The sequence below is a fragment of the Mytilus trossulus genome, chromosome 5, assembly GCF_036588685.1.
Source record: "Mytilus trossulus isolate FHL-02 chromosome 5, PNRI_Mtr1.1.1.hap1, whole genome shotgun sequence".
NCBI classification, from domain to species: Eukaryota; Metazoa; Mollusca; class Bivalvia; order Mytilida; family Mytilidae; genus Mytilus; species Mytilus trossulus.
In genome coordinates this window covers 42,733,267-42,798,264 of record NC_086377.1, presented here as the reverse complement: position 1 = coordinate 42,798,264, position 64,998 = coordinate 42,733,267, and the positions used below count along the sequence as shown (strand labels likewise).

Below are 64,998 nucleotides of genomic sequence, written 5' to 3'. Positions count from 1 at the left end.
TTTATTTTCTTAACATTATTAAAAACAATTTCATTGAATTATTCCTCCTCTAATGCCTTCATGTTTTCAATACCATGTATGTACTTCACTCTACCTTGAAAATACCTTCCGTTTTTATTGGCATCGTTTTATTTCTTGTACCATCAGGCTCCATTGTGATAATATGCATATTTATCTGACGATCAACTGTGCTTATCCCTTTTCTGTAAAGTAAACATAGGATTATTATTAATATCGATATATCATCTATTAAATTTAACACATGTCAGTTTAATAGTTTTTACACTGTTATCATTCACAGCTGTCAACGTTTATTTTTTAGACGATTTTGTCCCATTGGCAGTAGGACAAATCATTACATCGTAATGTGAATATGTGCTCATGTTAAATGTTGCTGAGGTCGACATTAATAAAACTGAGTTTCTATAGGGCTGATAAAAATAACGTTCTAACGAATTTGTATTTTTTTCAACTCAACTTACGGCGACCAAGGTTCTACTTTTTCATTTATCTATATAAAAAAGGCAATAGTAGTATACTGCTGTTCGAAATTCAGAAATCTATTCAGAAAAAAAAATAAGTCAGGTTACAAACTAGAACTGAGTGAACGACATCAAATATAAGAGGAGAACTACGACACAACAGAAACACAGCACTAAAATGTAACACACAGGAAAGATTTAGGGTATAACAATGACCATTTTCTTGATATGGTACAGGACATTTTCAGAAGAAATGGTGGGTTGAACATGGTTTTGTGGCTAACCAAACCTATCGCTTTCATAATCATGTTGTGTAATAGAGTCTTTTATAGATTAAATGACACAACAGATATAATATTCTTTTACAATTCCTTTTTCAAGAAACTCAAAAATAAATTATGAATTCATGTGTTTACTCACCGGCGGCATCCTAACTATCCATTGTAAGTGTAAAATCAGGAAAAATCGGAAATTTGACATACATCTTGTCTCTTTCCAAATGGGAATAGTCTTTCCTTAGTGTATATCTTCTTTGAGAACTTACGTGTACAGTTAATGTATTTGTCAGTCACCTAAAAAGGTGCCAATAGCATTGTTGATATATTTGACAAAAACATGGAAATTTTGTTATTTGAGAACAAGGATCATTCATCACTACTGTGGATTCATTATTATTCGTTTGATACCAATTTTCGTGGATTTCGTGGGCACAGTCAAACCACGATATTATATATTCAACGAATGATAATTTTTCTATAGGTTTGTATGCAGACTTCAGCAAAACCACGAAATTAAATATCCACGATTATGCAAGTTTTTCTTCATCCACGAAAATTGGTACCCACGAAAATAAATGAATCCACATTATTTTTGTGAAAGTATGAAGTATGTGAAGTTGACATTATGGTATTTAAGTATATGACATATGATGCATTTTAATCTTATATTCTTTTTTCTTTTGTGGTTATTGTTTTTGGCTGATCTAAAATCAAATATATACTATACATTCTCAGAATTTTCATGATTTAAGTATAAATTTGTTGAGTAGTTTCAGAGTGGTGGATCTTTTAAAAATTAGACGACAGAGTACAGACACCATACAACGACGGACCCAAGGTTATGACAAACGCTCAAATAATCTTTAAGTCCATGTGAACTATTAAAAATAAAAGATTAAAAAGGAAAGGAATAGATTAGTCCTTACCGTCCGATGTCAGTTATCCGTTTGAAAATCAAAACACACTTCAAAAAGATTGTCAGTAAATATTTTATAAATTTCGTTCCATTTGTTTGACACTATACCAACTAAGGCTATTGGTCTTATTTGAATAATCTTTGGCTTTTCTTAAAAAGAGCACGTGACTATAAACTGTGGTTGTACCAGTGATATCTATATCGTTACAATAGATGTAACCGCAATTTTACACCAATGGCAATCTATTACCAACTTCCGTGTAATTTTGAATTCCCACTTTTAAACACGGTTGAAAAAAGTAAAATCACAAAAATACTGAACTCAGAGGAAAATCAATTTGGTAAGTCCATAATCACATGGCAAAATCAAAAAACAAAACGCATCAAAAACGAATGGACAAGAACTGTCATATTCCTGACTTGGTACAGGCATTTTCAAATGTAGAAAATGGTGGATTAAACCTGGTTCTATAGCGCTAACCCTCTCACTTTAATAACAGTCTCATCAAATTCCGTTACATTTACATGATGCGTTAAATAAACAGTCACAATCAATAAAATAGTCAAAATATGGGAACATCAGTCATCATCGTATAACAATTTAACAGGACACAACAACATCTACTATCTACGAACACATGGATTGATTTGAGTGTCTGACGTCAGAAAAATTATATACGTCACAATAATTTGTCGTTCAATGTGCATACAATAGTTATCAAAAGTACCTGGATTATAAACAATTTTAAATTTTACATAGGCAATGAGCGCAGACAGGGTTAAAAAATCAAAAGTATGTAAGAATAAATTACAGAAATCAAACTAGTCCAAAAGTTATACATAGAATTTATGAGAATCCAAAACTTTTAAAAGGAACAATTTAACAGGACACAAAAACCTATCCACGAACACATGGATCTACTTGAGTGTCCGACGTCAGAAAAATTATATACGTCACATAAATTTGTCGTTCAATGTGCATACAAACAATTTTAAAATTTACATAGGCAATGTACGCATACAGGGTTAAAAAATCAAAAGTATGTAAGAATAAATTACAGAAATAGACCGAGATTCAAACTAGTCCAAAAATTATACATAGAATATACATAGAATTATTGTTTTTACATAGAAAAATTGTTTTTTTCCCAGGTAACTATCGACTATTCAATTGTTTGTTTCAGTAAATAAACAAGGTATCACATCATATTCACATTCTCTCCGTTTCAGTTTAAATTTAAAACAAAAAACTTTAGTCTTGTTTCCCCCTCACCCTAACAGACTGGAAAAAATCATCGACTTTCAGAAGGAAGTAACTGAAGTACCATACTTGAAACATAATTTTCAAGTCTTCGTCTACAACAACAAAAGATCAAAACTCTTCACGATACAATTGCAGTAATGTTCACTAAGTGTACATAAGAGGGTGTAGGTGGGGGTTACAAAATTGGTAAAATTTCCTCGAAATTAAAGAATACTGACATAACAGACCTTCCTCAACCAGACCCTCCAATGATTATGAAAATCTTAAATTTATACATAATTCCTCAAGATATATATATAACAAATGGTGTTATATATCTCTGCTTCTTCTTTATCGCTAAAAGAGATACCAGTTATAAATCATTCGACACTCTGGCCTTTGTTAGTCTTGTATTGTTTTAAATTTAGTTTCTTGTGTACAATTTTGAAATTAGTATGGCGTCAATTATCACTGAACTAGTATATATTTGTTTAGGGGCCAATTGAAGGACGACTCCGGGTGCGGGAATTTCTCGCTACATTGAAGACCTGTTGGTGACCTTCTGCTGTTATTTTTTCTATGGTCGGGTTATTGTCTCTTTGACACATTCACCATTTCTATTCTCAATTTTATTTCGTTTGTGGATTTGTTCATGTTTGCATCTACATAAGTCAAATACACGTACGTGGTACGTTTTCATGTTCAGTTAAATCGAACCTATTTGTCATTATCCATCACAGTTAAAAGATAAAAACTGCATAAGACGCCATGCATTACTTTTACAGTACAATTAATAAAACAAGTAATTAATTGAATTATAGATCAAGGGCCTCCGTACTTTTTATCAATGTAAGATATATTCATTTTTTTAATTTAGTTGACTGATTAAGATGTTCCATGTGTTACATGGCACATACACACATCAGTCAAATACTTACAGAAAATAGTAGTTTTTCAATATTATTATATGAAATGAAATGTCGGAAAGAACAAATTTTAATTCTGATATGGAATTAATTAACTATAAACAAAGACAAGATTACGTGTAACTTATTCCAGAAAGCTCAATTTATGAGCCTTTTGATATGAGAGTACCACACAATAATTAAATGCAATGCACGGTAAAATCTTTCAATGAAGGAACGACATACCAGGCAATCTATGCAGATCCTACTTAATTGATTGACTATTCCATAGGCCAATGAAACGCATTTATTTGCCGCAAGACCTTAAAATTGTTTGACATTGTCATTTCGGGACCTTTTATAGCTGACTTTGCGGTATGAACTTTGCTAATTGTTGAAGGACGTACGGCGACCTATAGTTGTTAATTTCCGTATCATTTTTGTCTCTTGTGGAGAGTTGTCTCATTGGCAATCATACCACATCTTCTTTTTTATCTTTAAAGAAAACAACAAAAGTACCAGTTATACTTTATACCATTAAAATAGACGTTACCGCCATTTTTTATAGAAAAAAGATGGCAATTTAACATGTTTTATATCAACGGTTATTTGATTATTTTCCCTTCTAAGTTTAACACTTTACAATACGGTGTAAAATAGACTATAAGTTTACTATTTGACTTGTTTTCAGTAATTAAACAAAGAAATCTATCATATTCGCGCTCTCTCCGATTCATTTTGAATTTAAAACAATAGATCGTCTTCTTGTTTTCCCCTCATCCTTACTATCTTTAATAAAAGAGTGACGAAAAAATACCAGAGGGACAGTCAAACTCACAAATCGAAAACCAACCGATAACGCCATGGCTAAAAATAAAAGATGACAAACAGACAAAGAATTGTACACATGACACAACATAGAAAACTAAAGAATAAGCAACACGAACCCCACAAAAACTGAGGGGTAATCTCAGGTGCTCCCGAAGGAGCAGATTCTGCTCCACATGTGGCACCCGTCGTGTTGCTTATATGATAACAAATCCGGTAAATAGTCTAATTTTGGTAAGTCACATTCATGAAAGGGAAGAGATATTGTAGTTACGACCTACGGAACATATCCGATATCATTTGTGAAACGGTTATTCCATAACGGTCAACCAACTCGTGATGGCGTCCGTAAAATATACGAAGGGATGATTTCAACTTCACCATTTGGAACTCTGGTTTAATAGTATCCTTGTGAGCAGCAAACCTCTATCAAGAAATTCATCATAGAAAATGCAAGCACGGGAATATCGCATCAATTGAGGAATATATACCCCGTATGCAGGTGCTGGTGGATTGTTGCTACTAAGAAATGGAGAGTTCACAATTGGACAGCTGAAATCATCTCTTTTGTCGAAAAGTTTTGTTTTCGATCGACCCTCATTGTCAATTTCTAGATGTTAGTCAAGATATGAGGCCGACTCAACTGTATCTGTATTATCCTTTATCTCTTGCTCGGTGGGATAGATACGTTCAACATTCTCACCACATTTTGTATATTTTAGTGAAAGAACATCATCTATGTAGCGGAAAGTAGAGTATAAGGATATTGCTAACTTCTTGTTCTTCTTTCTAAGAAGTTCCTGTATGAAGTTAGCCTCATAATAATAAAGAATCAAGTCGGCAAGAAGAGGGGCATAGTTTGTACTCATTGGAATGCCGACAGTCTGTTGAAAAACACGTCCTTCGAACGTAACAAATATGTTGTCACTCAAGAAGTCAAGCATCTTGATAATGTCAGTTTCAGAGAACTTTTTGTTTGAATCAGAGTGATCATTTACAAAGTAGGATTTATCCCTCCCTAAGACAAGATACTTGTATATCTACGTTGTCCATTCTTTTTTATGAAACAAAGCAATACTAATTCTTTCAATTTGACTTTTAGTTTGGAATGTGGAATAGTTTTGTAAAGTGTAGAAAAGTCAAATGCTTGAATACTATTACACGATGAAAGAGAGTTAAATTGTATGTACTTTAAACGATTTTTGGAACTTTTAAGAATCCACATCTGATTCATACCATATCTATAATAGGCAGTTTCAAAACAACTTTGAAGCCCGTCTTTGATTGCTGATAAAATAGTTGTTAATAATTCAGAAAGAGGTTTTGTAAAGCACTTGGAAGACCTAGCAATATACCGTTGTTTGTAAGAACACTTATGTAGTTTAGGTATCCAATACAGTGATGGAATTCAAGTTCTTCATCTTTGGTTGAAATTCTAAAGGAACATAGAACAGATCTATGATTGTCTTGGATTTCCTCTTTGGTAAGTGTCGTGAGGGTATATGTTTAGTTTCGAGGTGAATTGTCAATACCTAATTCGTTTATCAAGCAGTTAATGTAATGAGTTTTACACACACAAAAATGATGTTGTTTTGGGTTTTATCTACGGGGACAACAACATATTTGTCATGTTGGAAGGATCAGTGTTTTGCAACATTTGGGTCTTTAAAGATTGATGTAGCATTGGCATAATAGACCCATTCAGTTTCTTTATTCTGATTTGTATCAACGACCTCAATGCCTTAATCCATTCTGAAAGAGTGTCTACGTCTTCCATCTCGCGCTTAGCCCATTGTCTGGCATAATCCTCGACTGTATCCATCAACATTTTAAAGTTGTATTTCAAATTGAGGGATTTAGGCTCACGATATTTCGGACCTTTTGCTAACATATTTCGTAGGGAAGTGTTATAAACTATGTTGAGGTCACCGGTAATAACGTAGCCAGCCGGATTATATGTGAATTGGAAACTAGCACAAGTGCAATCAGGAGGCTTAGACTTGAAGTCGTCAATATTGAGATTCTGCAAAACCTGTTTAAAATTGAAAATTGTAGTTACAATAGGTTTGGTATAGGTATGGAGAAATGATTGGTACGGACTGATCTATGAAAAAAGGAGGTATTTTCAATTGAACTTAATCATGATGAAGGATAGTGTCTTAGTTGACTCCAGCGAGACCTTTGTTGGTAAATGAAAGATTTGGGAAAGATCTCTTCTCTTTTTCATATTTTCCAATGCGGACTGGCTTGAAAAGTCTGTGACTTGCAATATCCGAAATCAAGCTGTAAGTGTGTATTGGTTTGAAAGAGGGTTTGTAACAGTGGTTTCCAAACATAAATTGAACAGAGAAAGAAGTTCAGAGAGGCGTGATGAATCAAGTTTCGTGCGAGTGTGATGAATACCTAACGGCTTTTGTATAAATGACAGCAATTGATTAATAGAGACATCATGCATAGAAGGTGATGTATAATGACGATGACCATGACTACGTCTACGTCGAGGAGTTGGAAATATGCATCACATTCACTGAGCTACACGAAGGACTACATAGAATACATATACAATCAATTTTGTCATTGCAACCATATGGTGTTGCAGTTCACAATTGTCTAATCCAGTAATCCTCTTTTTTTATGGAGAGGCGTTGCAAGATTATGATCGTTATAACTGTGGTATATTTTTTCGATAATGCGAACTGTCATAGAAACGGTTGAATGATCGGGCTGATTGAAACGCTGGTAAAGAATGTTGTTTGCATTGAGTAATGTCTGATCTATGACCGTACATACGTTTGTTTAGCCTTATTTTCGTTTCACCGACGTATATCAATCCGCAAAGGTTGCACTCTAATCCGTAGACGACATTTATCGATTTACAATTCAGTGGTTAAATTACTAGTGATTTTAGCCTTTGGTCTCACATTCCGAAATGCTAGTGTTGTTGTGAGTCATCAAATTCAAAATGTCTTTAAGGAGCTGACTATATGCGGTATGGGCTTTGCTCATTGTTGAAGGCCGTACGGTGACCTATTATTGTTAATGTTTGTGTCATTTTGGTCTTTTGTGGATAGTTGTCTCATTGGCAATCATACTACATCTTCTTTTTTATATGAACATGGCTGTACATGTGAAATATTGCTATTGTCACTATTATGATGATCTGAATGAGTCATGTTTGAGATGTTAGTCATGTCTAGCGATGAGGGGACGCCTGCCGTATCAGAAGACACCGTGTCCATGTAATAAATCATCGATTTTCAAAAGAAAGAAACTGAAACTGAATAGTGGAGTGACAAATCATAAAAAGTCACTTATTCAAAGAGTTTAATGGGCCGAAATACCTCACGGCTGACAATTCACCTAAAAACTTGGTTATATATAAAATGTGTTACTTGTCATTTTTTGTATACCCTTTCAAAGTGTATTTCGTCACGTTTTATGCCTCAAAAAGCAAGTAGAGGAAAGAAATTACACTGTAAAAATAATTGGTAAAAGTTCACATTCGCATTCTCAAATAATTCTTCACTGATTTTAAGCACCCTCAACCCTACATTTTTGCTTCTGAAATATGTATCAAAAAACTGTATAAGAAATGTTTTGTAAAAGTTCGAACATATATTGATCAATTTTGATTCGGAATGATGTCTACCTTATATGGAAATTTGCATTGTAACCAACAATCACTTTTCTCAATGTTGAGGGGGTTATTAAAACGCTGCTGTTTTTTTTTTATTCTCAATGTAATTGTTTCTTTTTGTTGCTGATCACTTGAAGCAGACACCGGAGGCAAATTGTATCAATATTTATATAAGTTTGGATATTTTAACACGGCTTTCCGTGATATATCGTTTACATCGCATAGTTTTAAACCGCTTGTAGGCTAAAAATGAATGTATGCTAGAAGTTCGGTGTTAAAGATTTATTTTTCAAGACGTTTCAAACCAAAATATGGCATAGCTAGCTCAACAGACTGTAAAGCTCCGTTACTCCAATATGAAAAAGAACGAACATTAAAAGCATTTGAAACCACAAAGACATCATCACTGACTGATGGTTTTGTCATTGCCCTTTCAACTATCGGCAATATATATCCCGGTCTCCATGTCTGCCATGCACCACCGTATGGATAATTCTTCCAAACCATCCAAGCAGCATTTGTTGGTCGTGGTATAGTGTTGATAGGAATTGTATATATATCTGACATATACTTCTTTATTACTTGATCAAGTTCAGTTCCATTTCCAGAAGTTTCGTTTCCGTTCGCTCTGTTCAATAGTTCCTCCCAGTAAGATAGACTTGTATCTGCGTACATTGCCTGTAGTACAGACTTTGGGGAATTAAGAATTGATGTACCGAAATCGTACGTTTTTCTAAACGGAGTGTCTGATTTTATATAGTCAGAATAAACCGGAGATTTCCTCCACCAGGGAGAATCGTAACTGAAATAAAGCTTTGCTGCAGGCATATCTTTTACTGCTTTGGTTATATATTCCCGTATAAGAGGTTGGTAAAGACCCTGCCAGTCCAGTTTTTCGAGTGACAATCTATTGGTTGCAAGGATGACTTTCTTTGCACACTTTTTAATTTTGCATTTTGACTGAAATGAAAACAGATTTTCTGTATGAATATTACATAATATATTATACAAAAAACAACCATCCGTCAATTATAAGTAGTTATAATATAATGCTTCGGTATTGGCATGCTATGGCTGTGTTGGTATGGATTGTGACTGTCTAAATAAAACAAAGAGACCAGGCATATAATTTATTACCTCAGACGCGCGTTTTGTTTTCATAAGACTCATCAATGATGCTCAGATCAAAATAGTAAGTAAGCCAAATAAGTAAAAAGTTAAACCAACAAGAATGTGTCCAAAGTACATGGATGCCCCACTCGCACTATCATTTTCCATGTTCAATGGACCGTGAAATCGGGTGAAACATCTAAGTTTGAATTAAAATGTAAAAGATCATACCATAGGGAACAAGTTTCAAGTTGAATGGACTTCAACTTCATCAAAAACTACCTTGACCACAAACTTTTAATCTGAAACTTGCATTTTCATTTTCAATGTTTAGTGAACCGTGAAATTGGGGTCAAAAGTCTAATTTTGCTGTAAAGTTAAAAAGATCATATCACAAACAACATGTGTACTAAGTTTCAAGTTGATTGGACTTCAGCTTCATCATAAACTTCCTTAACCAAAAACTTTAATCTGAAGCGGGACAGACGGATAGATAAACAAACAAACAGACAAACGGACGCATAGACCAGACTGCTATTGTAGGTGGGGCGTAAAAATTGTGGGTTGAACTTGGTTTTGTGGCTAGCCAAACCTTGCAATGTTTAAGAACACAGTACAAATAAATGCAAGAATAATCAGGACAGCGAAATACATAGGTTAACAATATAATAGTCTATTTTGATATGCTTAACACTGAATAACAAAGCATACCTGAAGTAAGTTGACAACACAAAAAGCACAATAGAATAACGAACTATGTGTCATACGAATGAATCAACGCCACGAAAAGTGACGTCTCAGGTAAATTTCTTACAACTGGATACAAATCGAGATTAGGTTTGTTTTTATGTTTTTTGATGTATTTTATATCAATTAAAAAAAATACATTTGAAATAAGTCACTAAATCTTCTGCAGGGCTAAGTGTACATATCATGTTAAGCTATCGCTTTAACCAGGTTTAATCCACACTTTTTATCTTCCTGTACCAAGTCAGTTCTTCCTGTCGTTCTGTTGGTTGTTTTAATGGATTGTTTGGTTTTATCAATTTGTGCGCGATACCTACTATTTTAATTAATCTTGGAGTTCCATACGTTGGGTAATGTATGTGTGTTTGGACATTAGATATATCTGCATGAAAAAAGAGATAATGATAATTCTCCTCTTTTATAATCTTAGATTCTCTTGGCATCTTGTTTTTCTTTTCAAATTAGACTCTGAACAACGTGCCAGAGATGTGAAAGATAACAAAGGGATGTTTTTACATATCGGCCGAAAGTAAGCTTTCTGTCGTATAGTTGTCTTATTTGCAATCATACTACATCTTCTTTTTTTTTATATTGCTATATCATAATATTCAATTGGTATTGAAAGCATATAGTATTTTGCACAAATAAAGGATTTGTATCATAGGTAAAAGTATCTCAAAACAGGAATACCAAATTACAGGGAGAACTCATTACAGGAAAGTCCATAAAAACTTACAAAATTAAGAGGGTAGACCTTGGTACAGGAGATAACTCTTTAATTCAGTGATGCGTTTGTAATAGTCAAGTTTTATTAATGTATTTTAAGCATTTTCCTGAAGCAGATTGAAAATAATCTATGTATCCTAGAAGCTTAAAACATATTTATGAATATGGCTAACACAAACGTACTGATGATTTTAAGAGTTATTTCCCTTAACCTAGATCTACCACCTTAAAAGCTATCATTCAACGAAACAATTGAAAACGAACTGCCATATTCATGACAAGTACATGAATTTTCAAAGGAAAATGATGGCTCAACAGTCTTTTCTACCCCAGGCATAGATTACCTTAGCTGTATTTAGCAAAACTTTTAGGAATTTTGGTCCTCAATGCTCTTCAACGTCGTACTTTATTTGGCCTTTTTAACTTTTTTGGATTCGAGAGTCACTGATGAGTCTTTTGTAGACGAAACGCGCGTCTGGCGTATATACTGAATTTAGTCCTGGTATCTATGATGAGTTTATTTAAAAGGTACTAGAATTATAATTTAATACGCCAGATGCGCGTTTCATCTATAAAAGAGTCATTAGTGACGCTCAGATCAAAAAAGTTATAGAGCCAAACAAGTACAAAGTTTAAGACCCAAAAATTCCAAAACGTTGTGCCAAATGCGGCTAAGGTAATCTATTCCAGGGATAAGAAAATTATTAGATTTACGAAAATTGTAAAGTTTTGTCAACAGGAAATTTACTAAATTGACCATATAATTATTATGCATGCCGACACCGAAGTGCTGACTACTGGGTTGGTGATACCCTGTAAGAAACCTGATTGTAGACGCTTAAATTATTTGTAAATAATTATCAAAGGTACAACTTAATACGCCAGACGCGCGTTTCGTCTTTATAAGACTCATCAGTGACGCTCAGATCTAAAAAGTTATAAAGCCAAAGTTGAAAAGTATGGAGGACTCAAATTCCATTTTTGCCAAATACGACTAAGGTAATCTGTTCCTGGAATAAGACAAACATTAGCCTTACGAAAAATTTTGTCAACAGGTAATTTGCTTAATTAACAATATAATTAATATGCTAGTCGACACCGAAGTGCTGACTTCTTGGTTGGTAATACCATCTTGAACACCTGGTTGTATACGCTTAATGATTTGTTATTATCAGAAATACAGCCATGACATAAATTACCCTTGAATTCCTGCTATTGGAGAACGTAGGTTCGAAAAATAAGTTGTAATATCCGTCACGTCTTCTTCTGATAGCCTTGAGGTCATGATTATACTTGATAGAATGCCTTCAACAAATAGCAACATTTTATTGAATTATGTTTGACATAATATGCAAACATGAAAGAAAATATAAAATATTGCCGATATAATCAGCCTATTTTAGATTTTTTTTTGTCATATATTTAACTATTTTATAGTAATTATAAGTTTTAATATGTCCCTTAACATTACATTTTGTCAGAAAAAAATGATCTGCTTGTCATTACTCCATGTAATCTTTATGGTGGAAATCAACGATTTTACCATAAAAATGTATCAACAAATTTTACTTAATTAGTATAACGAATCTTTAGTATCAATATCTTCAAATATCAAATAAAAATGATGTATTAAATGGAACCGAATATTTGTTATATGAAATAAGTTGAACACTTTTTTGTCCTTGCACATCTCACTTTAGAAAAATGTGTGTTTAAACAAATAAACTCATAATGTATCTAATATATTTATTTTCCATAAGGAACAACGTCGCCCTCTAAAAAACAACCACTGTTTTAGAATACATGTGCAGACTATAAATGATCCAAATAGATCTCACCTTTTACCTACACGTAAAAATTGTCGAAGTAGTTCATTAGGAATGGAAGAAAATCCCGTTGCCACGGTCAAACATTCCTCACTTTCTGTAGACGGTGGTGCTGTTTGAACTGCAAGTGAGGCACTATCTTCCGTTAATAAGGAATAAAAGGCAGTAGTTTCTCTAATGTACTTTTGTGCCTCAACGCTTAAATATTTATGATAAATAGACTCGACACTGAAAAAAAAAATTTGGACCTTAGAATTGAGCCAATTCTCAGTTGCAAAATTACTTTTCTGACCATTTGTGTAATCCAGCAAAAAGTGTCGAATCAAACCATATTGATTGATGATTGCATATCATATTCTATATCTATATCTTAAGATTGTGAAGTAGTTGAAGGCAAAATTATAGAAAATTCCACTTTATATACACACGTCGAATCTTTGTTTTGGAAAACATATGACTTAAAAATTAGCTCCCTGACCAATAATTTACCAAAAAATGCCTACTACTCTATATTTCAAAATAAATGGCGTAATGAACTTCACGCGGGATCATACTCGTTGATTCCATTGGTTCCCTTCGGCTGTTGTCTGCTTTTTGGTTAAGTTGTTGTCTCTTTGACATATTCTCCATTGTCATTCTCAATGTTATCTTCGCATGGCAATACACAATGCCTACCGCATTTTATATCAAATGTCTTTTGTCAGCTTTGAAGAGCGTATGGTCAAACCATTTTGCTTTGCAATCTGTATACAAATATGATCGTTAATTGCTTTCATATCAAATAAATTATTAACAACGACGTCATCCAACATGTCCAATATCATTATAAACACATACCTTTGTTTATACATGGGTACACCACTCCTATCTCTGACGAAAAACTTTTTATAAGTTTCTGGAACATTAGTTGTAAGAACATCGGTGTAATTACTAAATACCTCCCTTATTTGAACGATAAAAAAATAGAAACATTATTTTCATTTGTATGAAGTCAGGAGTTATTATTAGCAAGAAACCAGAGAAATATTCTTTTAAGTATATATCTATGCTCGTAAATGTCATAAAAAATACATCTACATATAAATTAACTCATAACATACATCATGATAAGAATTTTGCACACGTTTTTCGTCTACACAATAACCACCAATGCCACTCAAATGCAAAAAGTTACAAAAGTCAATCTCACAACACTAACGATTTTGTCTGCTAATCTTTCCTTTAACCTTTCGTTAAGATCGTACACAAATGCTCATATATTTTTAACTTGGATTTTCCTTAGACCTTGATTTCTGGTTTACCCTAGCTTTTCATTTTGTTCTTATGTTAAGTGCATCAATATATTTTTTATAGTTTTATCTATAAAATTATCACCTTTATTCATGATGCATGTTCACTGTAAACCAATTTGATTGTTAAAGGTGATTTCATTAAACGCAATCATCAAACTTAATTGCATGTGATCCAAGTTTGTTTCATTTTTTGTCTTTTCGTAATGGTCGCTTCTATTAATTGCTGGTCGAAATTATGTTTTCTATAGTCATACACAATCCTTTCAAAGTGGTTCTTTCTCTTTACTTCTTATATCAATATTCCATGGAAATTTTCTCTTTTAAACCCTAATTAGTACCTAATTTTTTAAATTTCATTGTATTTTCTTTCAGTTTTCCAACTATTACCTCTACACCTATTTATTTGTTTAAAATATGTACCATGTAAGTTGACTAACTGTTTTCTTCTCGTTGGGTGGCAGTCTGTATGGGGTTTTATTACCACCCAATTCGTCAAAACGCAAGTGGACTCCTCGTACATAGATAGTGGTGTCAGGTGATGGTCCACACCCTAAACCGAATCTTTTGATCGGAAGCCCTAACTGTATTATAGTGTCATGTAGTAATACATGTGCTAAAAAGTATATCAATAAACAGATTATGAAACTAAAAATCATAAAGTTTTAAATCAAATAGTTATTAAAAAAATCAATGAAAAGCCCGAATGTATAGTCAAAATGAAAAAAGGAAAACTGGAATGTGACAAAGAGACAACACTCCTACGAAAGAGCGGGAAAACCTCAACGCCACTAATTGGTATCCATCGCAGTCATTAAATCCAGATAGAGATCATTGACCCGCAAATAATAATGTAACACGTTCAGTGAGTAGACGCAAAACAATATTAGAAAACTATTATTTGAACAAAACAATAAAACTAAACACACACAAGTCTTAAATTTTAGAGTTTTGGCCAATAACTACCTTTTTCTTCTCATATGAAACTTCAATATCATTTACCAAATTTTAAGAAGACTCTAGATGGTGTTTTTTTGCTATTTAAGACCATAATAATACCTTTGCAAATAATTATAAGGTACAAGTTTAAGTCAGCTTTTATCAGCTATTTTTGTTATATGAATCAAACATCATGGAAAGGTCTACCATATGCTATAAATAAGGTTAGTATTTCGTTCCTTAACTAATGCTCTTCTGACTTAAAGTATCAGTTTTCAGTTTTTAGATTTTTGTGAATTTAACCTGAGTATATCTGTAACATGTTTGTGTCATGTTTTATGAAATAAACATGATACAGTGCTATTTTGTTTCATAGAAAACGTGCTATTTTCTAATATGAATAAATAAGTATACCAAAAGTTTTAAACTTACATCTCCGTAAATATCTCATTCCACCTAACTCCACATTTATATCCGGGATATCTGGAAACTTAACTGTGTATAATCTTCCTCCAACCCGGTCTGAGTATTCGTATATAGATATTCGTTTATTTTGATGTCGTAATCGCCATGCAGCGTACGTACCGGCTATTCCGGCACCAATTATGGCTATGTCGTCACATTTTAGTTCTAAAAATTTTATATTCATTTGTATAATTAATAATTTGTAAGCAATGTGATTGACAGTGAGGTATAATGACGACTATTACTAGTAACCAAATTTTTTAAGGGAAGAATACATTTTAAAATATCAAAAAGATTATCAATTTGGCACCTTGGTAAGAGTTTTGAATATTGTATCCAATCAGTGCTAACATAACTATATTCAGTATCCAATCAATGCTAACATAACTACATTCAGTATCTAATCAGTGCTAACATAACTACATTCAGTATCAAACCAGTGCTAACATAACTACATTCAGTATCAAATCAGTGCTAACAAAACTACATTCAGTATCCAATCAGTGCTAACAAAACTACATTCAGTATCAAATCAGTGCTAACAAAACTACATTCAGTATCAAACCAGTGCTAACATAACTACATGCAGTATCCAATCAGTGCTAACAAAACTACATTCAGTATCAAATCAGTGCTAACAAAACTACATTCAGTATCCAATCAGTGCTAACATAACTACATGCAGTATGGCCTTGTCATAAGCTTCAGTGGTTGTCTTTGATTTTGTCAGATAAAGTTATCAAAAGGTACCAGGATGATCATTTAATACACCAGACGCGCGTTTCGTCTACATAAGACTCATCAGTGACGCTCATATTAAAATATTTATAAAGCCAAACAAGTACAAAGTTGAAGAGCATTGAGGGTCCAAAATTCCAAAAAGTTGTGCCAAATACGGCTAAAGTAAGCTATGCCTTGTTTTGTAAACAGGAAATATATGAAAATGACCACATGGTTGTTATTCATGTCAACACCGAAGTGTTGACTACTGGGCTGATAATTTGTTTTTCATTTATTTTTTCCTATAGATCAGACCTTTGTTTTTTTGTTTGATTTGTTTCAAGTTTAGAAATTTGCTGTACCAATATTCTGTCAACCGGTAGGCAATTAAACATAGGCAACCTTACCTTTAGTACTTCCCCGCTCACGACCTTTCTTTAAAATGTGTTTTTTATATCCTAAACACACTGGTTGAAATATTAGAATTATTATAATTAACCGTAGTAAAACTGATCGAAGAGACGTTGTTTTCATTGTCTCGAGGTTAATGCAGTCTCAAAGGTGAGCTTTGAAAAAATATTATTGTTACAATGTAAAAGAGGAGATGATATACGATTGCTTAAAAACAACTGCAATTTCCGTGTATAGTGTATGTTATAAGTACTTCGCTTTAAACAAATCACATCAATAGGAAAATCACGTGCTCAGAGAAAAAAAATAAACGAAAGTTCAATATCCGTACAACAGTGTAACTTACGTTTAATTAATGTTGACGATGTTGACATTAAATACACTGTAATAAATAGTCTGTTAAGTTTGTGTAAAATGTTTTTTTTTAATGTAGATTATAAGCGGTTTATAGTTGTATTACATAATGAGTTATGTGTGACAGTTGTGTTTTTGCTATCGGTATAGTTTAAGTAACAAATATGAATTTAACTAAGTTTCTGGACTCAAAGTAATCGGAATTTTCTCAGAATTTCCTGCCTATGTTTAGTTTTATCTCCTTTCGTTAATTATAAATTTCGGTCCACATTTGCTTAAAATCTCTCATTTTATTCTCAGCTGATTTTATCGTCAACCCGGAAGTGGAATTTAGCTGTTGCAGAAGCGTGAACTTTTAGTAATTCAATTTCATTCTTAAAGCTAGGTATTTTACGAAGTAATCCTGTGAACTGTAAAGGGTTCATTCAAGTAGAAAAACACATACTGTTTCTACTACTAGTACATACGTCTGTATATTTTTTTTATATATATTGATTGGTACATGTCTAAAGGCGACAGTTATGTAATTACCGAGGGAATTGTATTAAATTCTATTTTTTGATACAATCTATTCAGTTTAGCACCAGAGAGGATTGTTTCAATCCAATATATTCAAACTTGTGCAATATTGTGGTCTATATAGAGTCAAGTTTGTTTGTTAAATAAGTTTTTGTTAGAGCGATATTATAGATATTACCGGTAGGTCAATTGTCACACGAAACCTGGTTTCAAGTTAGATAAATAGTATAAATAAGTAAAATTTGTTTGATATCATATGCTGATTACATTTTATACACTGTTATAATAAAAGTTGTTTTTTTAAATCTTTGTTTTTCAAAGTCTATACAAGCATCTGTGAGATACGAAATAGGACGGGAACTCCACTACACGATCCAGGGCTAGTCTTAAGCGAACCCTATTATGTACTGGGACCTACTACTGTTACATCTGATAAGACAAGACAGAAGATTTAGGACACAGCACACAAGAAACGGATACCTTTACATTGTCTTCTCACTCAGTGTTGCTCCAATGTAAGTTAATGTGATGCATTAAGGCGGTACCTAACACTACAGGGAGATAACTTTGTAAAATCAGCTAAACGTTTTGATCACGTTGTATTGTTCATGAAATATATTGCTTCTCAATGATCAAAATTAGTGTTTGTCAAACTGCTTTGTATCCAACATTTTTTTCTGTGAAAGTGATTGGTTCATTTGTTTTGAAAATTTTATTTGTTTTATTCAAAGGGTCAAAGTTAATATTTTGTCAAATGATTATGAAAATTAAACGAGCCAAATTAATTTTATTTAAGGTGTTGGGTTTCACATTAAGGTTTCGTTAGTATTTTTGGTTTGTTCATCGTTAAGCCTGCGTCAAACGTCAAACGTAAGATTTAGAATACGTTGGCTCTAATTAAGTCATTTTGCCACTAAATTTGCGATTATAAATTCGGTATTCTGGCGTAAATATAGAATGTAATCCTGGTTTCTATGATGAGTTTATTTATTAGTCATTTGTTGTTACTGTCAATTATTTTTATTTTGATTGGTCGGGTAACAAGGTTCAACAGGTAATGTCACCCTGTCGTCACATCCGGTTTTGCTCACTTTGCACATCTTGCGATTCCGTAGTTGTATGGTGTTACCGTGATGTGTCCATCAAATGGAGTAACGTTATTTGGTCTTAGGTACACTACTGTGGCATACTTCTTTTAGTTACAAAACTTGATCATCGGTAAAAAATTGAAAACAACACGTTTAATAATTTCTTGCGTCTTACGCGCTTTTCTTGATTAACTTTCATCAGGAACGCTCAAAGCCAAACATTTGAAATCCGAAGATGTTTAAGTACCGAAACTGTTGAAGAACTTAATGTCAAAAATACCTAAAACAAATAGCCAAATTCCACCAGCAGAGGCATCGACCCAGTGATGTAAAAAATTGAAAACAACACGTTTAATAATTTCGTGCGTACGAAACTTCTGTAGCATCTTTTATTGCAATTCAACACTAACATTATTTTATAAGGAAAATATAAAAGGGTACGTTAATGCTATTTAATGACAATATCATTTTGAGGTAAATGAGAACTAAAACAACGTTGATTTTTTCTTTCAGGCAGATACATATTACGCTTATTGCCTTCAACTACATTAATTAACTGAGTCATGTCTGGTGTCCATTAAAGGTTCCTCTGTTTTACTTAAAACTTTCCTACTTAATAAGTTTTTGTCGAACCGTTTCAATACATGCTTTTGTTTTCAAGCATAATAAGATCATTTCCAATAATACATTATTTATTCTAAAATCATTTGCTGGCATGATACAGGTTATGTTTTTCTTATATATTTTATGATGGTATAATACTAAACCACTAACGGGAGGAATAGTACTTTTTTTTCATATGATGAAGACATAATTTTAGGATTAGTTTAATTGATGTCTGGAGTTTGCATATGAGAAACTTTCAAAATAGTCCTTTGTTGATATATGTGTCATGTAACATATAAAAGAACTAAAATTTGGAAAAAAAACATACAAGACTAGCAAAAGCAAGAGGCTCCTGGCTTGCGACAGGCGCAAATTTGCGGCGGCGTAAAACATGTTTTGTGTGATCTCAACCATAATACACATGTTTATATATAACTACATGTATCTTTTCTTATTATGAATATAACGAGAATGTGGTGTGATCCTAAATGAGACAGCTATCCACAAATGATGTAAGCAACTTACAGTAGGCGTATAGTAATGCATATTAAACATTGTTGCTGAAAAGATTAAGATCGACAGTATTAAGCATACGTTCAAAAAGAAAGAAAATTGTCACTTATTTTTTTTTTTAGTTTGTAAATTTAAAACAAATGAATTGTTACCACACCTGTTGTTCCATTATAATTTAATTTTTTTAAACAATTTTGTTAAGGTTAATCTTAGGTGAAACAGTATAAAAAGACATGATACTTGAATATACAATGTATCGCGACAATCGATTATTTGGAAAATTTGGTGCTTACAAAATTAAAAAAACAGGTAAAATAATAGTTGAAAGGTAAGGTATTTCCTTTTTTATTTATTTCTCTTTTTTCTTCTTTTTTTGTATTTGAAAACAAAATACTCATCAAAGATACCAGACATATATTTATTAGATTTAGGCCTAAAACAGCAACTGTGAATATTTTAAATTTTTCATATATAAATGATGAGCGTAAGATATCGATATTTGAAACATTTTTCATTCTACCAAGGACAGCAAAAAGTTACAAAAACATACATACAGTAAAATAGAGCCTGATAACACACGTATTTTTGTTGGTTTGGGTTGTCCAATATTCAATTTTCTATGTATTATAGTATGTGAGGACTTTTATGATCCGAATATATGTCGATCGAACCAATAAAGTGTTTTTGGTTGCTCACATTTTTGTTTACCAATGCAACGGAACTATATATATAGAGTGAACTGTCATAGAGGTTGAAAGTTTAGCTAGCTATTAAAATGGGTTTTAGCCGCCAATTTTCGGAAGAATATATATTCTTTCCCGAGTTTGGAATAAGAGAGTTGATTTCCAATTGTTCTGTTATTTGATGTAATCATTGATAAGCAAATGTTTTTGTAATTTTTCACGAAGGAATCCCCTATAAATTTACCTTCGTTTACGCATTTATATATATTCTCAATTATCGCACCAATGTTAAATTATTGAAACTTTGATTGGTGAAGTGCCGTCACATGTTTACCCCAACAAAAAGGTGGTAAAGATTGCATATACTATTAATGGTGATGTTATCTATAACATTCAACAAATACGTAATGACACAAAAAATAACAACTATAGTTCACTGTACGGCCTTCAACTTCTATTTTATGTAAATTATCGTAATCTTTAAATTCGAACAATCAAATATTCTAACGTGGTTTGTTATGCTCTTTATGATTTGCTGTTCGGTGTGAGTTAAGGTTTCGTGTTGAAGGCCGCATTTTGACCTATTATGGTTAACATTTTACAAATTGTGACTCTGATTGAGCGTTGTCTCATTGGCACTCATCTTCATTTATTTTTATCTATTTATTTATCTTTATAATCACGGATAGCGTCGAATGATAACAGGGCCAATAGGGAAACGGCTATGCAATAATCCGTTTTTTGTCTGGTACTTATGTTTAAGTTATCTAGTATAACATTATTTTCAAAAGTGTTAAGTGCTTATCTTGTACTGACTTTAAGGATATGGTAATTTTTCATGTAAAACATTTGAATCAACAATTGCGAACTTTGTCTTACTGCCAGATATTGCAAGAAGTCCATACATCAAATGATGTTATCCTACCACTCCTAAAACATATAAAAACTATAAATAAATTCGCAGGAAAAATATTGATTTTTAAGCAGTAACTGAACCATGCATGAGGTCAAGGACATATACAAAGGAGTAGGTCCAGTAAGACCCCTTTTCGGGCCCAAGCAGTTTTACATAAGTGATAAAATGTAAAATGTTAGTTATTTATTGGATAGTAGAATTGTTCTGCTACATAAATATGGGCTGTTTTTGACAATTCAATGCACATATATGGTGTACTAGTACTAATAAGTCATGCTAAATTACTGAAATCTTCACAATTCCAACATTTTAGTTAGATTTTAGACGGTTTCCGTGTACAACGAAAGTTGTCGCATTCATTTTCATCCAAAATATTGAAATGGAAGTTGTATTTGATGATAATACATAAACATATATAAAGATTGAGGATGAACAAGGATGCGGCCACTTTCGTTTTTGACAAAAACATCTGAAAAGTGACATTTTTTCGAATATTTGGTAGATTTTTCATATTTGAGCTTCATTCGGATCGTTTTTAATGATTAAATAAGCTAAACATATTTCACATAAGTTAATTGAATCTTATGAAATAGACACTTAAGTGTTGAAAAAGTGTTCAAAATCTTTCGTCAGATGAAACTGAAATTTGAGGCCAAAATCGGTCCTTACCGACCCTACTCCTTTCGGACATTGAGACCTTATATATTCAGATATGAAACATCAAAATGCTTCACTTTCTTAACGCTCTTTAAAAACAATTTGCACTGCCGTTGCCATGTTATAACAAAACGGAAAATCATTTTATACAAATTATTTATTCTTTACATCTATAAAACATGAATAATTGCAATTATAAAAACATTTAATATTAGCCTAATTACAAATTAATACTGCTTTCACAAAAATATTACAATAATTACACTGCACCAAATACTGGTGACCTTTAAAACGAATCATTCAGGGGAATTAAACATTGGCAATCATAGTGACCTTTTGGGTATAGTTCATGAATAGTAATGAAAGGCACTAGAAATATGATTAAATACCTCAGACGCGCGTTTCGACTACATACAACTCATCAATGACGCTCAGATCAAAATAGTTAGAAAAACAAATAATAGATATCTATAACTAAGTTGAAAAGCATCGAGTACTCAAAATTCCTACAAATTGTGCCAAATGCAGCAAAGAAAACAGAACAAAACACTAAAACTTAACACTAAGTAAATGAACAGCGAAAATGAGGTCACAGTCAAATAACTCCTGCCAGACTGACATATACATTGTAAAATATTTCCATACACAAAGTATACTTGACCTTTTTGCATAAAATATTATGAACTAGAGGCCTGTGTCGCTCAACTTTATCTACAATGATTTTTGAAATAATGTATAAAAACATCATTGAAATCATAATAAATATAGTAAGATATCATAATAAATATAATAAGATATCATAATAAATATAATAAGATATCATATTAAAAATAATAAGATATCATAATAATGATTGATGCAAAGTTTAGTTTTATTTGGCAGGTCATCCTATTGTAGTCTTACAACAGTTACATATTAAGTAACTACCAATATCTAAATAAGTGTTAAAATTGTGACCACTTAGAATTGTTTTTTTTACAAAGTTCCCATACACTTTTATAGTAAATCCCTATTCTATTTGTAGACATGGCGGCAGTGTTAGTTCTGTTGCAGTGGTCATCTGATAAATTTACAACCAAGATCATATATTGACAATTAAGTCGAGTTTTAATTCTATTTGGCGGAGTAAATTAAGTGGAGAAAATTTTTGTAAAAGATTACAATTCTTGTTTTCACATAGTCGATAAAGGGCAATTACTCGTTAACGAGGTCAATTGACAATTTTTGTCATCTTGACTTATATGTAGATTAAATTTGCTGAACATTGTTGCTGTTTACAGTTTATCTTTATCTATAATAAGTTTCAGATGATAACCAAAAACGGCAAAATTTTCTTAAAATTATGAAGTCAGAGGCAGCAACCCAGCAACATGTCTGACTTGTCTAAAAATTTAGAGAAAATATTTCTTAACCTCCTCGTTTTGCTCTTAATATCTTAGTTTCAGAGGTATAAGCCAAAAACCCTATTTTCTATCTTTAGCCATGGTTGGCGAGGCTGTCATCAAAGTGAGAGGTTTAGCGCTTCAAAACCAGATTTAATCCACCATTTTCTACATTTGAAAACACCTGTACCAAGTCAGGAATATGATCGACAGTTCTTGTCCATTCGTTTTTTATATGTTCTGTCATTTGATTTTGCCATTTGATTATGGACTTTCCGATTGGATTCTCTTCTGAATTCAGTACTTTTGTGAATTTGCTTTATACATACATATAGTACAGCAAAACACATCATATAAAATCAATCAAAGTTTTTCTCATAGATTTTATGTTTCCGTGTTGCACTAGTTTATTACACATGTTAACCATGTATCCATTAGTTGCAGATTCAATTATCAATTAGTCAGAGTGTTTTCATGATTGGTCATTTCTGAAACCTGCATCACAGGGCTGTATTTTACTCGTGAACTTCTATAATAATGTACGTTTTTAAAGCACAGGAGTAATAATAGTCTATAAGCTTGAAATTAAATAAGTAGATTGTAGGCTTGGCGTCTCTATGAAACTCTTAATCAAATAAGGATACTGACAAAGTCAATACTTGACCATGTTCTTAGATGTATGCAGTATCTTAGAAATAGGTTACCTTATTTGTATATATTTGGGAAAACTTTTACGCCTTTTTGGACCCCAATACCTTTAAACTTTGTACTTTTATATTATTTTTGTATGTCTTTTTTATTTTTTATTCAAGAGTCACTAATGAGAAGAAACGTGCGTCTGGTGCAAATATTTCAATCCTGGCATCTATGACAATGTTATTGAACAGGGAACCCATGAAGCCTTATCCTGAAGGTCAAGATATATATCATTTCCGTACAATTGTAGATTCAGATTTAAAATATTTCATTGATATCATTAATGAAGATAGTCCTGTAATGAATGTAGTATTTCATTCCATATAGGAAGAAGAAATGTGTCATTCTGAAATCGTTTTGATACTGTTGTAAATATCCATAATATATTGGGCGAGACATTAACATTATAAATTGGGTTGATTTATCTTGTTCGACATGGAGAAAGGTAATTGAAACTAGACCACGCAATATGTGCCGTTTACAAATAATATTTGATTGAACCATAAAACCAAGAAGATGGAATATTTCAAATCAACTTTACAATTAATATAAGATTTTGTCGAAGCATACAATTCTATGTACTGCCTTTGTGTATCATTTTCATTACGTCTCATAGTGTTGTTTTATTATTCCCGGTATGTATAAAGCGCTGCCATTGCGTTATTCTGCTATAGTCATTTTTCTACTTTTGTCTTGCATTTGTACTTGTGTGCTCGTTATACCCTTTTATTTTTCATTGTTGACAGAGTTGTTTTTTTTTTATAATGATTAGGATAAGAATACAATGGTGATTGATGTTTCCCATATTTTGGATTTTTTTTCACTAATTGTCAATTAAAAGAATTATATAGGACTGTCATTCAAGTAAGATGTAATCCAAGATATGAAGCCGGGTTTAATCCACCGTTTTCTACATACAGATGCCTCTATCAAATCAGGAAGATGAAGGCAGTGATTTTGCCAATCGATAATGGACACAGTTTTTGAATGTTATTTTGAGTTCGGTATTTTTGTTATTTCATACACCAAATATAGTACAACTACTGATTTTAGTATCTTTGAGAAAGATCTAATCAGAAAACTTATAATGAGTATTTACCAATGAACCATGTAAATGAGGGCATAATCAAATGTTACCTGCTAAGAATGCATGAATCATACCTTACTGTTCTGAACGTTTATATAATAAAGGCGAGTAATGACGAGTAATGGCTATAAACTCAAAGTCGTGTTCAATATTTCGTGTGCTTTACATGGAGTTAATGATATACATAGAGACGCCATCAAGTGACGACGTTGCGGGTCTATTGTTATGTAAAATGGTACTAAAATATTAACCAAATAAAAGAGTATAAAATAGACATAACTGAAACTTAACTAATTCACAACACTTACAATCAGGACATTCACCAATTACTGTTGACCTACATAGGTTTCGGAGAATAAAATTGAGAATGGAAATGGGGAATGTGTCAAAGAGACAACAACCCGACCGTAGAAAAAAACAAACATCATATCGTAAAATAAGAATATCGATCATTGATAAAATTGGTCAAAATCAGTTTTTGACAGACATAAAGGCCTTACAAGGATCACATAACCTAAATATAGTTACATATAAACTCATAAAAGAATTAAATCCATGTGCCAATCTTTTATTAGTTGCTGAACCGTGACAAAATGAGATCAAAGATCATAGGACATTATGACAAACAGAAACTTCCGCAGATAAGACATCTGTATACAAGTTATAGATACATCCAATCTTTTTACCTTCAGAAATATGACGCTAAGTAGTTTTTATATATATAAAGAAAGATGTGGCACGGTTGCCATTGAGATATCTCTTCACAAGACCATATGACACAAAAATTACTAGCAATAGGTCATTGCAGGGCCTTAAAAAATGAGTAAGGGTCATACACCATAGTCAGTTATAAAAGGCCAATATTACACTTTGGTAAAACAATTCAAAAAAGAAAATGAACAGCCTAATTATTGTACAAAAAGGATTAGTCCACCACAGCTGGATTTGCATGCTTGTCCCCCATTTTGATACTTACGTCGTACACGAGACCAAAAAAGACAGTTTAGAGATTTTGGTAGTGTTTTTTTATGAGAATATTCAATAAATATTAAAAAAGACAGATTGACCGCCTGACAGCCAATTAAGATTATTAATAATTGATTTTTCAAAAATACATATGTTTATGAACTGAAGACTAGACTAAATTACAATTATGCAAATTCTTTATTCTTTATATTTATAAAACATGTATGATTGCACCTACATATACAGTTCATTATTTGATTAACATTCTAATAACAATACAGTTTACAGTTACAGTTAGCCAAACACAATAATAATCTTAAATGTCCTACAATTCTTGCAATGGTTGATATCTTTTTGAATTGCTGTTTAATCGCCCAATAAAATCTAATTGTATAGGGAATTCTCAGGATGAATGGGACTATGTTTTTGGATGTCTAATATAAGAAATATGGAATATCAAATTCCTAACAAATAACATAAACAAATATATAAAAGTTTGCGTATAAAAAAAGAATATCATTCAATAAATGAAACATTCATCTGATTTTTTGCTACAATAACTATACAAAGATATACACAATACAACATGATATCTTTCAACACATTCTTCCTGGATTTCAAATCTATATTGGGACTAAAAAAGGTACATGATGTAACAATTTGGAGTATTTTGACAGGTTAATAATTCAACAGTAAGTCATCTGCCTACCTTAATTATGTTTGAGTTGGATTTGACCTTCTTATGAGTTTGGGTATTTGTTATTCTAAAAATGTGTTGATTAGAAGTGATTAAAATAGGCCCCAATCCTTAACATTGACATGTAATACATGACCTATGACATTGTGAAGAATGAAAACTCATTTAAATATTGAAATAGTTCTGGACCTTTTAGTTTTTAAAGCAAATTCATACCACTGGGCTTTCTTTGAAAAAAAAAGAAGATATCAAAAATTGTGTAATAAAAACAAACTTAACTACATCCATCAATAGCATATTGTATACTGAGCAACATAAAAGGAGAAGCACTTTTATTTTATTAATATATAATATTCGCTTGAAAATGATGCGTAGAACAAGATATATTGCAATTTACAATGTTACATACTGTTGGTTAAAATATTTTGTTTATTACAAGTAATACAGATAACATGTCTTATATAATATTTAAAATATCTAATTCTATACAGCAAAATGATAAAATGTTAAACATTTTGTAAAAGATACAAAGGCATTCATAACTGTTCAATGATAATTCACTTAATGCTCATAAAAATCAATTTTGTTGGGTTTTTTTAATTTAAAATTAAATAAACGTCAACGATAGTATATCAGGTAATAAGTTTTTCATAATAATAAATGTATGGCACAAATGGTGCAATAAGTTGTATAAACTTCAACACTCAAAATCTGAACAAAACCTCTGCTATAAACAAAATAAAAACGATAACAAATCATAAAACAATTTTTAATAAACTGATGCACTAAGAAAACAGGAAATGCATTGACCCCTAGTAATTTGAAAAACAATTCATTACGTAATTCAAAGTAGCAATGATTAAAATTCACTGAATGCTCAACTTGTGTGACATTTCAAAAATTTAACAGTTAACATTTACCAGGATTATTTCAAATGTATATAATCAGCCTTCAGAATCAGAAGTGAAAATCTTCAAAATGTATACAGACAATGACCCCACCCCTTTCTTCTTAATAATCTAGAGGTTAATTACAAATGTGATTCTGATATTACAAACTTTAAACACAGAGATGTTTGTCTATTGTAGACTGGTTCCTAACTGGTCATAATAAGCTACTGTCCATACAACGCATGATGAATTGAAAGTTATATACAGATAATTTAACAAATTTTCTTCACGGAAAAAAACAACTGGGTATTGATATCAAATTCTTAGATTAAAAAATTTGTAAGGGTTCCGCGGAACCCATTGTCTCGCCTATTTTTGCTGAAAATCACAGGCTCAACAAAAATGAGGAGAAAAATCAATTAAAATTTTCCTCTTGATACTATCTTTTGATTGTAAGAAGCTTCTGTCCAAGTTTGGTAAAAATCCAGGATAGTTTATGAACCTAATAAATGTTTAAAAACTTTAACTGCAGACTGTATGTAATGTTAACTGCCAGTTAACCTGGAAGAAAAACTAAGTCCATTTTTAAGTAAAATAAGTAAAATACAGATACACAGGTAGAAAATATTAACAAAATTTCCTTCTAAATACTAGCTTTTGATCATAAACAAGCTTTTGTCTAAGTTTGGTACAAATTAAAAGTAGTATAAGAAAGTTATTAAATTTTAAACAAAATTAACCACAGAGTGAATGTGTTGTTTCCGGACAGAAAATCTAAGTCCATTTAAAAGTAAAATACGGAAAAAACAGATTTTTTTGTGTGCAAAATTAACTTATCTTTTTAATCATAAACAAGCTTATGTCCATGTTTGGTACAAACCCATGATAGTTTAAGAAAGTTATTAAAATTTAATAATAAGTCCATTTATAAGTAAAATACGGAAAAAATTTACTTCTGGATACTATCTTATGATCATAAACAAGCTTCTGCCCACATTTGAAAGTATTCCAGTATAGTTTAAGAAAGTTATTAAAATTTCAAAAAATTTAACCACAGTGAATATTTGTGGACGCCGCCGACGACGACGACACCAACGACGACAGAATGTAGGATCGCTTAGTCTCGCTTTTTCGACAAGAGTCGAAGGCTCGACAAAAAATCAAATACATTATGCAAAGATACATTTGTCCTTTCAGTTGGCTATTCATTGTCTATGAAAATTAATGACCATTTAAACAGCGAAGGGAAATAACTGATACAAAAAAGGCAACTACTTATAGAATGTATCTCATATCAAAGAGATTATCAGTAAATTAAAGAATAAATGGCTCAATGCAGACTCTATTTAGTGCAAAACAGTTACAATCATGCCATACTAACAACCTTAAAGTATCTACGTAACATGTTTCTTTTAAAGCTATTTTTAAATCATTTCCTTTCCTAGTACTCTCATATTTTTGAATTTCTCTCATATACATGGATAGCTTAAAATATACATTAAATATGGCCTTTATAATACTTTTACCAAATGAACATGGTATTTTAAAAACCACCACAGAAACCTGTTATACATAATATCTCATTTCTTTGAACATACTACTGTATGTAAATTTAGTAATTAATGTAATGATTTTATGAATGCAGAAATATGGTAGAATTGAATTTGCTAAAACGTACATCAAAATTTGGAAAGTAATATATAACTTTTGTAAAAATTACATTTATTGATCCTAACAAAAATCAATTAAATTTATTTGTTTCAGTAGTGGGGAAAAACGCTTTGGAAAAATATTAATACAACATAAGAGTTTCAAAAATATTCTTGTTTCCTGCATGTTATTAACAAGAACAGTTTGTTTTTAAAAAGTCCATAAAACCAATCTACCACAATAGAGGTATGCTCAGTGCTTTATTTGTCACTTTTAAAGATTACCATTAATCAATTCACACATTTAATTCTGAACTTAAAGCCATTCTTAATAGTTTGCGTAGGATTTAAATAAACCAAACATTATCAGTTTTTATTGATCTTGTACAATTATCTCAGCATATCCAATATCTCCATCTTGTACAATATCATTACTAGAAGTCAGAAAATCAACATTATATTCACCACAATTGTCAGGTAATGCCACAATTATCTCCCCTTCATTATTTCCTTCCTGTAGAATGATTTGGTCCTGACTTGTCACATCCTGAACATAGACCTGTCCCTGACTAGCTGGATCTTCTGACTGGATGTATATTGTTTGATAGGATAGATCACCAGATTGTTCCTGAATGATAATCTGCTGTCCATCTGCAGTGGTCAACTGCTTGTGTATCATCCCACTTGCAATGTGTGGTTGTTCTGAAATAATCTGCTCGTGAATTTGTAATTCATTTTGACCTACATCATGAAATGTTTCAAATATATCCATATCAACAACTTGTGGTTCTTGTGATTCAACAAAAACGGAAGAATCACTATTATCATTGCCCTTCCTATATAAATTTCCCAACTCTGTTCCTGGGGAACACACTGCCACATGCTCCCTCAAACTTTTCCTGTATTTGAACTCTTTTTTACACTTATGGCAAGGATAAAATTTTGGACCGGGAACCATTTCCGGGTGGGTTTCATCCATGTGTAAACGTAGACCAGCCAAGTGTTTAAATCGTTTATCACAACAGTGACATGCGTGTTTCAAATCTGGGTCAATGTATCCATGATCTGATTTCATATGTGCCTTACATTGACTAATTAGCCAGAATGATGATGTACAAAATTTACATTTGTGTGGCTTGAATCCTTTATGTGTGGCATAATGAGTATTTAATGCTGTTTTATAACCAAAACTTCGATCACACACTTCACATACATAAGGACGCTCTCCTGTATGTACGACCATGTGTGTTTTCAATAGTCCAGGTCTTTTAAAGACTTTTCCACAAATATCACAAACTTTTTTCTTCCTTTCATCGAAAGTTTTAACCTTATTATGCATTTCCTCGATATGAGCGTTCATGTAACTCTGGTTTACAAGTCGACCACAATGTGGACACGCTGCCTTTTCTTTTTCACCATGTACTTTTGTCATGTGATTTTTCAAGCTATATTTATTAAGCATTTTTCCACAAACTTCACATTTTTTACTTAAATTGTGAGTAACTATATGATGGCGCAACGCGTGCTGGTCGGAACAAACTTTACCACAATGTTCGCATACTAGTGACACTCCATGGCTTGCTATGTGTTGTTTATATGCCTTTTTATTCTTACATGTAATATTGCATTTTGCACATTTCATTGGTCCAAGAAAATCATAAAAATGATTCAGCATGTGAGATTCATAAGCCTTCATATTGGTAAACAGTTTATCATCACAGATTTTACACGACCTTGTCCCCTCTAATTTCCAATGAACTGTCCTTTTGTGAAATCTCAAACTAGAGGGTGCAGTATACTTTATTTCACATAGATTACAATTATAACCTTCTTTCTCGTGTGTTGGTAAATGCTCTTTTAATTCAGAACGACTTTCCATAATCACATCACATACAAAACAACGGAAGATTTGCTCCGACAAATCAACAACAAAATCGATATCGTGAATATCAGCAAAATGTTTCTGAAGGTCAGTCTTACAAGAAAAATTCTTATTGCAATTTAAACATTTTCTTTTATAAATTTTGTGCTTATCTTTCAAATGCGTGAATAAAGAAAGTCTCGTTTCAAAATGTTTTCCGCAAACAAAACATGTTCTTGTTTCTGTTGTTTCAACATCATCCGAATCAAGTTCCTGATCATCATCATCATCATCTATACCCGATTGTACATTGATAATTGCAGAATTTGACGAGTCGGATTCATCTTCTAATGCTTGGTCCATGATCTGCTCCTCAGTTTCAGCCTCTTCCATAATAACTTGTTCATGTTCGAGAACAAACTGGAAATAAGTTGATTGTGTTTGATTATGTTTTACTTCTAAGTGCTGGAGAAGAAAAAATAACTTCGGAAAATTTTTACTACAAAGTCTGCAGCTAAATCTGACCTGAATTTTGTGGGTTAGATTATGTTTGTCCAGCGTCATCCTGTCCTCGAAGGAAAGGTTACATTTGTGACAACGATGCAATGATACAACGTCAGATTTGCCAGAATAATCAGAAGTTCCAGTCTCTTCGCTTACATTTCTCCCTCCTTCACTAGACGTGCTAGGATCTCTGTCCTCACTAGAATCACTATCTTCTGGTGACATTTTCCCGCCCGTTGATCCGTGCTTCTGACTTCCTCTATCCCACTGAAAATCTTCTTGAAACGATATTTTGTAGACGTCATAATTATGAGCAACATCTCCCAACATCTCTTGTTCTGAAGGTTTCAAATTAATCATTCCATTTTCAAAAAGAATTCTTTTTAATTGTCTTGCCACCGCCACATCAGAATCCTTGAAATCCCTTATATTATTACTCATACAATTTGTAAACAGTTCATCAAAAAAATCCTTCTGGACCAGTAAGGCCGATTTACTGCCAACAACGTACATATGCAAATCCATAAAAATATCACATGCAACTATTATCTTTACTGTGTCCATTTTATCCTGAACACACATTGTACGATGAACTTCCGCAATGTAGCCATGATTGCGACGTACATGTCTAGTTGTTTCGTTCATATCTACATAGGACCGTCCACAGACAATACAGAATTGATATGCCTTGATGTCGACGTGAGGACCGGTACATATTTCCATGCTCGGAATAGCCGTCACTTGTTGTGAGTTATGGAAGTAGAACCTGGCCCAGTTACCTCTGATGTCATGTTCTTTCTGCACATGTTGTAAACAGCATTTCCTTAATCTATACCAATTAGGACATAATTTACAATACCATTTTACTGATAATATCTGTCTCAACTCTTCAGGTTCGTCCATAGGTGCTCGGAATATATCAAAAGGAATAGAGTTGGTCTTAGAAGATATAATTAATATTTCAGATGTTTCTTTAACTTTTGCTTTCTTCTTTTCCTCCTTCTTTCTCCTAATAACTTTCCTTGGAGCAGTAAAAGATGGATTATTTACAATGTTAGATTTCTCTACAGTTCTTGATGCGGACTGATTGATTTGATTATTTTGACTACTCGTAGGTTCAAATTCGTAAGGAGTGCTTTCACCAGCAGCCTGTTTGTGTTTCATTCTAACATGTTGAATCACATCGATTTTTGTTAGAAATCTCATCGGACATATTAGGCATCTCCAGCGAGCATCAATAGTGACGTTGGTGGCTATCTTTGATTGCTGATTGTTTACTTTATTTACACCTCCCTGGTTAACGGTTTCTTCGTCTTGATCCACAATTGTAATAATCTTGTCTCTATGACCAAGAGCAGATTGTTCTTTGGACAAAGTGTTCCCATCAGCATAGGTTACAGATGAGGCAGAATGTTTACCTGCTGCACTATGTCCTGTTTTTATTATATCATCAGAAAGTAACTGAGAGTTTTTAGACATTGGTTTACCCTCCATATTGCACATATAGTTTCTCAGTCGCGAATCAAACTGTGAAATTTCATGGACTATAGAAATGTGACGAATTAGTTCTTTTTTAAGTCGGTATTGTTCATTGCAAAGAGCACAATGCCATGGTTTCAAGCTTGGTAAATCTTCACCCTCCTCATATTCTTCCAGATAAGTTTCTGGTTCGGTTTCCATAGTTTCTAAACCCGTCATTTGATTCTGCTTTTGTATGTCACTATCGGTAAGTTTTTGAAGGGAGACAACTAACTTTTTGTTTTCATTCTCAATTAAGTTATCCAGTAGATGAGTTGGGTTAGATATCATAGCAGGTCCTCTCTCGGCAATATGTATATCATTTCCTGAATTATTCATATTCATCTGATTTCCAATTGCCTTACTCGAGATAAACGCTCCTTGAGACGGAGCCAAAGTGGAAGTAAGTTTTCCATGAGCTTGTCCACTGGTTGTTGAATTGTGTGACATATATAGGGACCGTAATTTCCCCCTTCTATGTAATTTTTCATGATCAGATTGGTGTAACGGCTGAGGGTTTGTCTCTATCTCGTCTAATATTCTATCAGCATGAGAACTGTCCAAGTCCAAAAAATCTATCACATGGTCATCATTATTTTTAGAGACAAGACTTTTCATGGCACACAATTTCGAAGAAACGATATGATTTCCTGGTATATTTCCATGTGGTTGTGGGGTTAAATTTGGCATGATATCTCTACCATCTTGATCTGCATATAATTTTGATTGTTCATGAGTTGCAGGCATAGGTCCACCTGTGTGTGTGATGGGCATGGATGTTACGTCATGTATGTTTGCAGCAGAATATAATTTTGGCATATCTTTATAGCCGATGTTGCCTTGTGTATGTATACTGTTCGTAGATTGTACATTGTTCACAGCCGTCAAGTTTGGTGGTATATTTATGGGTATTTCTGTAATTAAAGCAAGATCTGTTCCACTCAATACTTTTGACTTGTTGTCAATGACTAAACCAGTAGATTCTGAATAAAAATTGTCTTGTGTTACTATATTGACATCGAAGATATCTGTAAAATCAAATAAGTTATTGGAGCTGGAACCCTGTTCATGTTTCATACTTCCCAATACTCCCATATCATTACTTTGCAAATTTCCAATCGTTGGTAAGAGATTATCTATATCTTTACATGTTCCAAAAAGGTTACTGTTTTCTCTTTGTTGATGAGATAGATGGATATTTTTTCCTCCAAAGTTCTGATTTACTGTTTGATTGCTATTAGCTATGTTTTTTACTTCAAAATGATTGAAATTTTCCTGAGGCATCTGAACTCTGTTTTCCCTACTTAATGGCCGACCGTCATTTCCGATCAATTTTCCTCTACTAAAACCCATCTTTCCAAGACTTGGTTGAATACTATTATTTGCTGCATGTTTACCTCTGGTATTTTGCTGTTGACTTTTGAATCCGATATTTTTAGCTCCATAATCGTAAACGGGCTCTTTATTTGAACCCTGACTTAACACTCCTACATCCTTTGAGCTATTGCGAGTCAGCTGACTGTTACTTCTAACTTTTTTAGCTGCAATTGAATGATTGGTTTCCCTGTTAGGTATCTTGCTACCAACTCCTATATTTTTCATGGTATTAAGCCGTTCAAGTTTTATTGTCTTGGATGGTGTTGGACCACCAATTTGTCTACAAACATTATCATTTTGAGTCTTGTTGAGTTGTGATGCTATCTTTCTTTTCTTAGAAGGAAAAAAGAAAGGCACATTTTGTTTTTTCGGTTGGTTTTGTATTAATTTTTCTTCCTCCTTTCTTTTCCTTTCTAGTTCCCTAGCTTTTTTACTTGTTAAATTGACAAACATTACATTTCGTCTTTTCGGAGGAGATACTGCATCTGACCTGAATACAGTTTCTAAAAGACTACAAGTTGTCTGTTTTTCAATTAGCGGGACTGAAGAATCCGTTTTCCCATCATCACTGTCATTGTCGTCTGAACAGGGATTACTTTTTTTACCAGCCACGGGTGCGGGTCTCTTAAAGGCAAAGTCAGTACGCTTGTTTTCCATATTTTTATCTTTTCGTATAAAAGTGCCATTTGGTGATACATTGCCTTTGTGTTCATAATTTCCTAATTCCACATTAGACTGTTCATGGGGAGATGTAACATTGTTTACTGATTCAATTTGAGACGTTCTTGCAGTATTTTCTGATTCAACAACAACTGCATCGGTAGCAAAGGTATGAATTATATGAGTTTTATTCTCCCTGCTAGTGACTGCATACTCTGACAAGCTATTTACAAGCTTACAAGAATCTTCCTGCATAGTCTTAAGTGATGTGGCACCAATATTCGGGTACAGCAAATCTTTCGTGGCTGTATTATCAATGATACTCATAGGTTGTACATAATTATCTGTAGTGGTTTGATCTGTTGAAACACCACAATCAATGTTAATCGGAAAACTAAATGGCTGAAGGTCAGCTTCAATTGCTATCGGCATTTGAATTTCGGTTAAAGGTTCTACTATATCCTCAGTATCAACACTGCTTACTGGACTGCGTTTGTATTGGATATTGCTACCTATTAGATTCAGGTATCCACTAGAAACATTTACATTATTAGTATCACTTTTATCAATGGGAGTCAGGTTTCCACTGGAAACAAGTTCGTTATTACTATTGTTTTTATTTATCAAAGTCAGATTTCCACTAGAAACAATGTTATTACTACTGTCTGTGTCCATCGAAGTCAGATTATCACTGGAAACACTTAGATTGTTAGTATTGCTTTTATTTATCAAAGTCAGATTTCCACTAGAAACAATGTTATTACTACTGTCTGTGTCCATCGAGGTCAGATTATCACTGGAAACACTTACATTGTTAGTATTGCTTTTATTTATCAAAGTCAGATTTCCACTAGAAACAAGGTCATTATTGCGACTGTCTTTGTCCATCGAAGTCAAATTATCACTGGAAACACTTACGTTGTTAGTATTGCGTTTATCTACCAGCTTCTGGTTGCCACTAGCAACAAGGTCAATATAAGAATTGCTTTCATATTCAGGCGACTTTTTGAATTCTAGAACTTTGCCTTTGATAGCTTTGGTGTTGTCATCAAGTGAAGCAGTACTTTCCTCTACTGTTTTCCCATGTTCATTGCTAAAACTAGTATTTGAAGAATCCTGACTTGTAACGCTTTCAGGGCTTTTGGCATTTGTTATAGCATTAAAGTTTTCAAATATGTTGTCATGATGTTTCTTTTGTTTTGAAATAGCTCTGGATTTTTTCTGTCTACCTTTTCCTCTTTTAGGTTTCTCCAAGATTTCATTTTTATCTGATGTCTGATGAAAATCAACATGTTTTTCATCAACAGTTTCATTTGTTATCTTTTTTGTGATTGTTTTTTCTTGATCATTTGATCTACTGATATTTCCTGCCAGAGTTGGATCTTGACTCATTTCTGCTGATTCTGTGCCAGTTTTAACAAAGTCATTTATCTGATTCAGATCATATTCACTATTTGTAAAGGTTTCTCTGTGTCCAGAAGACTTTTGACTATATTTATGCAGACGACCTACATTTGACCTTTGTCCTGCCTTAGTACGACATGGTTCATTAGATACAGATGATTCACTGCTTGTATCAGTTATCTGAGGGGCTTTGCTTATAGTATGACATGGATCGAATTCAGAGTTTGTTTTCCCAAGACTTCGGCCGTCATCACAAGATTCTTCAGATGAGCTGACACATGGATTTTTTTTAAGATTTTCTCTTCTCATAACTTTCCCGGTCATGGATTTTCTAACGGACATTGCTTGATATTCGATGCCTTTAAAACTTGTTTTCTTCTTTCTTTTAGCAGATACACTGCTAGATTCTGATTCGAGACCACTTTCACTGAGTATGTTCTGGGTTGTCATCGGATTATTTCCAAACCAAACATCTTCATTTGGAGAAACCATCTCCTCGGGTAAATCACTGCTATCAGATAATGTGGGCAATGCACTCTTCCATTGTTTGGAGCAATACCCTTTTCTACTGTCCTTTGAAGGGTGAATTTTTAAACTATCTGAACTTAACGTAGAATCATCTTTAGTTGGTGTCTTTGTTGAATGTCCTGTGCGCTTCTTTTTCTTTTTTCTAGGTCTACCTCGTTTGCTTGGGATTCTACCTTGTGCCTCACTATTGGTGCTTTGATTTGTAGTCTCTGTGGTTTCTTCAATGGAAGACTCAGGGAGAGAATTTCTGTTCATCCTTCTTGACTGAGTAGATCTTTCAACTATTTCACGTTGTACTTCCCTTACTTTATCCATAACACCATATCCTATGATTAAATCAGTTTGATTAAAATTTCCCTTTTTATAGCTTTTATGTACTGGACTTATTTTACTTAATGTTTCTGCTATATCAGACTCTCCACTTGAAGAAACTTTACCATCGGTGTTCATATGCTGATCAAGCCATTGGCTACTTTTTAAAATTCTAAATTTTTTTGGCATTGCATATTCCCTTTTTTCCAAATTTCCATTTTCATCACTTTCAGAGTTTTCATTAGTTTCTAAATCCTCAAGTTGCTTTCTACTTCCAATTGAACCAGTCCGTTCAAATATTTTTCTCCTCCAGTTCACATTACTTTTTATCTCCCTATGATTGTTATGTTTTGCAAATCCTTTTTTCCCATGATTTACTTTGCCAGTATCAATGGTAGCAATATCTGTATCCATGCTTACTGACTTATTCCTAGTTTCTGTATTGCTTGTAATATCCTTTTCAGAAGATGTCTGATGTTTATTCATACTATGGAAATGATATGCAAATTCATCTCCAAATTTTTTTCCACATACTCCACATGTAAATATGTTGGTATCTTTTGGATCCGTTTCAACTATTCCACTTGGCGTATCACTTATATTATTCTTTTCAGCTGCTGTTTTTTCAGGGATTTCTATATGGTTTTCGTTTTCAGTTTCTGATGATATCCCACTGCTAAAACCTGATATTAAATTGGGGCGTGAATGTTTAGTAAATGGTGGATCATTATTTGTACTGTTAATATCTTCACTAAATTTTTCCAAATTTGGCGCTGTGCTTTGTATAGTTTCAGTCATTGATATTACAGTATTGCTATCTGAATTTTCATTGTGTTCACATTTTTTAGGAATGTCTGTATCATCACTTAAATTATTTTCAAAAATATCAGGTCTTTTAGTGTATATTTTGACAATTGTTCCATCTTCTGCAGATGAAAATAGGTCACTAGATTCATTTTGTGTACGATCAAGATCTTCTGTGTTTATATCACTTTCTGTATTGGCATCTGAGCATTCAGAGTTTCTAAAATTGTCAATTACTGCTAAGCTATTATCAGATTCATTTATGGTTACATTCTCTCCTATGCTTTGTATTTCAATATTCACTTCGTTTTCTTGACTGTCTTCAATCTGAATACTATGTTCATTTTCAGTAAATGAGGTTCTGTTCTCATTAGGCTCAATCTCATTGATGATAAGCTTGAGTCCATTTGCTTCTACTTCAGTAGCTGATACTACTTGTTCACTTAAATGTTCTAATGATGTCAGCTTTTTAGAAGCAACTATATTATCATCTAATGCTTTTCCACTGCTATTTTCCTTTAATAATTCTACTTCACCATTTGCATTTGCTTCATGTTCTTCACTTTGAAAACCTGTCAAATCTCTCACTTTATCGGATTGTTTTTCATTTTTAGGGGTCTGCATGTCAGAATTACTGACTTTCTTCTTTTCATTTTCATATTCATCTTGTGATTTTTTTAAATCGTTTTCGACAATGGATGTTCCAGTATTAATGTTCCCTTCCAAATCTGAGAGTTCAAACCTTTGTGTATTTCCTACAGCATACTGTAAAGATTTATTATTTACATCACCCTCAACAGATTTTCGGCTTTCTGTATCAACTGACCATGTTTCAACATAACCAGATGTTTTATCACCATGCATAGCAAAGTCAGATTCCATATTTTCAGAAATGCGTTTTTCTGTGCCATTATCTTTTTTATCTATCATCATTCTACAACCAGAAGTATCTTTATCTCTTCTAGTTGCATCTTCAGATGTTTTCTTCAGATTTTTAGAACCTCCTTGCCTAGTAGTATCTTCAGTTGTGTTAGGTTCACCATTAGTACCCGTTTGAAATCCAGTGCTCTCTGTAGAAGTTTGCAATGGATAATCAATGCAAGTGGAACTTTGAGTGTTTTTGCTGCTTTTAGTTTTTACTTCCTTTTCTTCATTCTCATCAGGAAACTCTGTATCAGTGGCTTCATCATCATTAATTGAACAATCATTAATGCATTCTATATCTCCGTCATTGTTCATATTATCAGATTTTGTATCAGACATTCCAGGTTCCTTCAGAGTATTACCTTCTGGTAGCGATCTCTCTTTAGATTCTTTATCTAATATTGTAACAGAGCTCTTTGCATGACTTTGCAATATATCTTTACTACCTGTAGTTTTTACAGGTTTCTTTTGTTTATGTGATTTTCTTTGCGTCATTACTTCTTTTCCATTGGTGGATACTTTAGTTCTGTTTAATTGGATTGAGTTATCTAATATCTTCTTCTTTCCCTTTGATTGTGCAGGATTTATATCATTTACATTTTCAACATCAGGTTTGTGAACTTGTGTTAACTTGCAATTGGCAGTATTCTTACTATGTGCCTTATCTTTTGAATTTCTCCCTGGAGATCTCACAATGTCGGATGATTTTGCTACATCGTCTCCAATATCTTTCAAATTTCTCATTAGAGATTTCTCAGTTTCACGTGTTTCAGTTACTCCTTTTTTCATCATATTTGCTTCATAATGTGATCCTGTTTCAGATACTTCAGGATCCTCAGCCTGTTTACTTAAAGAAAGTTTTCCATTTACCATTTTATCATTTGTACAAGTCTTACTTTTCTCTATTTTCTCAAAATCAGTTACAGATAGATCCTCACTATCTGATCCGTTCAATGGTGGATACGTTTTACCATTTTTATCACTGCTTTCTGAAGGAGCGAAAGAATTTCTGTCTGAACCTGAATTATTGTCTGTTTGATCGTCTGTCTCTACTGAATATTGTGAAGACCTTGAGCAGTATTCGTTAAGTATATTTTCACTTAATCTTTCCAAATAAACAACTGGTTGTAAATGCTGTAATATATCCGTAGTCAAAACACTTAACTCATTCATGTCCGATTCCTCTTCTTGTTCAATATTTAAATTAGGAGGATCAATATTTGGTGATTCTTGTAATTCATTTTGTATTCCAACATTCTGTGGAGAAAGTACAGGTTTCTCTTCATTAATCTCGAAATCTGCCAAACTTACACCAATTATATCATTAGTAATTATTGTTGAATCAGAAGATTGTCTCAAATCTTTGGCAGATCGGTCTTTCTTATGAATGCTGACTTTCATATTCCATGATGACTTTCTATTTTTAGTTTTAGGTGATTTTTTGGATCTCTTTTTTTTCTTTGTTTTGCTGATATAACTTGATATGTCAATGTCCTCTTGGACAGATTTGAAGTATTCGCTCTCCTCCTCAGATTTCACTTCAGTTTCTGGAAATAAATTTGTGGCTATAGATATATTTTCTGAAGGAATATCATCACCATTAGAAGTACCACCATTTGTAACAGACATAGGAGTAGTTGATTGTTCTGTAGTTATAGCACTAGTACTTGCAGCATAAATATCATCAGGTCCAAATTGTCTTCCTAAATTAGAAAATAGGCACTTCTTGGCACCAGTTGGGCTCTTAATCATGCCTATTCCGCTATTTATTTCTTCATTACCTTTTTTAGTTGAGTCAGTGTTTTTCACATTAAAATCATCATTGATTTTTTTCTTAGATGATTTGGCATCATTCTTTTTACTGCTTTTTTCTATGCTTTTAGATTTCTGTTTTTTTCTTTTTTCGTTAGAACTTGTAATATTTATATAATCATTTGGTATTGTCTTACACGATCCAGATTTTGGTGTACTTTCACGTTCCCCTTTAGATTTACAATAATTTCTAGCTCGAACATTTTCCATTATTCTACCCATCCTGGCCAATTTTTCTGAATTATTGACTGATTTATGTCCTCCTTCCATAGGACTACTAAACACATTAGACAGTTCAAAAGCATTATTTGCAATATACTCATCTAATACTGGACTTTCAAATACATTCATCTTGTCTGATTCGTGTGTTTCGTCACTTTTTTCTTGAATTGATTTCTGGGAACATTCCCCAGTTTGTTTTTCTTTCATCTTATTTATTATTTTCATATAGCTTTCAACAGCACTTTTAGATCTTATCAAATTTTCCTGTTCTTTTTCTGGACTCATTATTGATTCACTATCTGAATTTGCATATTTTCGCCTGCTTATTTTTTCAATATCAATTCCTGGGTCACTTTTAGATTTTATCATTTGCTGGCGCAATGTCTCAATGTCGACAGAATCTTCCCTTATATTTTTACTGCAAACATCAATATTAACTAGATCTGTTTCAGTACTATCTCTGCACAATCTAGATTGTGATACAGAAGGTAAAGTATCAACTTGATTTAGAGCATTGTCTTCTACAATGTCATCAGAATTTGTTCTTTCATCCAAATCAGTGCTCATTTCTCTCGAGTTTCTTTTTTCTAAACTTCCATTTCTACCTCCATCTTGGTCAGAATTCATTTCTGCTGTAACTTCTCTTTCTGATTGGTCAGTAATCATTTCTGGTGTAACACCACGTTCTGATTGGTCAGTAATCATTTCTGGTGTAACATCAATTTTCGATTGCTCAGTATTTCTCTGATCTGTTACACCACTTTCTGATTGGTCAGTAATTCTTTCTGCTGTAAAATCACTTTCAGATTGGTGGACATTCCTTTCACCTGTTATATCACTTTCTGATTGGTCTTTTGTTCTTTCTTCTGTACCATCACTTTCCAATTGATCAGTATGTATCACTGTTGGAACATCTTTTTCTGAGACCCTTGTTTCAAGTGACTCCAAATCCAGCACAACTGATTTTTCAACTGAATCTGAAGGATTGGATAACAAATTATCTTCTGCTGATTCTGAACCACCTGTTCTAGGTTCAATCCTTATCCAATGTTTATCTTGGGTACCAGATACAATCTGCAAAATAAAGTAATCAAAATGTTAGTACTTTTTTTTCAATGTCATTGACTTATTCATGTAACTGTTGATTCTTTATTATTCGTGAAATACCATTTTTGGTAGAATTTTTGTTATTAGATAACCAGGAATTTAAAAATGTTCCAACAAAGTACAAATTTTTCTAGCTGTTATTATGCACATTTTGTCAAAAAAAAAATATTAAATATCCACGAAAATATTATTTTTCCTCAATCCACTAAAATTGGTACCCAGGAGAACAAACAAATCAACAGCACACTAAATTAGTAAATGATAATTAAAATAGTGACTACATAACATATTTAGGACCAACTAGAGGCTAAGAGAGCCTGATCATGAGTTGCTCACATTGGTTAAAATGCATTTTCAACTATGGACCATCTCCAACATTATAGATGAGAGTAAAATTCATGACAATCTGTTTTGTTGATTTTGTACTGCTGATTGTTAGCATGTTTAGTTTCTCTCTAACTACTTGCTAAAACAATGAGAGGGTGTTAAAAATCCTCATTAAGGGGCAATCCATCTTATAAAGATTGATTCTTCCTATTGGCCATGGTATTGTCTATTAGTACAAATCTTTTGATTTATGATTACCCTGTGGAACATACAGTCTCTCATTTTTTCAGAATATGTGACATCCATAAAACGCACTATAGTCAATATTTGTACACATACTGAAGTTTAAACAGAAACATTCATATAAAGATAAATCATAGTATACAGTTATTTGTTTCAGATTGCTTAATATAGTCTATTCTTTAAAAAATATTAGGTTGTATTATCATATTTTTTAAATCCGAAACATAAAATTTGTACTCATTTCTATTTGTTTTAGAAGTTACAAATTATTTTCTTTTAATTAATCAAATTTATGATATTTTGTTTTCGTATTTTTCTTGTTTGCAAATATTGACTTGTTTCCCTTTGAATGCTTTTCTTAAAATTAAATTAAATTATCATAGAAAATCAAAATTTAGCCATTAGAAATACTTCAGTATGAAACTTCAACCAAATGTACTGAATCTGAATTCAACAAAAAATAAATATATTATCAAAGATATGATGCTAGATACCTGATCAGCAAATTGTGTGTTTCTTCCATCCTTCAATGCTTTTATGGCAGAGTTAATTCCCTTTATAGATAAAACTGGGGCTGTGATGTCATCAACTGTTTCCTCTAATTCATGTTCCGTTTCGCAGACAATGTTTTCATTTTCACAAACTGAGTATTTTTCATCTTCACTTGAGGCAATATTATCTGACTGTGAAGTGTATTGCTCTGAATAAATGCTGACTAGTTTTTTAGGATTACTTTCTTTCTTTTGAGAAGCTCCCTTCTTAGAACATATTTTTTGTTGATTATTTTCCTTGGTTGACTTCTTTTTATGTAAAGGTAAGGAATCTGCATCCGAGTCTTCTGTAGACACAGGTTCTGCTTCATATTGTGGTGAATCCTCATAGTCTAAAAATAACACAACAAATACATGAATAAGTAACCTAAGCTGATTAAACTTCCAATATAAATATTTCATTAACAGGAAGTTAATGAGCAATCAATGTGAAAATTTCATGACACAGTAAACCTTCAGCTATACTCAATTGCAGGAAGCTCAGGCTTTGAACTCATAAAGCTTTTGTACTCATACTCTAAAGCAACTACTCAAAATGCTTGATAATGTGTCAAGCGTGTTTTTTGTGATCCGAGCACTGAGTAAAGTTTTTTGACTTCAACCCCCGAAGTGTAGTTGCTGAAAATTTTATGCAAATTTCTTAGGAAGGATAAAGTTCAAACTTATCTTGCTGTTCATTGTGGGATACAAGCCTATGTATTGAAAACCGTACTTTCACATATAATGGTTTACTTTTATAAATTGTGACTTGGATGGAGAGTTGTCTCAACAGCACTAATACCACATCTTCCTATATCTATTATATCTAGGTAGTTGACACATTGTAAATACTATCTAGATTTATTCACTGTTTCTTGATTTGATTGATTTGATTAAGTAGCAATAATATTAAAGGTAAACATCAATTTTATTGCACCAGTTGTGCATTTTATAATATAAATGTGTCTTCAATGATGTACAGGTCCGCCAACATTTTTTAAAATCCAAAACTTATATAAGCTAATATAACATATATGGCAATTATCAGAGCCCATGTTTTAAATTAGAGGCTCTATAGAGCCTGTGTTGCTCACCTTGGTCTATGTGAATATTAAACTAAGGACACAGATGGATTCATAACAAAATTGTGTTTTGGTGTTGGTGATGTGTTTGTTGATCTTTCTTTACTTAACTTGCTGTTTACAATTATCTGTATCTATAATGAACTTGGCCCAGTAGTTTCAGTAGAAAATGTTAGTAAAAATTTACAAATTTTATGAAAACTCTTAAAAATTGACTACAAAGGTCAATTACTCCTTAGGGGGTCACTTGATCATTTTGGTCATGATGAATTATTTTTAGGTCTTACTTTGCTGTACATTATTGCTGTTTACAGTTTATCTCTATTTATAATAATATTCAGGATAATAACAAAAAAACGTCAAAGTTTCCTTAAAATTACCAATTCAGGGGCAGCAACCTAACAAACGGTTATCCCATTTTAATCTGAATATTCCAGGGCAGATAAATCTTCACCTGATAAACAATTTTACCTCGTGTCAGATTTGCTCTAAATACTTTGGTTTTTGAGTTAAAAGCCAAAAACTGCATTTTACCCATATGTTCTATTTTTGGCCATGGTGGCCATTTTGGTTGGTTGGCTGAGTCACCCGACACATGTTTTAAACTAGATACCCCAATGATGATTGTGACCAAGTGTGGTTAAATTTTGCCCAGTAGTTTCAGAGAAGATTTTTCTAAAAGATTACTTAGATTTACAACAAAAGGTTAAAAATTGACTATAAAGGGCAATAACTCCTAAAGGGTTAAACTGACCATTTTGGTCATGTCGACTTCTTTGTAAATCTAACTTTGCTGAACATTACTGCTGTTTACAGGTTATCTCTATTTATAATAATGTTCAAGATATTAATCAACAAGAGGCTGTCACAACTACAGCAAACCGGATTTATTAACATTTATTTGTGTCCTGGCAATATCACAAGAACCATTACTGATGAATGGTGAAAGTGAAAATCGTCAATATCAAATTTTACCTCCATTTTGTCATCAGTATCAACATATTAACATTTGAAAAGCTTAGATTGAATGGTTCATGAGTAAATGCAACAACTTGAATGGAAACGCCATTATACGATCTTTCAAGAACCATAACTCCTAAACGGTAAAAGTCAAAATCGTTACTATTGAACTTGACCTCTATTTTGTCATCAGTAACAACATATAAAAATTTCAAAAGCTTTGGTTGAATGGTTCATGAGAAAATGCACGGACACGACTGGAAACACCATTTTTCAATCTAACAAGAACCATAACTCCTGGACGGTAAAAGTCAAAATCGTCATTGTTGAACTTGACCTCCATTTTGTCATCAGTAACAACATATTAAACTTTGGGAAGCTTTAGTAAAACAGTTCATGCGTAAATGCATGGACACGACTGAAAACTCTATTTTTCAATATTTCAAACACCATAACTCCTGAACGGTAAAAGTCAAAATCGTCATTATTGAACTTGACTTCCATTTTGTCATCAGTAACAACATATTAAAATTTGGGAAGCTTTGGTCGACAGTTCATGCGTAAATGCACGGACACGACTGGAAACTCCTTTTTTCAATCTTTCAAGAACCATAACTCCTGAACGGTAAAAGTCAAAATCGCCATTATTGAACTTGACCTTCAATTAGTCAGTAACAACATATTAAAATTTCAAAAGTTTTGGTTGAAAGGTTTATGAGTTAATGCACGGACAACATTTAATTGCCGCCTGCCTGACCAACCGCCCAACCACCCGCCGTACATATCCAAATCAATAATAGACATTTTTGTCCCAAAAATCCGGTTAAAAACAGCAAAATTTCCTTAGGAGCAGCAACCTGTCCTAACAACGCATTTTCTGATTCATCTGAAAATTTCAGGGCAGATAAATTTTGACCTGATAAACATGTCATACACCATGTCAGATTTGCTCTAAATCCTTTGGTTTTTGAGTTATAAGGCAAAAACTGCATTTTACCCATATGTTCTATTTTTAGCCATGGCAGCCATCTTGGTTGAATGGCTGGGTCACCTGACACATTTTTTAAACTAAATACCCCAATGATGATTGTGGCCAAGTTTGTTGCATTTGGCCCAGTAGTTTCAGAGGAGAAGATTTTTGTAAAATTTAAAAATGATGGACAACGGACGCCAAGTGATGAGAAAAGCTCACTTGGCCCTTTGCTTCAACTTCATCATCATCTAAACCTAACTTGACCAAAAACTTTAACTTGAAGCCAGACAGAAAGACAAATAAATGGGCACACAGATGCACAGAGTGACAGACTGAAAACAATAATGCAGTAGATTGGCCAAAAAATCAACTATCAGGAGGAGATCAAATGAGTGTAATTCTTGAAACAGAATTTATACCAGTACTTAAGAGCGGAATATGCCAAAACATATTTGAACAATACTCTGCTTCAACAATACATATTTTCCAATAAACTATCAAAAGAGGACACCCTCTACAAGCCACCACTAACCACCCCTTGCCACTTTTTATTAACCACCGACTATAATGACTAATAATTTCCTTACGTCATTTCAATAAAAATTCTTTATATCTGATTTTCTTATATATTTAATGAATTCCTAATATTCAAATACTGTAAATTCAGAAATTATTGAATGCACTTATAATAATTATTGTGATGTTTAAAGAATTGAGTCACATGCATGATTGATTATTGTGACCTGAAGGAAAATATACATAGAACATATAAATGAATCAGATATCAGAATGCATGTTCATATTATTGCAATACCATGGACCAAGGTGCATTAATCCCAAAAGTAAAACTTCATAATACTTTCCGAATGTACAGTAGTTTTTAATAAGACATCTTTTTAGAAACAAATGTTTGTGAAAAAAAGTGTATTTAAGTTTAGCTGCTAAAACAAAAACAAAATTTCAGGAAAAAGATGGATAAAAATTATAAAGACTGTTTTTGATATTTGCAAAAATTTGCTCACCTTTTTCTTAATCTAATATCTATTATTAAATTAAAGACTTACTTGTGAGTTTATAAGCAATACACCACTCCTTATTCTTATGTTTAAAAACATATTTTAATTTCCCTGAAAATAATCTACAATCCATTCTTTAATTTTAGTGTTTAATTTCTCTCCATAATTATACACTTAAGATATGTCCAATAACCAAAAAATAATTCAAAACTATCACAGAAAGTCATAAAAAGGTGTCTTAGTTGTCACAGATGTCTAAAATTATTGATTAAGTAAATGAATAAACTTTTCAAGGATGTTGATCATATATTTACTGTATCTCTGTTCATTGTGAACATCTTTAACCCCTTATTTGCATAAATTAAGTAACAGATTCAGAAAACTGACTAAACACATGTTTAAGGTAACTGAAATCTATGTGAGATGTTTATATTTATAGAAAAAGTATAATTAAAAGTAATGTTTATCTATTTAAAACTTGTAAATGGTTTGTCGTTGCTTGATACTGTCAGTGTATTAAAAAGTGTACTGTTGAAAGTCAAAAGTGAGTACAATTATCAGTAAAAAGTAAAATCACAAAAATACTGAACTTAGAGGAAAATCAATTCAGAAAGTCCATAATCACATGGCAAATTCAAATAACAAAACACATCAAAAACGAATGGACAAGAACTGTCATATTCCTGACTTGGTACAGGTCCGAGATCACAAATATTTCGTAGTGCATTTCTTTTAGAACATAAATGAAAATAAAAAAAATCCCACCTGCGCTTTCTCAAAGAAACTTTTACAGTGTGTTGTACTACTTTTGGGACAAATTATACAAAAATTATTGAAAACTTCATCGTCTCTAACTCAAAATAAAATATGGACAATTTTATGTTTAGGGCATCTTTAAATCTTTTGACAGCTTCTAAAGTACTAATTTTAAACCTTTTTCAGCTGGACCAAATCACTACTTTCCTTTAAAATCCTGGACCCAAATTTGTTTACAGTGTAATTTCACCCCCCTACTTACAATTAGAGGCATTTAACATGGAGAAATAAATGTGAAAGGGGTATAAAAATAAATGGCAAGTAACCCACTGTCAACACTAAGGACTATATTTGTGAACAACGAAAATCAAGGGACGACAATTGTGGTCTAGGGTACAGGCATTTTCAAATGTAGAAAATGGTGGATTAAACCTGGTTTTAAAGCGCTATCCTTAATACAGAATTTTATAGAAATGAAACTAATTTATAGACGTTACTTTTTTATCTTAAAAATTAGCACATGTCCTCCAAGTTTTAAAATAATCCATCAAATAGTGTTAATGTTAACCATGAACTAGGGTCCACAAGCTGAAATTTTTCATTTATCCTTGATTTCCTGTTGAAAGTCTTAAGGAGCTACCATTTGATTTTTATGGGGGGGGGGGGGGGGGGGGCTAGGATGAAATTTGAAAAAAATAGGCAGGACAGGAGTGTTGAGTAAAAAAAAAGGCAGGATGAGACACTTGCAAAAAAAAAAGTCAGGATGACAATTTATGTAAAAAAAAGTCAGGATAAACCAAAAAAAAAAAAGCAGGGCCGGATAGAGTAAAAAATTAAAAGGCAGGACAGAGATTACAACTAAAAAAAAATGCAGGAAATTTTTTTTCATCCTAGCCCTCCCATAAAAATCAAATGGTAGCTCCCTTACTACAATTATCACATGAACTTTGCATTAAAAATGTTCTAAGAAAATGAGACCAGGGTCTGATGAACCATGCTAGACAGACAATAAGCATCTTACAATTATTCCATTCAGAAAATATAGTGAAATATGAACTTGACCACAAAAACCTCGCCTTGTTCACTCATTCACATAAAGAGTCTGACAGTCAAAGGAAAGTTACTTCTAAAATAATGCATCCCTTTGGTTGTCTTGAAATTAATTGGAAATCTACCATGTAAAAAGGAGATATATATGGGGTATATGTCACTGAAACAACAACCCAATAACAACACAGATCGATCACTTAACACTTAATTATTGGAGTAATCTCCCATTACAATTATTTAAAAAGTTGAGTTATCTCCCATTACATTACAATTATTTAAAAAGTTGAGTTATCTCCCATTACAATTATCTAAAAAGTTGAGTTATCTCCCATTACAATTATTTAAAAAGTTGAGTTATCTCCCATTACAATTATCTAAAAAGTTGAGTTATCTCCCATTACAATTATCTAAAAAGTTGAGTTATCTCCCATTACAATTATCTAAAAAGTTGAGTTATCTCCCATTACAATTATTTAAAAAGTTGAGTTATCTCCCATTACAATTATTTAAAAAGTTTTCATTCAATCAAAATATTTTTCTAGTATAAATTTAATGCTACTTACCTGAGATGAAGTCATGCAAATTTATACAACTTCTTTACCTAAATAAATTTATAATCCAAATTCACTCACTTATTTGGATTGATGCTTTATGATCAAAGATGGCTGAATAAACCTTTACAATATTCATAAATTCAGGTGTGTTAAACATTTCCTAATAAATAAAGTTTGCAGAACTGGTTCCAGTGGCAAGGGGGAGGGTACAGGAGGTTGGAACCCCCCTTTTTTTTGGACGATCACTGCATTTGAATGGGGACATGTAGTTGGAACCCCCCCCCCCCCCCTTTTTTTAAATGACTGGATCCTCCCCTGGGTTCTATACCAAACAAAAAAGTTTCTTATTTAGAAACAGAGCAGCCAAAGTCCTTACATCTCTTTCCAACCTACCCATTCTGTTACTAAAATATCTCTGAAGAGATTTTTTTTAGGGGGTTGATCAGTATTTTGTTAGTTAAAATAAATCTGATCCCCAATTGCAATTTGCTCAAGAAAAACGTATTGTGGTCAAGCTGATGACAAAAATCAATATTCTAAATGTAGATATTTACCACATGTTACACTGCTTAATTTTGAAAAAAATATTTGAATGAAAGCATTGAAAATGTTTTGACTTTGACAAAATACACCCCCCTTTTTTCAAGTTCAATGATTGCTCCCTTACCAAGTTCTCCACTGGATACATCTGACAGGTGGTCAGGAAGCATGTTCCCCTTTTTTGTTTTTACATTCAACTTCCCATCATCATCTCTGAGAAAATTTTCTTGGTCATTTTCATCTACATGAATCTCTAGAAAACACTCTGCATCCATACCAAATCCATCTTGGTCCTGTGATGGTTTGTCTTTCGAATCTTTGTCTAGAGTCACATGTTTTTTACTTTGCTTGCTTCGAGCTTTAGTCATTGGAAGAATTGAGTCTGCATTTTCAGTCATCAGAGGTTTTGAGTCTGTACCTTTTTTACCAGCACTACCATTTGGTCCGGTTTTGATCTTAGCATCATCAAATTTATCAACTTTATCTTCTTTTTCCAATTCCTGACTTTTTTCAACATTTTCATCTGTTTCCTCATCAGGTTTGCCTTGTCGCTGGTTCCCTTGAGTATTCACAATAGAGCTCTCAACATAGGATTTATTGCTGGTAACAGATGCATTGTCTAAGCTGGTTCCTTGTATATTTTTCCAACTTGAAAAGGAACCAGACATATCTAAACTCAGAGAAGTTGTTTCTTTTATTTCACTTTCTGTCCTTGTAGCTGCTTTATCTGTAAAAGAAACATATATTCTAAGATATTCATGTCAGATTCATTGGTCAATACATATATATCAAAATTTCTTATGGACACCATGTAGATATAGAACTAGTTTATCTGGTCTTGAATGAAGTTTATGAAATCTAAAGCTGCAGTTAAACTAATGCAATGATAAATAACTTACCTTAACTTAAAAATACTTGTTTATATGATCCTTTGTGGAGTTATTTTACACTAAAGCTGCAGTAAAACTATTGTAAGGATAAATAACTTACCTTAACTAAAAAATATTGGTTTATCTGATCCTTTATGGATTTATTTTACACTAAAGCTGCAGTAAAACTATTGTAAGAGGAGATAACTTATTGGATTAAAAAAATTAGAGGCTCTCAAGAGCTTGTGTCGCTCACCTGACTCTACTTGGGTTTTTGAAAGTAGACCAAAATCATAACAGTTACTTAAATAATGATTGAGGCCAAATTTGGTTTAATATTGCATTCCATTCTGTGGTTCACTAAAAGAAGACATTTGTATGTATTTTCTTATGTTAAACTAAGTCGACCGCTGGCGGCCATCTTGGATGATGGATTGGCTACAAAGTAACAACACTTGGTCAGCACCTCATAAGGAGCATCCATGCTATGTTTGGTTTCATTCCATTCAGTGGTTCTCTAAAAGAAGACATTTGTATGTATTTCCAATAGGGTCCTATGTTAAACTTAGTCTCTAGCTGGTGGCCATATTGGAAGATGGATCAGCTACAAAGTAACAACACTTGGTCAGCATTCCATTCTGTGGTTTTCCTAAAGAAGACATTTGTATGTATTTTCCTATGTTAAACTAATTCCCCTGCTGGCTGACATCTTGGATGATGGATCGGCTACAAAGTAACAACACTTGGTCAGCACCATATATGGAACATTCAGGCATGTTTGGTTTCATTCCATTCAGTGGTTCTCTAGAAGAAGTTGAAAATGTAAAAAGTTCACGACAAAGACGGATGACGACGACAACGCCAAGTGATGAGAATAGCTCACTTGGCCCTTCGGGCCAGTTGAGCTAAAAAGAAGAACTGTTTCATTTGTTTCTGTATGTATTTAATGTACTCTAAAGCTGCATTAAAACTTTTTAAAGAAGAGATAACTTATTGCATAAAAAAAGAAGAAATGGTTTATTTGCTCCTGTATCAAGTTAATGTACCGGGTACTCTAAAGCTGCAGTAAAACTATTGTAAGGGGAGATAACTTATCGGAAAACAAGATAATCTCAAGAGATAATTCACCTGCACAAAAAGAGAAGAATTAGTTTATCTGGTACTGTATGGAGTTAATGTACTCTATAACTATAGTAGAACTACATGCAATGAATAGGAGATAAATCACCTGAACACAAAGAAAAGAACTGGTTTATCTGGTCTTGTATGGAGTTGAGGTATTCTATAGCTACAGTAGAACTAATGAAAGGGAGATAACTCACCAGAACAAAAAGAGAAGAACTGGTTTATCTGGTCCTGTATAGAGTTAATGTATTCAATGGCTACAGTAGAACCATAACAGATAACATTATTTTTTGGTATGTCTGCTATCACAGAGTACCAGTCTACACCTTCTTGTAAAACTAACTGAAATAATAAATTAAACCATATTTAATAACCTGCTAGTCTATAAAATATTCTAACATAAACTAAAATGTCAATCAAATAAAATTGAGAATGGAAATGGGGAATGTGTCAAAGAGACAACAACCCGACCAAATAAAAAAACAACAGAAGAAGGTCACCAACCTTCATACTTTTAACACAAATCTAAACTAAAACTTGAAAAACAATCTGAAATACAGTAAATTCAGAAATTTGTGTAATAATTTCATTAATGGTATTCAATGGGATATGTTTGGCAAAGTTATAAAAAATGTCAATATTTGCTTATAATAAAATTGTAAATAAATAAAGTCTCTCAGTCTTCAAATTTTGTTACTGTAAATTATTTAATATGAGTAGGAGATATTTTTTTCAGTTATCTCAGGTAAAGGTAAACAATGTTTAAAAGGTAAGCAAACTTTGGAAAAAACATAAAATCAAATGTTAACAAAGATACAAATTATCCTCATTTCAAGAAAATTGGTACTGATGAAATATATTAATCCACAACAATGGCAGATCCAGAAATTCTCACAAGTTGGGCCCCCTGGCTGCCTAAGAAGGTGCCGGCTTGGGTCATACTTCAGTGATTCCCTATATAACTGGGCCTCTGCCTCTGCACAATAGTTACACCAACCTTTGTATTAATTTCTGTATTCAGATGATCATATAACAATGGAGCGTTTAGATTTTTGACATGGACGTTTGACGAGGTGGATATAAACTTTTCTAAAGCATCTGATGAAGTTCTCTTCATACTGATGGCAACAGACAACAAATTAAAACATCTGAAATAAACAAAACAAAGAATAATATTTACACATGTTATGTACTTGATTACTTGAGTAAAAAAAAGAAGATGTGGTATGATTTTCAATGAGACAACTATGTAACAGAATTCTAAAGGGTATTAATAGCAATTGCAGAGTTTACTAAAAAAATCAAATGAAAACATTCTTGATTTAAACCAATAACATATTTGTCCTGATCCTCATGGGTTATTGACTGAGTTGTAAACGCAATAATTTAAACTCGCATTTTCAGATATTTTATATGAATTTAAAGTCATAAGAAACGAGTGACCGGTGAAAAATAATATTCTTCCAATGCTTAAACCAATGCATACAAACATCATAAACTTAGTCTTCTGTGCTCGAATTTATCATTTTTTTCGTGTAAATTTCGTATAATCGTCAATTTTTTTTTCAATCGGTCAGTTTTGTTGTGAAAATATGGCAGGTAATTAAAGTTCGTGTTTTGAAGCCGAAGTTTAACGATTGTCACCTGTTTGTCAACAATTGACGAAAAATAAACAAAAAAGCATGAAATTGAGCACGTGTTTAACATGTAAATTCAGATAATAGTTTATTTTAAGGACATCCATGCGTATTGTGGACACCGGATTTTTACGAGATGGGTCACACTGAGGTCATCTTGCATACGGAAAATATATCGGGGGAATTGCTTGCTGGAAGGGGGCAATTCAAATAAAGTAAACTTCTTCTAAATATGAACAAATTAAAGAATTTTCTTCAGAAAAAAGTATATGTACATAAGTTTTACAATAAAAACTATCCATTGAGTTATAAAAAACATATGCATTATTTTTTTTTGATTTGAGGTTTCTTATGACTTTAACAGGATTTTTCTCAAAATCGTAAAAATTAAAATTGCATTAAAGTCTAAAATGACAAAATCGCAATAATTACTGCACGCAATAATTTCTGAATTTACAGTATTTAATTCTTTGCACTTTAAGTTTTCATAAATAACATCTTAAAATTTAAAAATTGTGTATCTAACTTTTTTCTGTGGTTTTGTACACTCATATCACATTTTAGAAAAGATAAAAAAAAAAAAAAAGAAGTACAAAATAAAATATTCTCTTATTTTTTCAAGGATTTATATAACTAACAAATACATCTATGATATTATTAATCAAAATAATATTTCCGTAAAGAAGAAGACAAGTTGAAGTGGTATATATTTATACATTCATCAGGAAATTATTACCAATTGTATCGTAAAGTTTCAAGTAAACTCATGAATGAAATATGATACTAGTAGACCCAAATTGATCTTAATAATTTATTCATTAACAAGATAAATTCAGGAGACTCATGAGTTGTCTTGGGAAATCCCCCAGGTCCTTATAAAATCATAGTACCATTGGTTATATATCTTTTAGAATGTTCAATCTCAAAATTCATTTTTGCTTTTTCAAATTGCCATGTTGCTATTGGAAAATACTTTGGAGAACACTTGATATAAGAGATAGGCTTTTCAAGTAAGGAGCCTCTGGCCTTTGTTAGTCTTGTATTATTTTAATTTTAGTTTCTTGTGTACAATTTGGAAATTAGTATGGCATTCATTATCACTGGACTAGTATATATTTGTTTAGGGGCCAGCTGAAGGACGCCTCCGGGTGCGGGAATTTCTGGCTACATTGAAGACCTGTTGGTGACCTTCTGCTGTTGTTTTTCATTTGGTCGGGTTGTTGTCTCTTTGACACATTCCCCATTTCCATTCTCAATTTTATTTGAAAATATTTTAGCATAACTGTTTAATCTTGGAACAGGAAATTCACACATTGAATAAAATACATGATATTATTTCATCATTAATATAGTTTTTGTAAAAACATTTTTTTTTAATGTTTTTTTGTTGTCTTTTTGACTGTACAGTTCATTTAAAGTCCCTCTTAGACTGATCTATTCCTTTACGGTTTCTTACATTGACTGTAGTGATAGTTTGCTGTCTCATTTTTTTTGTATTTGCTAAGTAATTGACTAAACTGCTAACATAGTGTCTCCTTTTTGTTAATTTTCTGTCTTATTATCTGTACTGATACAGATTTTCATTGTCCATACAAAAAAGTTTACTCTACTGAATAAGGAAATTACAACATGAATTCATTAAAAAAAATTGTACTTATTGTTGAAATAATTTATTTCACACTTCAAAGTACAAAAGTTTAAAGTGTTCCTTTCGGTAATGTCAACCTATGAAAAGTCATTAAAACGTTTAAAAGTACTTCAAACAGGAAGAAAAAAATCTTGACCTTGACAATATTTAAACATAAAAAAAATCCTATTTGAAAATTTGAAATAAAAACTACTAATGGCAGATTTATTAGTCACATAAAATAACATGTTTTTAAATTTATGTCTTCATAAGATATCAAAATAAAAATCCAGTGACAGTTAAGAAGGGGAGATATACCAGTATTTCACTATGTATACCAAAACTGACAAATCTAAATTTCATAATCAGTTATTTATTCCTATTTTTTTCATGATAAAATTGAGAATGGAAATGGGGAATGTGTCAAAGAGACAACAACCCAACCATAGAGCGGACAACAGCAGAAGGTCACCAACAGGTCTTCAATGTTGCGAGAAATTCCCGCTCCAGGAGGTGTCCTTCAGCTGGCCCCTAAACAAATATATATACTAGTTTGACCGTGATAATGAACGCCATACTAAACTCCAAATTGTACACAAGAAACTAAAAGTTAATATAATACTAGACTAACAAAGGCCAGAGTCTCCTGACTTGGGACAGGTGCAAAAATGTGGCTGGGTTGAACATGTTTGTGAGATCTCAACCCTCCCCCTATACCTCTAGCCAATGCAGAAAAGTAAATGCATAATAATATGCACGTTAAAATACAGTTCAAAAGAAATCAGAGTCTAATGTCAGAAGATGTAACCAAAACACATGCATCATCCATGATATTTATTCTATTTTATCTTTTTAAATTCAAAAAGTTTAAAATATTTCATTTGTGTTTTTAGTAAACATGGTAAAGTATGGTTGCTGTTGAGATGATCGTTGATTACAATTGGCCGTTTCAGAATCTATTAAGCATCATGGGTAATTTCATTGTTCGTACCCCAAAGTGAAAATAACGTTACGTCATTGGTTGAATTTCCATTGTTTATAACGTTTTAAACCAATCAAAACGCTTTAGAAAATATTACCCAGGATGCATTAGATTCTGAAACATATGAGGGTCTGGATGGGGGTCCTTCATTTCTGTATTTACATGTAATCATTCTTTTTATATAATTTTTCCATAGATTCGGCCCATTATTCTTTTTTTCTGTAATCCCAATCCAGACTCTCACCTATCATGCCTATTAACTATAATCAAAATGCAAAGTAAATCACCAAAAAAGATCAGTATTCATTTTGATTTAACTTTGTGCAAACTGTATCTTGGTCATTTGACTAGATAATTTCTTCACATATCCATTTACTGTAAATTTAGAAATTATTGCGTGCATTTATTTTTGTGATTTTGTCATTTCAGACTTAATTGCGATTTAAATTTTTACATTTTTGAGAAAAATCCTGATTAATTCATATAAAATAGATCAAATGCAAGTTAAAATTATTGCGTTTGCAATCCTGTCGCACTTTTTGCAATAATAAAAACCTCGCAATAATTTCTGAATTTACAGTACAAGTATTACATTTTCAAAAAGTACCAGTATTCTTACCTTTCACAAAGTCCAGCCTCAGGTTTATCTTTATCATCTATTCTACTCTGGAAGATTTCAATCAATCCCTCTCTGACTGTTACACTGACTGGTGCCCCTGTGACAGTAGCCACTTGCTGGTCTAGAGCAAACCATGCTGCCTCATCTACAACAGTGCCACAGTTTACACACTCCTTCATCCTGTTATCTCATCATCGTGCCTACAAGAAAAGAGATTGATTGATTTATTGATTGGTGTTTAACGCCACTTTCAATACTTTAGTTTCATTTCTGGATTGTCATTTTTTATTGATAGAGGAATCCCTAATGCCCAGAAAGAACCAGTCAACCTTCAAAAGGAAATCTGAAAATCCTGCTAAGTCACTTAAGATTTGAGTCGAGAGCACCTGTCCCAAAGGGAATTCAAACTCACAGCCTCAGTGTTGACAGTGACAAAGAAGTTTAACTACTTAGACCACTCGCACTTGGTCATTGAAGCCAAAGAAAGAAGAAAGTATAACCTGGCTATTGTTTTGAACTTTCATTTTAATTGACTGACAAGACAGCCAGGTTTCTTCGGTAGAGGAAGCCAGTATCCACAGTGAAGTACTGAACTTTATTTGAAAATCTGACAATCCAATTCAATCAAAATGTTGTCTAACAAACATATAGACATCTAGACCTGAACAAACTCTTGTTGACAATTTGTCATGAGAAAATCTTTCCCTTCACATTTTTAAAATACTGTAAATTCATAAATTTCTGCAAGGTTTTTGTTAATCCAAATAATGCAAAATAAGTAAAATTTGCAATTAGGTCCGAGACCACAATTTTCGTCCCTTGATTTTGGTTGTTCACGAATATAGTCCCTAGTGTTGACAGTGGGTTACTTGCCATTATTTTTATATCCCTTCCAAATTTATTTCTCCATGTTTAAACGCTCAAATTGCAAGTATGGGGGTGAAATTACACTGTAAACAAATTTGGGTCCAGAATTTTAAATGAAAGCAGTAATTTGGTCCAGCTGAAAATGGTTAAAAACTAGCACTTTGGCAGCTGTCAAAAGATTTCAAGACGCCCCAAACATAAAATTGTCCATATTTTGAGTTAGAGCTTTTCTATAATTTTGATATAATTTGTCCCAAAAGTAGTACAACACAATGTAAAAATTTCTTTGAGAAAGCGCAGGTGGGATTTTTTTTATTTTCATTTATGTTCTAAGAGAAATGCACTACGAAATAATTGTGGTCTCGGACCATTAATTATTATAAGAACTCACATTCTAATATCTAATACATATCTGTATGCAGATTTTCATGAAATCCAAATAATTAATCTTTCATTTTTTTTTTCATTTATAAAAATTGTAATGATAAATGTCAGCATTACTTTCTGAATTTACTGTTATTTTGTAGTACAGATCTTTCAATCAACACTTATTCTGATCAATGAGAAGTCTTATATTTCCTTGTTAAAGTCATATGAAACGAGAGAGTGGTGAAAAATAATGTTTGTCCAATTCTTGAACCAATTCATGTAATTACATCATAAACTTAGTCCTCTGTGCAAAATTTTATCATTATTTTCGAAAATATATCATATAATGGTCATTTTCATTTCTCTCTGTTTGTTATGATTTAACAAATATGGCTGCTCATTAAATGCCGTGTTTTGAAGCTGAGTTTTACCGATTGTCACCTTATAGTAAACAAATCACAAAAAGCATGGGTATTGAGCACATGTTTTACACATGTCTAATCAGATATTTGTTTATTTTAATGACAGATCCATGTGTATTTTGGTCACTGGATTTTTACGAGGAGGGTTACGCTCGGGTCACTATGCATACGGAAAATATGTCGGCGAATTGCTTCCTGGAAGCAAGCAATTAAAAATAAGTAAACTTCTTCTAAATGTAGACAAATTAAAGCATTTTCCTCAGAAAAAGGTATATGTACATAAGTTGTATAATGAAAACTGACCATTTAGTTATAAAAAACATAAGCATATTTTTTTTTTATTTGTAGTTTCTTATGACTTTAATGGAACATGATTATTTTTACAGAGTTATCTCCCTGCAATATTATCCTTGTTATGTACAACTTTAATAAGCATGATAATAAATTTGATTGATAGTTGTTATGAAATATGTATACGTATCAATATCTAGTGGCAGCTTCTCATGCTTCTTATGAATATTATTCAGGACAAGATCAAAATAGCAATAAAAATAATGAAAACTGCAAAAAGTGGCTGTCTATTTATTCATCCTGTTACATCCCCCCTTTAGTATGTTTCATTATCAGATGGAATCATTGAAAAAGTCGTCTTGAGATACATTGTATAATTAAATGGCATTTATTTGTACCTTTAATATTAGTACAAACTTATTAATCAATGAATTTAAAGAAATCTGCCATTTGACTAGGAGAAGCCTCACAGGGAGATATCAAAATTTGAAGAAGAAAAAAGAAGAGTTGTTGGGAAAATCCGAAGTATTTCAAGAAATGTTTAAGACAATATTTACATAGTTAGAGTTCAGAATGGAAACAGGGAATGTGCCAAAGGGACAACATTACAACAAAATATCAGAAACTGTCCAAGGCCACCAATGGGTCTTTAATGCAGTAAAAAAATCAACACTTTCATCTTACTTTACTTTGCAATGAAAAGATTTTATTGTTTTTCAGTCCATACTTGTCTTTTTTGGTATTTGTCATGGCGTGCATGGTCAAAAATCAAAGCCTTGTTCCTTTAATAAGTGTACACACTGTATAAACATGTGCATTGTAAGCCCCCTCCACCAAATATTTTTTTGCTTGAAATTGCAAATAATTTTTTTTTTATTTCTGTACATTTCTCCCCCAATGTGTTATATTGTCCAATAAGAGCTTTACATATTTATCGTTAAAGTCCATATGATGACCCAAGGAGTCTTTTATGACGTTTGTTTGATGTCTATTCAATGCACAGGGATGTGTCAATATCAACAGTTTCATGTTTCACCTAATTTTATTTCAACAGACCATTTAAATTCATTTTATTATTAATCCAATCCATAGAATTTAAGTTAATATCCATTAATTTAACAGACATAATACTTCTCAAAGGGCAGAAGGCCATGTTTATTCACTTTAAACTTAAAAATATTGAAGAATAGCTAAGCAATTTCCATATTGATCTTAATTTACAAATAATAGTTAAAATAAAGGAAAAATATGTAAATGTAACAGATTTGTTAAGTCTATTATTGATTTTAATTAGTATATCATGTAAATTCATACATGTCAACTATTCTACGTTTTAATTTTTCCAACACATACTACAACAAAAATACCAAAGCGTAAATTTTAAAATTCAAATAAACTAGTCATTATAGAAATGAAATTTAAATAACCATGACCCATATGATTTGTCAGGTAGATTTATTCATGACGCTATACATATTTGTTGAAGCATGAATTAAAAGTAATGAATGCCATTTAAAATAAGGGTATTTTGTAAATTCAGAAATTTATGGGATATTTTTATAAATACGAGAAAAGCAGCAAATGCACAAAATTTAAGTTGAAAATTGCATCATATTTTCAGATTTAATTTTCGTTCACAAAATTTTTGGCAATCACATTTATTGGATCTCACATTTTCAACAAGTTATCAGTAACAATAAATACTTTACGTGAAACTGTTCTTGTTGACGTGAAACTGTTCTTATGTATCCCGTCATACTTTGAACCACACCATTATTTTATTTATTATTATTACTTTTACTGTTAAGTCTGTTTTTGTTATATCAACTTTACGTGAGTCTGTATTTATGTATGCCGACATACGACAAAATTATTTTTATGTCTACCTGTGCGAATTTCAAACGCGCTATTTTACACCAGTAATGAAACCTTCTATCATTTATGGGTAGACTTTACATAGATAAATTCAGCCGTATTTGACGTGAAACTGTTCTTATGTATCCCGTCATACTTTGAACCACACCATTATTTTATTTATTATTATTACTTTTACTGTTAAGTCTGTTTTTGTTATATCAACTTTACGTAAGTCTTCATTTATGTATGCCGTCATACGACAAAATTATTTTTATGTCTACCTGTGCGAATTTCAAACGCGCATTTTTAAACCAGTAATGAAACCTTCTATCATTATGGGTAGACTTTACATAGATAAATTCAGCCGTATAAGAAAAGCAAAATGAGAATGTTAAATTAATGTATGCCTTTTTGTGCTTCTTTGTTACATTTGTTGTTTATGTAGAGATATTAAGATGATAACACAATATTGACTGTTGTACCCCTATTTTTGACATTTTTACTCTTTGAGTATGTTTGTTTTGTTCATGCATCGTTGACAATTTAATGGAATTTGATGCGACTGTCATATAAGTGAGAGGTTTAGCTAGCTATAAAACCAGGTTCAATCCACCATTTTCTACATTAGAAAATGCCTGTACCAAGTCAGGAATATGACAGTTGTTACCCATTCGTTTGATGTGTTTGGACTTTTGATTTTGCCTTTTGATTTTTGATTTTCCTTTTTGAATTTTCCTCGGAGTTCGGTATTTTTGTGTTTTTACTTTTTACTTTAGGGATATGTATACCGGTATATGTTTAATATTTTTTGGAATAACAAGAATGAGGGGTTCAGGGAGATTTAATCTCTATATAAGGGACAGGGGCTCTTTTCACCAAATGCCTACGATAAAAATTGATTGTAAGTTATGCATTCTGTATTGTGGTTTACAACTTACAGGTAGTTTTTATATTGAAATTTTGACATAAATAGTTTTTGAGAAAGTTTAAAACAATAATTTGAGACATAGCGGGACATGTGAAACCCCCTCACCCTGTTTTTTTTACAAAAAACTATTTTTTTTTTACAAAAAACTAAATACATATCACTAAAATAAAATTTTGAGTCATCCCGTTTGAATGGTTTTACACTAGTAATTTTGGGGCCCTTTTTGCTTGTTGTTCGGTGTGAGCCAAGGCTCCATGTTGAAGGCCGTACTTTAACCTATAATGGTTTACTTTTTAAATTGTTACTTGGATGGAGAGTTGTCTCATTGGCACTCACACCACATCTTCCTATATCTATTTTAAGCAATAATCATAAATGGTTTTTGAGATACGGCACGAGATGTAAAAAAAACCTCCACTTTTTTACAAAATACTCAATAACTCCAAAATGAATCTTTGAATTATCACCAAAAAGTATACAGATTTTTAAATTAACATAACAAAGAAGTGTGTAAAGTTTTAAGCAATAACCATAAATTGTTTATGAGATATGGCGCGACATGTAAAAAAAAACTCCCCCTTTTTTACAAAATACTTAATAACTCTAAAATGAAATTTTGAATCATCACCAAAAAGTATACAGAAATTAAGATTAATATAACCAAGAAGTGTGTAAATTCTTAAGCAATAATCAAGAATCGTTTTTGAGATACAGTGCAACATGTGAAAAAAAAACCACATCCCTGTTTTAGTTCCAAGTGCTGTAACTCAAAAAGTTTAAATCTTATTTTCACCAAAAAGTGTACAGATCATTTGATCATCATAAGAAACAACTATATTAAGTTTCATGAAATTTAGATAAGTAGTTCTCAGGTAACGTTGCGATATGTTTACGCGGGACACATGGACGGACACTGGACATTTGTATATCATAATACCTTCCGTCAAAATTTTGATGGGCGTATAAAAGCCAAAGGGCAGTACATGTTAACATGTGTGTGCTTCTTGATTAAAGGTTTGGTATTGAAGATCCTATGATGACCCACATGTAAAAGCCTCCTCATAGGGTTTTTTGATTATGTTATTACTTGGCTGGTCATTTTAAGGTGGTACCTAACACTTTCACTGAAATCAATTTGGCTCGTTTAATTTTTATAAAATTTTGACAAAGTATTTACTTTGACGCTTTGACAAAAATATAAAAATTTCAAAAAATTTGAACCAACCATTTTATCAGAAAAATTACACTGGTTATATAGCAGTTTGACAAACACTACTTTTGATCATTGAGAAGCTATTTAATATTCTCTTAACAACGCAACGTAATTAAAACGTTCAGCTGATTTTACAGAGTTATCTCCCTGCAGTGTTAGGTACCACCTTAATAGTGATTATTTGATTACCAGACCAAAAAATTCATGATCATCTGATCATTTGATAATCTAGGACTGTACTATTGATGATTTTATTATCTTGTGATTATTTTGACAAAAAATGTGTGATATTTGGACATCCTAATGAGGGGGCCTGATGTGATTTTTGTTGTTTGGTTGCTGTCACGTCAATGGATACTCTGTATATATATTCTCTCGTGAATCACAGACATGAAGGGATATGTCAATATAATATTGAATATACATGTCACGTATTCATTTTTTTACACATTTTTTTTAATTTAAATATACACAAATTTTACTACTTTAGATTCAGAAATAAATGCTTTCAATTAAAATTGTCAATCACTGATTACCGGTAAAACCCTATTAAACCCTTATCTTAACCTTAGCCTTAAGCTTATAACCCTCACCCTATAACCCTATCCATAACCCTAAAAATGTGAGATCTAATTGATGTTAATAAAACAATTTTATAAAAGAAATCAAAGAAAATCACTACTAAATTTCTCATTATTGGGATCATGAAACAGTGATATCAAAATAAAAATGCATCCAATGATTTCAAAATTTACTGTATTCTGTTCATTATTTTAATCAGATATTTACTTCCTTAAGAGCAAATTGTGGTGTTAGATTACTTTAAATTTAACCATTAAGGAACACCCCAGCCATTTTGGTATTGATTTCAATTTACAAATCATCGTTAAAATAAATGGAAAATATGTAATTATTACAGATTCGATATTGATTTCAATTAGTAAATATATACATGTTTAAAACTATTTTACGTTATAATATTTCCAACACGTACTACAAAAATACCAAAGCGTAAATGAAAAATTTAAATAAACGAGACATTATTGAGAAGAAATTTAAAGATCCATGACCAAAAATGTCGGGTAGATTTATTCATGACGCTATACATATTTATTGAAGCGTAAACCTAAAATGCCATTTGCAATTAAGATCTTTATGTATTTTAAATTTAAGATCCTCCGATGGCTTAAATAATAAATCGTTATTTATATTTATATATACTAATATGATTAGTATTTCTATAAGAACAAATTAATAAAATAAGTTAAGTACATGTTTACCTGCATTGTATCTACCTGACTTGGATTTGAAAGGTAAGGTAGTTTCAACATGGTGGGTATTCTGATTCAACTGATACTATAAACATAAACAATGTGTATTCGGTACTCGAGATTCGGTATGCATGCGCAGAGTTTTCAGCTATGACAAGCTAAATTAAATATCAGAAAGACTTCAATGACTTACCATATACAAGTTTCGACATTTTTAACATCTATAAAATAGTTGTAATCGCTTAAAATCATAGAATGAAGCACCTCTCCTGGCTCAAGTGTGGTGACGTCTAATATTAAACCAACAACGGGAAAGCAGTGATTTTCCGGATAATATATCATTAATTCAGTTTTAGTGGACGGTAACTTCAGAAGCATTTTAATCAGAGACACAGATCTCTTTGTTAAAACATTTTCATATTATCAAGGAGAAGTTTATGACAGTACCAAAACGAAATATCCTCAAATAATTGAAACCATTACTTCAAGGCGACACGCCACATCAAAAGTTTATTTAAAAATTAAACCAAAAGTAACTCTATAATTACTGTGGAATGGGAGCTATAAACGAAATGTATACATTCTTATAAGTTCAAAAATTGAAATGATAGTTCACAGAGCTAGTCACCAGA

General features: G+C 32.3%; 2 protein-coding genes across 2 annotated transcripts; both read right to left on the bottom strand.

Moving 5' to 3' along the window:
* Window positions 1-8,555: 8,555 nt before the first annotated feature.
* LOC134719655 (L-amino-acid oxidase-like) lies at window positions 8,556-16,718 on the bottom strand. The gene is made up of 7 exons (XM_063582630.1): window positions 16,519-16,718; window positions 15,359-15,556; window positions 14,411-14,603; window positions 13,536-13,640; window positions 12,711-12,926; window positions 12,072-12,177; window positions 8,556-9,249 (listed from the first exon to the last, which is right to left on the bottom strand). Exons 1-7 carry the CDS (start codon window positions 16,643-16,645, stop codon window positions 8,572-8,574), a joined length of 1,623 nt encoding a protein of 540 aa, XP_063438700.1. The 5' UTR covers window positions 16,646-16,718; the 3' UTR covers window positions 8,556-8,571.
* Window positions 16,719-28,537: 11,819 nt separating this feature from the next.
* LOC134718860 (uncharacterized) lies at window positions 28,538-64,680 on the bottom strand. Its single transcript, XM_063581681.1, has 7 exons — window positions 64,560-64,680; window positions 57,149-57,348; window positions 53,281-53,431; window positions 52,481-52,625; window positions 50,417-51,016; window positions 43,323-43,711; window positions 28,538-42,225 (listed from the first exon to the last, which is right to left on the bottom strand). The coding sequence occupies exons 2-7, from the start codon at window positions 57,325-57,327 to the stop codon at window positions 29,599-29,601; spliced, it is 14,091 nt and encodes a 4,696-aa protein (XP_063437751.1). The 5' UTR covers window positions 57,328-57,348; window positions 64,560-64,680; the 3' UTR covers window positions 28,538-29,598.
* Window positions 64,681-64,998: the final 318 nt, after the last annotated feature.

What these genes read in the sequence shown, in the direction of transcription:
- LOC134718860 (XM_063581681.1), bottom strand. Translation starts at nt 57,327, where the DNA reads ATGAAGGAGTGTGTAAACTGTGGCACTGTTGTAGATGAGGCAGCATGG. An exon ending in GTTCTTCTCTTTTTGTTCTG is followed by an intron (nt 51,017 to 52,480) that starts GTGAGTTATCTC and finishes TTTCTTTTACAG; the next exon opens with ATAAAGCAGCTACAAGGACA. An exon ending in ACACACAATTTGCTGATCAG is followed by an intron (nt 42,226 to 43,322) that starts GTATCTAGCATC and finishes TTTATTTTGCAG; the next exon opens with ATTGTATCTGGTACCCAAGA.
- LOC134719655 (XM_063582630.1), bottom strand. Translation starts at nt 16,645, where the DNA reads ATGAAAACAACGTCTCTTCGATCAGTTTTACTACGGTTAATTATAATA. An exon ending in TGAGCGGGGAAGTACTAAAG is followed by an intron (nt 15,557 to 16,518) that starts GTAAGGTTGCCT and finishes TAAAATTTTTAG; the next exon opens with AACTAAAATGTGACGACATA. An exon ending in GTACCCATGTATAAACAAAG is followed by an intron (nt 12,927 to 13,535) that starts GTATGTGTTTAT and finishes TTTTTTTTTCAG; the next exon opens with TGTCGAGTCTATTTATCATA.